This window comes from Leucopleurus acutus (genome assembly GCF_964270905.1).
Source record: "Leucopleurus acutus genome assembly, chromosome: 1".
In the NCBI taxonomy this organism is placed as follows: domain Eukaryota; kingdom Metazoa; phylum Chordata; class Mammalia; order Artiodactyla; family Delphinidae; genus Leucopleurus; species Leucopleurus acutus.
In genome coordinates, this window is record NC_139142.1 from 150,015,531 (window position 1) to 150,087,619 (window position 72,089).

A 72,089-nucleotide genomic window follows, 5' to 3' on the forward strand; every position below is an offset into this window, starting at 1 on the left:
CTATCTTTCTGTTTTTGTGCCAGTACCATACTGTCTTGATTACGGTAGCTTTGTAGTATAGTCTGAAGCCAGGGAGCCTGATTCCTCCAGCTCCATTTTTCATTCTCAAGATTTATTTGACTATTCGGGGTCTTTTGTGTTTCCATACAAATTGTGAAATCTTTTGTTCTAGTTCTGTGAAAAATACCAGTGATAGTTTGATAAGGATTGCATTGCATCTGTAGATTGCTTTGGGTAGTAGAATCATTTTTACAATGTTGATTCTTTCAATCCAAGAACATGGTATATCTCTCCATCTATTTGTATCATCTTTAATTTCTTTCATCAGTGTCTTATAATTTTCTGCATACAGGTCTTTTGTCTCCTTAGGTAGGTTTATTCCTAGATATTTTATTCTTTTGTTACAGAGGTAAAGGGAGTGTTTTCTTGATTTCTCTTTCAGATTTTTCAACATTAGTGTATAGGAATGCCAGAGATATAAGTGCATTAATTTTGTATCCTGAAACTTTACCAAATTCATTGATTAGCTCTAGTAGGTTTCTGGTAGCATCTTTAGGATTCTCTATGTATAGTATCATGTCATCTTCAAACAGTGACAGCTTTACTTCTTCTTTTCTGATTTGGATTCCTTTTACTTCCTTTTCTTCTCTGATTGCTGTGGCTAAAACTTCCAAAACTATGTTGAATAAGAGTGGTGAGAGTGGGCAACCTTGCCTTGTTCCTGATCTTAGTGGAAATGCTTTCAGTTTTTCACCATTGAGGATGATGTTGGTTGTGGGTTTGTCATATATGGCCTTTATTATGTTGAGGAAAGTTCCTTCTATGCCTACTTTCTGCAGGGTTTTTATCATAAATGGGTGTTGAATTTTCTTGAAAACTTTCTCTGCATCTATTGAGATGATCATATGGTTTTTCTCCTTCAATTTGTTAATATGGTTTATCACATTGATTGATTTGTGTATATTAAAGAATCCTTGCATTCCTGGGATAAAGCCCACTTTATCATGGTGTATGACCCTTTTAATGTGCTATTGCATTCTGTTTGCTAGTATTTTGTTGAGGATTTTTGCATCTATGTTCATCAGTGATATTGGCCTGTAGTTTTCTTTCTTTGTGACATCCTTGTCTGGTTTTGGTATCAAGGTGATGGTGGCCTCTTAGAATGAATTTGGGAGTGTTCCTCCCTCTGCTATATTTTGGAAGAGTTTGAGAAGGATAGGTGTGAGCTCTTCTCTAAATGTTTGATAGAATTTGCCTGTGAAGCCCTCTGGTCCTGGGCTTTTGTTTGTTGGAAGATTTTTAATCACAGTTTCAATTTCAGTGCTTGTGATTTGTCTGTTCATATTTTCTATTTCTTCCTGATTCAGTCTTGGCAGGTTGTGCATTTCTAAGAATTTGTCCATTTCTTCCAGGTTGTCCATTTTATTGGCATAAAGTTGCTTGTAGTAATCTCTCATGATCTTTTGTATTTCTGCATTGTCAGTTGTTACTTCTTTTTCATTTCTAATTCTATTGATTTGAGTCTTCTCCCTTTTGTACTTGATGAGTCTGGCTAATGGTTTATCTAGTCAAAAACTAGCTTTTAGTTTTATTGATCTTTGCTATCGTTTCCTTCATTTATTTTTCATTTATTTCTGATCTGATTTTTATGATTTCTTTCCTTCTGCTAACTTTGGGGTTTTTTTGTTCTTCTTTCTCTAATTTCTTTAGGTGCAAGGTTAGGGTGTTTATTCGAGATGTTTCCTGTTACTTAAGGTGGGCTTGTATTGCTATAAACTTCCCTCTTAGAACTGCTTTTGCTGCATCCCATAGGTTTTGGGTCGTCATATCTCCATTGTCATTTGTTTATAGGTATTTTTTGGTTTCCTCTTTGATTTCTTCAGTGGTCACTTCGTTATTAAGTAATGTATTGTTTAACCTCCATGTGTTTGTATTTTTTACAGATCTTTTCCTGTAATTGATATCTAGTGTCATAGCATTGTGGTTGGAAAAGATACTTGATACAATTTCAATTTTCTTAAATTTACCAAGGCTTGATTTGTGACCCAAGATATGATCTATCCTGGAGAATGTTCCATGAGCACTTGAGAAAAATATGTATTCTGTTGTTTTTGGATGGACTGTCCTATAAATATCAATTAAGTCCATCTTGTTTAATGTATCATTTAAAGCTTGTGTTTCCTTATTTATTTTCATTTTGGATGATCTGTCCATTGGTGAAAGTGGGGTATTAAAGTCCCCTACTATGATTGTGTTACTGTTGATTTCCCTTTTTATGGCTGTTAGAATTTGCCTTATGTATTGAGGTGCTCCTATGTTGGGGGCATAAATATTTACAATTGTTATATCTTCTTCTTGGATCGATCCCTTGATCATTATGTAGTGTCCTTCTTTGTCTTTTCTTATAGTCTTTATTTTAAAGTCTATTTTGTCTGATATGAGAATTGCTACTCCAGCTTTCTTTTGGTTTCCATTTGCATGGAATATCCTTTTCCATCCCCTTACTTTCAGTCTGTATGTGTCTCTGGGTCTGAAGTGGGTCTCTTGTAGCCAGCGTATATATGGGTCCTGTTTTTGTATCCATTCAGCCAATCTGTGTCTTTTGGTGGGAGCATTTAGTCCATTTACATTTAAGGTAATTATCGATATGTATGTTCCTCTTCCCATTTTCTAAATTGTTTTGGGTTTGTTATTGTAGGTCTTTTCCTTCTCTTTGTTTCTTGCCTAGATAAGTTCCTTTAGTATTTGTTGTAAAGCTGGCGTGGTGGTGCTGAACTCTCTCAGATTTTGCTTGTCTGTAAAGGTTTTAATTTCTCCATCAAATCTGATTGAGATCCTTGCTGGGTAGAGTAATCTTAGTTGCAGGTTTTTCTCCTTCATCACTTTAAACATGTCCTGCCAGTCCCTTCTGGCTTGAAGAGTTTCTGCTGAAAGATCAGCTGTTAACCTTATGGGGATTCCCTTGTGTGTTATTTGTTGTTTTTCCCTTGCTGCTTTTTATATGTTTTCTTTGTATTTAATTTTTGACAGTTTGATTAATATGTGTCTTGGTGTATTTCTCCTTGGATTTATCCTGTATGGGCCTCTCTGTGCTTCCTGGACTTGATTAACTATTTTCTTTCCCATATTAGGGAAGTTTTCAACTATAATCTCTTCAAATATTTTCTCAGTCTCTTTCTTTTTCTCTTCTTCTTATGGAACCCCTATAATTTGAATGTTGGTGTGTTTAATGTTGTCCCAGAGGTCTCTGAGACTGCCCTCAGTTCTTTTCATTCTTTTTTCTTTATTCTGCTCTGCAGTAGTTATTTCTACTATTTTATCTTCCAGGTCACTTATCTGTTCTTCTGCCTCAGTTATTGTGCTATTGATCCCATCTAGAGTATTTTTCATTTCTTTTATTGTGTTGTTCATCGTTGTTTGTTTCATCTGTAGTTCTAGGTCCTTGTTAAATATTTCTTGCATTTTGTCCATTCTATTTCCAAGATTTTGGATCATCTTTACTATCATTATTCTGAATTCTTTTTCAGGTAAACTGCCTATTTCCTCTTCATTTGTTAGGTCTGGTGGGTTTTTATCTTGCTCCTTCATCTGCGGTGTTTTTTTCTGTCTTCTCACTTTGCTTATCTTACTGTGTTTGGGGTCTCCTTTTTGCAGGCTGCAGGTTCATAGTTCCCGTTGTTTTTGGTGTCTCTCCCCAGTGGCTAAGGTTGGTTCAGTGGGTTGTGTAGGCTTCCTGGTGGAGGGGACTAGTGTCTGTGTTCTGGTGGATGAGGCTGGATCTTGTCTCTCTGGTGGGCAGGTCCATGTCTGGTGGTTTGTTTTGGGGTGTCTGTGGACTTATTATGATTTTAGGCAGCCTCTCTTCTAATGGGTGGGGTTGTGTTCCTGTTTTGCTAGTTGTTTGTTATAGGGTGTCCAGCACTGTAGCTTGTTGGTCGTTGAGTGAAGCTGGGTGCTGGTGTTGAGATGGAGATCTCTGGGAGATTTTTGTCATTTGATATTACATGGAGCTGGGAGGTCTCTTGTTGACCAGTGTCCTGAAGTTGGCTCTCCCACCTCAGAGGCACAGCACTGACTCCTGGCTGTAGCACCAAGAGCCTTTCATCCACATGGCTATGAGTAAAAGGGAGAAAAAGTAGAGAGAAAGAATTAGTAGAAGTAGGAAGAAAGAAAGAAAGAAAGAAAGAAAGAAAGAAAGAAAGAAAGAAAGAAAGAAAGAAAGAAAGGAAGAAGGAAGGAAGGAAGGAAGGAAGAAAGAAAGAAAGAAGAAAAGAAGGAAAGAAGGAAAGAAAGAAAGAAAGGAGGGAGGGAGGGAGGGAGGGATGGTGGGAGGAAGGAAGGAGGGAAGGAAGGAAAAAAGAAAGAAAGAAGGAAGATAAAGTAAAATAAAATAAAGTAAAATATAATAAAGTTATTAAATTAAAAAATAATTATTAAGAAAAAAATTTAAAAAAAAACAAAAAACGGATGGATAGAACCTTAGGACAAATGGTGGAAGCAAAGCTATACAGACAAAATCTCATACAGAAACACACACGCTCACAAAAAGAGGAAAAGGGGAAAAAATCATAAATCTTGCTCTCAAAGTCCACCTCCTCAATTTGGGATGATTCGTTGTCGATTCAGGTATTCCACAGATGCAGGGTACATCAAGTTGATTGTGGAGCTTTAATCCACTGCTTCTGAGGCTGCTGGGAGAGATTCGCCTTTCTCTGCTTTGTTCTCACAGCTCCCAGGGGCTCAGCTTTGGATCTGGCCCCGCCTCTGCGAGTAGGTCACTGGAGGGCATCTGTTTTTCACTCAGACAGGACGGGGTTAAGGAAGCCCCTGATTCGGGGGCTCTGGCTCACTCAGGCTGGGGGGAGGGAGGGGCACGGAGTGCGGGGTGAGCCTGCAGCGGCAGAGGCTGGTGTAACGTTGCACCAGCCTGAGGCTTGCCGTGCGTTCTCCCGGGAAATTTGTCCCTGGATCCCGGGAACCTGGCAGTGGCGGGCTGCACAGGCTCCCCGGAAGAGGGGTGTGGATAGTGACCTGTGCTCGCACACAGGCTTTTGGTGGTGGCAGCAGCAGCCTTAGCATCTCATGCCCGTCTCTGGTGTACACGCTTTTAGCCACGGCTTGAGCCCGTCTCTGGAGCTCCTTTAAGCAGCGCTCTTAATCCCCTCTCCTTGCGCACCAGGAAACAAAGAGGGAAGAAAAAGTCTCTTGTCTCTTCGGCAGGTCCAGACCTTTTCCTGGACTCCCTCCGGGCTAGCCGTGGGGCACTAACCCCTTCAGGCTGTGTTCACGCCACCAACCCCAGTCCTCTCCCTGCGCTCCGACCAAAGCCCGAGCCTCAGCTCACCGACCCGCCCGCCCTGGCAGGTGAGCAGACAAGCCTTTCGGGCTGGTGAGTGCCGATCAGCACCAATCCTCTGTGCGGGAATCTCCCTGCTTTGCCCTCTGCACCCCTGTTGCTGCACTCTCCTCTGTGGCTCCGAAGCTCCCCGTCTCTGCCACCCGCAGTCTCCACCCATGAAGGGGCTTCCTAGTGTGTGGAAACCTTTCCTCCTTCACAACTCCCTCCCACTGGTGCAGGTACCATCCCTATCTTTTTGTCTCTGTTTATTATTTTTTCTTTTTCCCTACCCAGGTACGTGGGGAGTTTCTTGCCTTTTGGGAGGTCTGAGGTCTTCTGCCAGCGTTCAGTAGGTGTTCTGTAGGAGTTGTTCCACATGTAGATGTATTTCTGGTGTATCTGTGGGGAGGAAGGTGATCTCGGCGTCTTACTCTTCCACCATCTTCCCCTTGTCTCTGCTATTGATTCTTTCTAGTGTATTCTTCATTTCAGTTATTGTATTGTTCACCTCTGTTTTTTTTTTGTTTTTTTTTTTTTTTTGCGGTACACGGGCCTCTCACTGCTGTGGCCTCTCCTGTTGCAGAGCACAGGTTTCAGATGCGCAGGCTCAGCAGCCATGGCTCACGGGCCCAGCCGCTCCGCGGCATGTGGGATCTTCCCGGACCAGGGCACGAACTCGTGTCCCCTGCATCGGCAGGCGGACCCTCAACCACTGCACCACCAGGGAAGACCTCCACTTCATTTAGTTGTTTTTCTGGGGTTTTATCTTGTTTCTTCATCTGGTACAAAATCCTTTGCCTTTTTGTTTTGTCTGTCTTTCTGTGAATGTGGTTTTCCTTCCACAGGCTGCAGATTTGTAGTTCTTTTTGCTTCAGCTCTACCCTGATTCATATCAGCAACTCTGCCCTTGAACAATTGCTGTAAAACTCCTCACCAAATTCTCCCAGGTTGGGACACACAGTTATGAGAAGCATGAACCCACTGTATCCCCCTTTGCCTGGCAAAACAATAAAGCTATTCTTTTCTACTTCACCCAAAATTCTGTCTCTGAGATTCGATTCAGCATCAGTGCACAGAGGCTGAGTTTTCAGCATTAGGTGTTTTGTTCCCTTATCAGTTCTCCGGCTGGACAACTGCCTGCCATGTGGAGCTCCTGGGTCAGTTTCCAGGGGTGGCAGGCTGTATTGGGTGCAGCCTGGCTGACTTGCACTGGTACCTTTTCCTTGTCAGGAGCTCAGCTGGGCTGGAGAGAGCTGAGCTGCCAGGTGTCAGAGTAGCTGGTTAAGTCAAGTCACAAGGAAAGTAACGCTTAAGGCTTTAATCATCCGCTGTGATCCTGTAAGCAAGTGGTGAAGCCAGAGAAAAGTGCCGCTTCCCCATTTCCCGTTTTCCCTTCTGGACTGGCAAGCCGGCTAAGGGTCAGCACAGACGTGCAGAGCAGGTGTGATCATCTCACTGCTAGGGGAGCACTGAAAAAGAATGGGCTTGGAGGGGAGAGAGAAAGAAGGGCCAGGATTGTAAAAGCACTGGACCCTGAGTTGGAGAAAAGTGCTTCAAGCCTCCCCTCTGCCTTCTCTCCCATGAAGAGGTCTCAGCAGAGGCACTGTGCCACATCCTGCCTCATAATTTCCTATATAGGACCAATAGGAACACTTTTCACTCCTAATCAACATCTAACCAATTGTTGGGGCCCAGGGTAGGCAGCCCCAAAATGTGCCTCAATGGCATATTGATTATTTTGAATTAAAATTACTTAAGAAATGACCAGTGCAAGAGATACACTCTGACCCTCCTTTCTGTCTCACTGAGAGCAGGAAATAAATCACTCATGTGAACGGTGCCCTGTCTGCATCTGGAGGTAAAAGGGCACCCTTTTAGCCAGAGCTGAGGAATTCGGGCTGAGAAGCCTATATAGACAAACTTTGTTACTTCTTTAATTTACTACCCTAAGCCCAAACTCTGTTTAGATTCTTCACTAATTAAGCACTCAAGGCCAGATTTCTCTGCCCTGTCAGTTCCTCACAAATTTATTGTTTCTTTTTCTAAAAAGTGTAAAAGCTGCCTGCATTCTCCACTTCTTAAGTCCCATTTCTATGAGACCTCCATATGCATGAATTAAAATGTTTCTCTCTCTCTTGTTAATCTGTCTTGTGTCAATTTTATTAGTCCAGTCACAAGAACACCAGAGAGGTGGAGGGGGGAATGTGCCCCTTCCCAACACAATTGGGATGTTCCCTTGAGCTGACCTTCTAAAGAGACCCCAGTGGTCCCCTGCTCCCCTTCCTCACTACCATGGCCTTAGTCCTGAGCCCAAATCCTCCCACCTGAAAGATAATCAGCCTTCCACTGACTTTCACAAGCATTCAGTAGGGGACATTGGGACTGGAATGGCATCAGGTGGCAGCCCTAACACATCCTCCATGACTTTCCACTTCTGTATGACTCCTTGCATGGAGAAAACATAGCAGAAACCATGACTCCTTACAGACTCCGTGTGCACTTTTATCTCCTACAAACAAAGAGATCAAGTGAGGTGCAAGTGGGATCAGCAGGGCCCTGGGTTGCGCACCCCCTGTGGGTGGTGGGATGCCAACCACAGGATAAGTGGGCTACCGCTGCCCCTGTCTTTGCCCCATTCAACTCCACCCCCCTCCTCTCAGCCATTACTCCCACACAAGTTAAAGATCCATGACTTGACAATAGGGCAGGCAACTCTCAGTGGTAGTGATTCCCAGAGGGAGGAGATTTTGTCCTCTGCAGAGGGCATGATCAAAGGGCCTGGCGATATTTTCAGGTACACTTTCCTAGATATTCCAACATGCCCCCATACCCCCTCATCCCCTCATCATAGCTGCCATCACTGACAGGAGTATCTTGCCTAGATGTGTTAGAGGAAAAAAAATCAACAATGTTCAGATTATGGGGAGAGTTTTTTGAATTAGACATAGAACTGGTTCCTATCACCTCTATCTCCATTTCTCTCTTTTCGTTTCTAGACTGCAGGTCCAGAAAATGAGTCAGCTCAGCTGAACTCCTAACACACTGCTACAGTGAGCAGAGACGTCACTGCCATTCTGGAACTGCCAAAAGCCTGGAGTCTGTGAGACAGTTTGGAGGAATGCTAGTGGATCGCTTGCAAGAATCTGAAGGTCTAACAGCACATTGCCAATGGGGTTTAGGAAAAGCTAGCAGATTCTGTGAGGCATTCTTGGAGGCTGCCAGTGGATTGTTCATGTAAGCTTTTTAGTTTTCAGAGGGAACATTGATCCATCTCTTTAGCCCCTGACTCCGTGGCTGAGCTCCACCAAGGGGTAGGATCAGAGGTGCCATGGAGAGGGGTCAGAGAAGGCTGGGGAAACAGTTCTTGAACCACTGCTTATGAAACCTAGTCAATGGGACCAGCTGTGGTTAAGGGGAGGGGTGTCTTTGTGAAATGGAGCAGGACCCTGTGGGGCCTTCCCAGGACAGATTACCCCCCTCTCCACTATGCCCTCAGCCTGCCTTTTGTCTGAAGAAAAACTTTAGTCAAAGAATAAGTTTAATTAGAGAAGTTTTAAAAAAAAATCAGAAGCAAAAGAAAGCGGTCAAACAGGACCAAATAAATAACAATAGTTAAGTCATTAAGCAAAGTCAAGGACATTTAGTTCCCCCTCAAGGGCTATAGATAATGTTCTGAGCCATATCCTTTGAGCTGTTTTGCAGGTACTGAAGCCCCCACCAGGTAAAAGAAGTTAACTACATGATGACCAGACTGTAGCCGTGACCTAAGCTGCCACAATTCTAAGAACTGGCCCCAAGAAAATGGGAACAAATCGACCCTAGAACTCAAGATTAACTATACTTAAAACAATCAAGATGATTCTCATCAGACCACTTCATGACTAATTTTAAGATGACTGTCAGAGCTGAAGCTGACCGTGCTGTTTCTGCATGTAGCCCCTTCCCTCCTCCTATACACCCCTTAAACTCACCTTTAAAAGCTCTTGCCCACTGATTGGCAAGAGGGAGTCGGCCTTTGGACATGAATCCACCTCTTGCCCCTGGTTGCTGGCCTCCTGAAAGCAACCCTTCCTTCCTACCAACACTGGCCTCTCGAGTATTGGCTTTAGGGTGGCCAGCAGCCAGACCTGAGTTTGGTAACACTTGTGAGCCTAGTGACTCTAAGCAGGTCTCTGGTGCCCATAAACACCCTTGGAGCAAGCTGTTGGAACTTAGAAGATGTAGTTGCCCTCCGGAGATAATCTTGCTAAAGCTTGCAAGGGAGAGTGACACAGTGTGGGATAAGTCCCCTTCCTCCTTCAGAGGGCCTGACGGCTGCCCTGCCAGGACAACTGAAGGCAAGAAGCAGCCACAGCTTCCCAGGCATCACACCCTCCCTTGCAGGGAAGTGAGCTCAGCTCAGTCCTGCATCTGTAGCCCACTTGGGGTTCCCAGCAGCCAGGAAAGAGCTGTTCACCTGGCCCACTGCACCACCCTCTCCACTCCTTTTCCTCCCTGGATAACTTGGACTGTACTCCTTGTGTGTGTATCCTGCCTGTCAAGCCACTCAGCCCTGGAAAATGTTCAGGTATTCAGATCAACTTCAACTTCCTGGACAGAACTGTGAGATGCCTGAATTGATGCCAGGGGCCAGGTTGGAGATTCATTCAGAAACTTAAGGAGGACTGACTTTCTGAAGTAGACCTTAATGGGCTATGAGACCTTTACCCCTGGCTTGGTGACAGTTGGAACTCATGGCTACTTTTGAAACTGAGTCCCCCTAAAATTGAGTTCCCTTGCTGAGTTTATGATTATCTCTCTATCCAAAATGGTATTCCCTTGCTGTTCTTCCCTGACCTCAATCCCTTTCTTGTCCCCTCAGACCTCAATACTGGGCTAACTGAAGGCTAATCAACCAGAGTCAGATGACTCAGATTGCTGTTGTCAATAACATCATTAATGTACAACTCAGGTTGTTTCTCCAGGGCAAGATGATCTCACAGGAACCACCCTCCCCACTCCCAACCATGGACCACCTGGCCAAAGAATCAGAAACTGGAAACATCCTGACCCCCGAAACTATGACCAAGAAATGTCACAAATGTCTCAAGGCAATGGTTAGTTCCAGACTCTTTGTTCTTCCCTTTAAAAACACCTGCAACTCAAAGGCCAAGTTGGGGTGAATATGAGGTTTTCTCCCACTCCCATGCTTGGAACCCTGTAATAAACCTTTACTTTGCTGCAAACTTCTGCTGTCAGAAGTTTGCAGCTGGGTTTTCTGTCCCTGGGCACACCAGCCTTTGCTCAGCAACACTCCAATCCGTCAGGCAGGCCTGGTCATCTGCATGGAATAACCTCAATTTTGGCAATCGTTGGCTGTTGACCCAGACTAATGAACCAATCTTGTCACAGCCCCTCAAAGTCTAACCTATTGAGATCCAGGACAGGGTAGCCCATGTTTCTCAACTGAGTCCTGAAAAAAATCAAGGAGTGATCTGGCTCCAGACCAAAAACTTGTGTGGTTTATGAGGCTCGACCACAGGCAAGCCCAAGCCTTTGCCTGGAGGCCTCAGGAGGAAGCTGCCCTCCCCACACAGACTGGGACAGGCAGGCTTGGCAGTCTCCGGGAGCTGTAGTAAGCACGCTGCTCCCTTCAACCGTGTTCTTGGGCATATTTGCTTTCCTAGCTTGGGTGTCCTCATTTGGAAGCCTCCTTCTGGGCCACTACATTTGGTCTTTTTGGTTGTAGGAGATAAAAGTGCACACTGAGTCAGTAAAGAGTCATGGTTTCTGCCCTGATGTCATCATAGATACAGAAAGTGGAAAGTCATGGAGGATGTGTCAGGGGCTGCCACTTGATGTCATTCCAATCCCAATGTCCCCCTACTGAATGCTTGCGAAAGCCAATGGGAGGCTGATGATCCTTTAGGTGGGAGGTTTGGGGCACAGGACTAAGGCCATGGTAGTGAGGAAGGGGAGCAGGGGACCACTGGGGTCTCTTTAGAAGGTCAGCTCAAGGGAACATCACAACTGAGTAGATGTAGATTATGAGTGAATATAAGTGAGAAAGACACTCTCAGGTTTTCCTATGTGAGTGAACCTGGAGTCAATGGGCACATTATGGACATTTAACTCTTTATCTCTAACATCCACTCCTTACAAAAACATCCTTAAAGAGTAAGAACTGGGTCATCTTCTCTGAGCTGTCTACAACACCTAGCTGTTTGGACCACTTAGAACAGAGTCATTATATGCTTCTAGGATGAGCTTTTAGCCTTACACTCCCATAGGCATTGGGGTGGATGTTTAGCCCCATGAGCTTGATAACTGTCTCTGGGGCTCACTGAAGGGTGCAGAATGCGCTCCCCAAGATCCCCACATCTGCTTGACCCTGTCTACAATAGAGGCTGTGCCCCCAGGGCTTAGCTCCTGTGTCATCAAAGTCCAAAGCATGGAGTTTGGAATAAAATTTAACCCTCAGGACACATTTATGCTTTTGCATCCTCTCTTGCTTAGTACAGTAAGTCCCATACATACGAATGAGTTCTGTTCCAAGAGCATGTTCATAAGTCCAATTTGTTCGTAAGTCCAACAAAGTTAGCCTAGGTACCCAACTAACACAATCGACTGTATAGTACTGTACTGTAATTGGTTTATAATACTTTTCTCACAAATGATACATAAAAAGCAAACACAAAAAATAAACATTTTTAATCATACAGTACAGTATCTTGAAAAGTACAGTAGTGCAATACCAAAGCTGGCATACAGGGGCTGGCATTGAGTGAACAGGCAAGAAGAGTTACTGACTGGAGGAGGGAGGGGTGGTGAGAGATGGTAGAGCTGAAGGATTGTCAACAATAGGAGATGGAGGGCAAGCTGCAATTTCATGTGAACTAACTTACGTGATTGGACATGCAAACGCACGTTCACATCTTTGAAGTTTGAAACTTGAAGGTTCGTATGTGGGAGACTTACTCTATATTTACTGTATATTTATTTATGTCTTAATGTGAATATAGTATTAACCCCTTTTGAAAAACAAAATTCAACTGAATCAATTTTAAAGCTCTCATTGGCTCTATTTTACAATTCATGAATTGGGCAGCATTCAATCTAACAGATAGAGAGGAGCTCTGAGAAATTGCACAACATTAAGAAAACTTTTATAGGCAAAAGGGGGTGGGACAAAGAAGTAATACTAGGCAGAAAAGCAGATTGGTTATTGCAAGTTTACTTTCCTTAGGAGAATGACAGGGATCTATCAAGCAGATGACTTCACTGGTGATGATCAGATGATTCTTTGTTGACTGGTTTAAGATTCCACTCCTGAGAGAGCAGAAACTGTAATTAAGTCTCAGTTTGGTGAGGTGCGAGCTTAGTAGATGCAACTCCATGTTGGGTCTTGTTTGTCTTGTTTTTAACACCCTTTTGAAATAATTCATAAGATTTATTAATACATTATCATGAATGATTTATTTTTATTAACAAACAAACAAAACAGAGTGAAACAAGTATAGCCCTATAAGGGAAAGTGTGAAATGCAGTGAGAGTAAACCAGCTGGTGAGAAACTAAGGTTTTTGCGGTTTATGCAAATATTAGGAAAATGGGTCACTGCCAATTCTACCTCACATTAAGTCATATGCCACAAGATAATTTCAGTTGTTTTGCTCCTCCCTCAGAAGGCACTAAGAAGAACTCATGCCTTTTAATAAAGCAGGCTTCTATAAAATGTCGATTGCTTTTTTGTTTTTTATAAGCATTTTGCTTTATCAACAAAAATGGAGCATCCTTTACTGAGGCGGCAGATAGAGTCATTGTTCTTATCTGCACAGGCACTCAAAGTGGGAAAGGAGATAAGAGCCTAGAAAGAGGACAGTGGGAAACAATCCTGAGAAATTCTGGGTTAGGCTTGGATGAGACTTGAAAACAAGACCAACACCTTCATAGATGTCACACATCATGCCTTTTCCCTGCGTAATCTTGTGCTTCTCCTACACTGAGGGAGAACGTCTGTTTCTCTGCTCCCTTGAATCTGAGCTGGTCTGGGACTGCATTGACCAACAGAATATAGCAGAAGTGACCCTAAGCCAGTTCTTCACTTAGCTTTTAGGAGGAGTGGTCATTCCTGATCTTTCCTTTTGGAAACCAGCCACCATGTAAAAAGCGAAACCACCTTGAGATCACCATGCACAAGAAGCTCACAGCATGTATAGAAGCCATGGAGAAAGATGTCACATGGTGAAGTCCTGACCTCAGCCCAGCCCAGCAACCAGCTGAATCCAGCCAAGTGAGTCACTGGTAGGTGTCATGTGAAACAGGAAAACCACATTGCTGAGCCCTTCCTGAATCATGAGCAAAGTAATACGGTTGTTTCTAAGCAAGTAGGTATTGGGGGTATTTTGTTATGTAAGCTCAAAATCAAAACCTCTAGCTTCAGAGAAGATTGTCAGATAAAAATCCAGTAAAGCTAAGTATGGTAAATTCTGGGCTTGTTTCTTCTGCTCTGTATTGCAGGGGGCTATAAACCTATGAACATTCCAGTTTGCCTGGCCAGCTGGATTCTGATTAGGTTCAGTCACTTGGAGATACTGACAGGAGTTTGGAAGGTAGGAGGAAGGGGTAATTTTTCTTCTTCTCTTTTCGGGAACAGTGACTGACCCCAGGCTCCAGTGTCTTTGTCATTTCCAACAGAGGTAACAGGAGCTGTCCATGCACTTCCGTAGTACCAGCAGCTGAGGCAGTGCTGTAAATAAGTACATGCTTCAATAGTGGCCACTGCAAGTGGCTGAGTAACTGCAGACTTAGCAGCCTGGGTGGTTCTGGCTGTATTATCTTCAGACTCCAAAATGTCAGCAGTAAGATGCTCCTAAGTCTGCTAATACCACTTCATTCCTCTTTGCTCCTCTATCCCTTCATCTATTAGAAATTCCTGCAGTGTTTTCTATTGTTGAGCTAGACATCCACATACATAGTTTTTGTAGCCAACAGTGCTTTCAGGAAACAGACACTCAAAGATGAAAAGTTGAGATAGATTATCTTTCCCTGGGCATAAACACAGTAATGACCTCATTATCAGTTGAAAATGAAATGCTGGTAGTTCATATATGCAGTAATAACATATTTACTTAAATTATAACCTGGCATTACCTGGAATAATAGGTCTATTGAAGGTAAGGTATTCAATCAACTACAGTGATGATGGGATGGCTATTTCTGATTGCACTGGAGAGTTACCTAAAGAAAATGAGTTACTGAAGGCTTTAAACTCTCAACTCAAGATATGGTCAGAGGACTAGAGATCTGTTACTGTGGTCCTCAGGCAACCCATTATCTTTTATAGAAATAAGTAATAAGAGGTACAGCTGAAAATCATGCCCATAATTTGATTCTGCAAGTTGCAGAATTACAACATAAGTTAGATTCATAGCGTCTCCATATCACTTAAGTGAAACTCAAGGTAGAGATTAAGAGAGAATGGAACCCCAATGCATGGAGTGGGGATATTTGATTTGGCTCAGATGAACAGAGAATTATAAAGCCCAAATTTCTTTGAGGTTTTTCTTGCCAGTGGAAATAGTCCCTCCCATTGTCTGAAGGAAGCCAGGCTTCCCTTGCTTGAAGACTCAATCAGTGTTTTTAAGACTTTAATGTGCATAAGAATCACCGGAGTACCTTGTTAATATGCATGTTTTGACTCAGTAGGTCTTGGGTGTAGCCTGAAATTCTGCATTTCTAGAAAGCTCCCAGAGGAAGCCAATGCTGCTGGTTCACAGACCACATTTTGTACCAAGGGACTCAATATGGACCTTACCCATTAAAGTTACCTTGCAAGGGGATGCCAATTCTACACCAGGTCCACCCTCACCACCCTTCAAAGCTTCCAGACCCCAAACTGGAATTCAATCTCAGCCTGGCCCAGGAGGTCAGGTATGATTCAGCCTGAGATATTTTAGACATTGAAATAATTGTAAGATTATGCCAATTTATATTAGAAGAAAGGTAAGGAATATGTGTGGGAATGAATCCTAAGATTGCTAGACCAAGGAGGCAGAAGATAATGTTGGGGGTCAAACTTGTTGATATGGATCTATGTCATATAGATATAGTTTGAGAATCTGGGAATGGCTATAAGTCCAAGTTTGCTTGGTTAGTTGACTGAAACCTGAACCAGCAGTGGCCTGCCTCCATTGAGGTTGTAAAACCATACAACCACAGTAGAGGGTAGAGTAACATCTTTAGGGCATTAGGTAAGTAGTCATGTTGGAGTGGGATTTATCAAATGTGAACACACACCTGCCCATCCACTGTGTCCCCTAGAGAGGTCCAGAAAATGTTTCCTTGATTAAAGGATTGAGAAATACATTGGTAAAGAGAGCACCAGCTGCTTGAAAACCCTTTGGCAGGAGTCTTCCACAAGCCAGGGCACCTGAGAAAAGCCACTTGGGTTCCTGATTCAATGGGAATCTTGGAATCCCAGAGTGCAAGAGTCCAAGAAGCAGACACACCAGGAAAAAGGTGACCTCAGTTACTGAAGCAGTGCTGGAGCAACAGGAATCTTTGGCAGTGGTGTCCTAGGAATGAAATCAACGGGCTGTCTACTGGAGTATTATTTGATATGTACAATTAAGAAACTCTAGGTTTGGTGGCCAGAAACTTGGCTTGAGTCACTACAATGGACTGTACTGCCTGTGGTCCAGTACCAAGAGCCAAGTCAGTTCCCAGTCTCTTTCCACTGAAGGAAGGATGGACTGAGTCCACCTGAGGAAGGACCCTGCGGCACTGCCACAAGAATAGGCTGTACATATGTGCCCAACCCTTCCCCCAGAGGACCTATGGGCATTTATTCTGTTGACTTACTGGCTTTGATTTGACACTCATCCCTTCCTGCAGTTGTGATAGGGATGGAATAGGAAGGTTATACAGGTAGTTGTAGACATCCCAGTAGGGGATTATAGATAGAGAGGGAAACCTAGGGAACTTTGGGAGACCACTGTTAAGTTAATGATTGCTCAAGAAAGCTATCGGAACTTCGAGGAATGAAGCAGGCTTACTTAACTGTAAAGCATGAGATATGCCCCCAGGTCATTAAGTGAAAGAAAAAAAAATGTTACCACCCTTCTGCTGATTTGAATAAGTGCTATGACCGACCTAGTTTGACCTCATAGGGTCAGACATTCTCCTGCCCCATACAAAGGAGGAGTGAGTGATGTATGTCTACTCAAAGAATGAAGAAGGCAGTCTTTTCCCCCTCCCCCACTTTCCTTTGATTATAAAAATGTAGCCCACTTAATCCTCGGGGCAGAGCCCCCTCGCCTGCCAACTTGCATCTCTCACAAGCGTCCTATATTAATAGATCTACTTCTCGCCTATCACTTTGCCTCTCGCTGAATTCCTTCTGTGCTGAGACACATGGAACCTGAGCCTCAGTAAGTCCAGACACCAGGTGAGTGAATCTAATTAAAAGGCCGTGGGTTCAAGTCCCAATCTGGGTTTAGGCTGGGTTCAAGTCCCGCCACGTGGGTTCAAGTCCCAATCTGAGGTGTACAGTTTCAGTTAGGCAGCTCCGAATTATTAGTATTAATGTTGTTGTTGTTATTTGTTTTTCCTGCTCCTCCAGTACTTTTGTGTGGTTCACTGGAGCTTGAAATAAAAAGTTTATCTCAAAGTGCTTCCAGTGGGTGTGAACGTACCTGATTCTGTTATGTATAATTCAAATCTCCTACTTGAAAAATGACACTATCATATTGCCTCCTGATTCTTGGAGTGGGGGCCACTGTGGTGAGAAAAGACAAAATGGTAGCCCCTGGACGTTCCCCTTCTTACAAAGGTAGTAAACCAAAAGTGATGCTGCATCCTAGGGAGAATTAGGGAGGTTAGTGCCACCAACAAAGACTTGCAAGATGCAGAAGTTGTCCCGTCATATGACTAATTATTAACACATCTACTTGACCTGTGCAAAAGGCACATGTTTCTTCATTCCCTTACTTCCCTGGTTAGTAACTGCTTGAATCTGCTCTTTGGTATTCTGGAAGATCTAGGAGGCTGAAGCCTTTATCCTGAAAATAAGAAACCAGACATGGAAAGGTTTTTGTACCTGGGAGGGCACCATAGGGTCCTGCTTGGTTTCGTATGCATAGAAAGGAAGATTTTATTCCCATCCTGGATATGGCTTAGAAGCTGGGAAGGTTTCACGGCCCTTTCCACTTCTGAAAATTTGAATTTGCAAGCAGTGCTTACCTCAACCTAACCATGTGTGTGATTCTATCCGGAAGCTGATTCCATGCCTCATTAACCCATGTCATGTTCTGTGGAAGCTGGTTAGGTGAATGGATCTTCCCTCACTGTCTACATCCCTGTGCAAACCTCTGTTAAAGCTGTATTTCTATTTGGAGACCTCTTAATTTCTTTGTCTCCAGCCTAGTGATTCCCGCTTCAGGAAGATTCTTGCTTCTCTCCCCCGTGTCCTCAAACATCAACTGCTCCTGGGGCGGCTCTTCCAGGCTCTTTCTCACCTCTTTCTCACTAGCTCTCTATCCTCCTGCCAGAAACAGTGGGAGGCAGAAAGCAGTGAATTGGCCAGCCCATTAGAATTCCCTGTGTAAAAGAAATGCTAATTATGTAATTAAGTGAGGTGATGGAAGTGTTAACTAACCCTGTGGTGGTAATCATTTCACAATATATGTGTATCAAGTCATCATGTTGTACACCTTAAACTTACACAATATTATAATGTCATTTATAAGCTATATAATGTCATCATAACTCTGGGAAGAAAATAAAAGAGAATTCCTTTGTCTAATAGAGTTTTACTAATAAATATTATAATTTATTGTGATATTTTAAATGAATTATATCAAGGGCAAAAATAACAATACTGTTTACACAAGCTGGACGTAGTGGCTTTACGAATTACAGGGTGGCAGCGTGGGTCTTTAAGCTCACAAACCCCCCTAATGAATTCCAGCTTTCAACAATTATATTTAGTCTTTTTCCTAAGACGTGTCTAAATTCACTTACTGGTGAATTTCTTAACCTGGATTCTAAAAGCTTCCTTTCTTCCCACACCGGGAGTCGAACCCGGGCCGCCTGGGTGAAAACCAGGAATCCTCACCGCTAGACCATGTGGGAACCGGTAGCTCAGTTTCAAAGTGCAAGTCAATTGAATCATTCCCGTCTGCTTCCGCTTTCGTTGCTCTGTCCCGCCTTCGAGTCAAAGCGGCCTTCTGCGCTTGCGCAGATCTTTGGCGCTCGGGACTACTGGTCTGGTTTGGGCTGCGCTGCTTTTCTGCGCGCTGAGCCTGGAACCCGGCGCGGGGGTCTACGGCCTGCCGAGACCCCTCACACCCCGCCTCGGGGAGCCGATCCTGCACACTCAGTCCCCGGGAGGCCGCTCTCGACCCCCACCCACCCCGCCCGGGGAGCCTCCCCCCGACCCTGCACACCCAGCCCGGGGAGCCTATGACCTAAATTTCTAAAAAGCTGTGTTAGAAGGCTCCGCAGTGAGATTTGAGAAAAGAATGGTTTGAGTAACGCACAAAGCAGGTTGTGAGCCTGGCTCCCAGGTCTCAGTTTCCCAGGTTTGACGCTGACGGTAACTTTTATTAGATCAGATTTTTACAATCATGATGTTTAAGGTCATAGGGTTTTTAAGTGGAATTTTGCACTTAGAAGGCAATGCATGAAGCTCAGAATAGCTCCTGGGGAACGTTTTGGGGCAAAAGACCTTTAGAGACTACCGTTTTTAAGATCTTGTTTAGGGATGGCCTTACATCAATAAAACTAAAACAAAACACCCCAAACCATAAAGGAAGAATCCATACATTGCACTACTTTAACAACTCATACCTTGGGGGAAAAAAGTAAAACAACAAAACTACTGACTGGGAGATAAACATGTACACCCCACCTAAGAGATTGGTGTCCCATATAGAAGGAAACTACATATAATTTATAGGAAGACAAATACTGCAATATAAAAGTGAGAACTTGTGAAAAGGCCACTTGGAGAGAAACCCCAAGGCTAAAATGCATCTGAAAAAAATTTCAAACCTCACTGGCTCCAGGCTAGCATTAGGCCAAAAAGCAAGTGTGAAATGTCAAAAGCTGGCAAGTATGTGGGAAAAAGGAAGCTCTTGGAAACTCATAAAACTTGATCAGGGAGGCAAGTTGTCACGATTTCCTGAACCTGCTTATGACCAAGCAATTCTATTTTTTAATTTTTGTATAACCGGTATGTTCTGGAATTTCCTCTCAGTGAACACGAAGAAATGCTGCTATGAAAGTAATAGGCGGACCATAGGGAGGATAAAGGGCCAGCGTCACCCTAAGCAAAAGTCAGGGAAGGGTGGAGATTCTTAATCTCTAAGAATTTCAAATGTCTGTGTGATTAAAAAAAAAAAAAAATTCTTAATAATTGAAAATATTTGTGGGATGAAAAGGACCATACATAATGTCTACCGATGAGCCACAGACTGGAAGAAAATGTTTGATAGGAAAATGTGACTATCCTTACTATATACAAGGGAAAAAACTTTAGCAGCTTAGCTCCCTGGGAAAAAACCACAGGGAAAGGGGATTGAGAGAGGAGGAGTTCTGATTAGTCAATAAATTGGGGAATAGCTCAGTCTTGCTTGTAACCATGGCAATACAATTTAAAACAATGCTAATACATCCAGGGTTAGGGAGGAAGTGAGGACACAAACTCAATGGAAATGGCCATAGCCCCTCTCTGGGGCTGCAGCCCACGCTTCTCTTCCCCATGGCTCATCCACACCTGAATGGAGAGGTTTCCCAGGCCTTGCAGGAGGGGCCAGAGCCACAAGATGGCATGAGAGTGGCTCCTGGCTTTCACTGTGTGGCAGTCACTTGCCAACCACCAACACATACATTGCATTGTTACGTCTAGAAATTGTTTTATTGCACTGAGTCATGGTAATTTGGGGCTTGTTAGTACTACACTAAATAATGCCTTAGGTTCCTAAAATAGGGGCAACAGTCATGGAAAAGAATTTTCTAGTAGGTGATTAAGCGACTTTTTTCATTTTGTTTTTGGTAAAAACAAGTACAGCAAGAAGGCTTGAATATTTTGCTTTATTTTACAGAGCAGTGTGTCAGGATTCATATTTTCTGTTTGGCACTATAAACTGAAGTAATTTTTGAAAAAATTAGTAGTTAATATCTCACATTTCTCTCTTTTATTGCATATTTGATGGATTTTTAATAATTTAGACTTAAGAAACTTTTAGATCTGAAATGTAGCCTTGGGGATATGCAAGGCCAGAACCTCAAAAATATCCAGGAGCTTAAAATAACTTGCCCCAAATCATCCAACTAATAGATTTAGTGAAGTTCTTTTGGAGATCATCATGGATTGACTCCATAATAAGGATAATATTAGAATATGCTGAAATGAATGAAATCTAGAAAACAATTTCTCCGTAAACAAATAGGAACTTACAGGGACAATATACATTCTGAATAAAAAGTTACTAAATTCCAATGTCTTTAAATGAGGTGGGAGGTGTAATATTAAGACAGACTGGGACCTAGGACCTGGGACCTGGGACCTTTTGCTACAGTGCTTGTACCTGAACAAATGTCTCCTTGCACAACAAAATACAAAGAAACTATGAGGGACTAAAAATAACTGCATGAATGTGCACTTGGGGCAAATTATGAACAATAAGATACAAAAAGACCAGAAACCCAATTGCCACTTCTGAGTTATCAGGAGAAAATCAGGGTACTGTGCATGATCCCTGCACAGGGTACCACCAAGGGGGTGAGCAGACCACCTAAGCCATCCCTCCAGCCCAATCCATGGATCTGCCCCATTCCTCACCCCATTTAAGGGACCAGTTCCCCACCCTTCACAGGGAGTGAGCAAAGGAAACTGTTACTTGTTTTCTCATGCTTCATTGATTACCAATAAAGCCTTGCCTGAATTTCTCATCTGGCCCATTATCAATTTCTATTGATTGAAGGGTCCAAGAACCTGGGTCAGTAACAATATTACTGGTAATAAATTTTTTATTAACTTGGATAACCTGAAGGTTAAAGTAGAATAATATGAATAGCTTGTGTGCGTGTGTTTGTGCATATAAATATCTCCTGCCTTTTGATGTCAGATATCTCTGGCATAAATCCTAAATCCAAAAACTGACTAGCTGTTAATTTTTGGAAAAAGTACTGAATCTTTGAATATGAGTTCTCCCCCTTCACCCACCAGTAACAATATATAACAGTGAGTCATTGTGAGGGCAAGTTCTTAGCATCCAGCCCGAAATGAAGGTGGTGCTTGCCCAGTGTTAGTTGCCACTGGTCACTGTCACCCCCAGAGGCTCTGGCAGAAGGTGTTGATCTGGCCACCCTGACTCAGCTACACAACAGGATAGATCCATACCTCCTCTACTGATGGATCTTCTGGGTGATTGATTCTCCAGCTGGTGTTTGGCTCTGATTGAGGAAGTTACCTGCATTTCACCATTACTCGCTCCAGCTCCCCAGACCACTGGAAGGAAGCTACAGTGATTGCTGGAGTGTACATGGCCAATATTTGGCCTTCCTTTTTGGAGAGATTTTGTGCATTATCTCTGCATTTGGATGTGTGCTCTTTCCCTTCTGCTCGCTTTCCTTCTTTCTTTTTTCAGTACCAATAAGTCTTTATTCATTGTATTTTCCCAGGGAAAAGAAGGGGAAGGGAAAAGGGTCAGCATGTGTGTTACAAAATGATAGCAAATGGGAAAGGAAGTACCTGGTACAGCAAAATCAACCGTCAAATAAACGCTGCCCAGATGGGGTTGCCAAAGCCCAAGGGGGCTCAGTCTCCTGCAGTTCAGTAATGAGGGGAAGGAATGAGGAAAAGAACAGACAGGTACATGCTTTTCTACCCTCCCTCCCTCCCTCCCCATAAATTCAAGATTTCACACAAAGCTTTGGTTTCTATTAGTAAACATGGAGTTACATTCATCCGTCTCCTATTAAACAATCTTGTGGCCACTTTGACATAAGTTTCTTGCACCTGCATGAAAGTTCCTGAGGGACTTGGATATACATTCATCCTTCCTTTCGTGGTCTCCCAACCCCACTTTCTACATGGACATCCCCCTCATTGCTCCTTACTACCCTAGGATTAGAGATTAAATCCATCCAAAGACAGCAGTCTGTCTGGCATGAATCACATCAAGGAATGGTCATGACTCAGGAGATTGGGAACAAGGGCTGGAGAGTTCTTAGCTTCTTCAGGATTTCTGCACAAGTCATTTAATCGCAGATACCCCACAAATTAAACATATAGGTATATGGGCTATTTTTTAGGGGCGGTATGAAGGGGGAAAGAAGAGGGGGTAGGAATCCAGTTTTTAGGACAGAAGATCTTGTCCGAAATAGGAAATAGAGGAAGGGGAACACAAAAGAAAGTGTGGCTCAAGACCACCCACTTCAAGAAGAGGGGCCCCCAAGCTTATGTTTCAGATCTTTTTGGCTGGTGCAGAACCTTTTGTCAAAGATACTTTGGCTATTTTTCTCAATATGACAAGAAGTTTTTAAACAATAAAACCCCAAAAGAACATGAAGACCAACACATTATATTTACACAAACTAGGCCACCTAGCAGTCACCAAATCAGCTACTTGTGAAGTCCTATGAAGCCCAGACAAACACAATAACTAGAGGGGGGCAGCAACTGGGGGAGACAACAACCCAGGATCAGACACACATCACCCAATGTGTTCTCTTGCATTTGCCCCCTTACAACACAGTGAGGTAGGTTTACAGTGATCTCACAGCATGTAAATGAAGCCCCCTTTTCTCCTTTAGCTACCATGACACTAATCTCTGTTGCAGCAGGGCAGGACACTGGCTCTGGGAACCACAAAGAAGCCATCGCTCTGGAAGCCAAGGGTGAAAAGCCCAGAACTGTTAAAAGTTAAGGATCTTGTCCTTGCTTCATATATCCATCCCTGGGAAGCTCAAGATGGGTACAGAGGCATCGTTCTTAAAACCGGTCCCTACCAACTCACATTTTTTACAAAAATGCACACAATATACCCTATTGTGCATGGTAGGCCTAGCCCAATCCAGTGAAGGATGGATCTGGTATGTAAAGCAAGTCAGTGCCCTGGAATTAGAGGTCTGGAACAGGAATCCTTTATCACACATACCGATGACCTCTGCCTAATCTTGGCTTCCCCTCTCTGCACCTTTTACCTGGACCAGCCTCTCCTAACCTCTCTGTACCACCTTTTTCTATTCAGACCAATTTCCAGTCTTTCAGTAGAAGGAGACCAAGTCACGGGGCAACCCAGTTAAAACCTAGTCTCCCGTGAAACACTGAAGATGGAGGGGTTTCAAGAGGACACTATGGCAGAAAAGCCAGCTCTAATTGACAAAAATGAGGTAGTTCAATAGGCTATACACTCCAAAGAGTTGTTCTCGCTGGTGATACAGCAACAAAAAGTATTCCTGCTGTGTAGACCTGAAGCTTCTGCTGACTTATCCCTGAGATCGCTCACATACCTGAGTACACAGTGCAGGAATGAGGGCCTTAGATTAAAATACACAAAAGTAGAAAACCAGAATATTTATATTATGAAAAAAAGTTAAAATGCACAAGATACATCATTTACACAGAGCTAGTGCAGTTGGCATCCTGGAGAAAGTGGGACCCAATGTACAGTCATCCAAGGGAGCAAATAAATAAAACTGTATTGGCCCAGAATGGGATGGGAATGAACTGAGAAGCAGCAGGTCTACAGCTGTACCCACAACCACCCCTTTTGCCTATCATCACAACCCACTGCTTGGGACCGTTCTCAGCACTCCATCCCAAGAGGGGGCTATGAGGAGACAAGATGTGGAAAACCCTGCCTTACTACTGAGATATTTCCTCCCACAGATGGTGGTGGCTTGTGGGTTTAGGTATATCAATCTGGTCTCATGCTTAATCTTTTCACTCTGGCATGGGAAATATTATTCCATACCCTTATTTAAGAGTAAAACAACTTTCCTATCCAGGCCACTTTCAAAAGCTGGAGATTCTGAGGGCGGAGACTTCAGATAAAGCATGCAGGGAGGGTTACCCCCCAAAGCCCTCACGTGCATTTGGATAGAGCATGATTGGAGTTCTTTTGCCTCAGCCCTTCTCCCAAACCAAGAGGGAAGACGGCGTGACGTTACGAACCGGCCTGAGATATATGGCAGTGCCAGCTGCCCCCTACCCACCCTGTCCCCACTTTCTCCACTCTACCAATTGATGCCTGTTCCTCAAAACTTTCTGATCACAAAAGGATAGCCCCCACCTGCTGTGGCTCAATTCTGGGCCTCTGGGAGTATGGCAGGGCTATGGATCTCTTCTTCCTCCTCCTGAAAGTAGGCTGGCTTTCCCTGTGAGCTGGGAGTTTGCTGGGCCTTCAGTGGACACGAGGCTACCATATGGTTGATGCCCTGGCAGAAGTGGCACTTGGGCTGGGGTGGCCATTTGCATTCCCTGGCATGGTGGTCTAGACCTCCACAGTTGTAGCACATATCTCCCTTTGATCTGCGTTTCTAAATGTTCTTCCCTTTGGGCCGCCTCTCACTCCCAATACAGAACATCCCACCAGGGCCAGTGACTTGGATAGATTCCAGGCTCGTGGCAGACTTCTTAGAGGTGAACTCCACGGCCTCACCCTCCTTCAGGCTCTGGAAGCCCTCCATGTGCAGCTTACTCTGGTTCACAAAGACATCCACGGGGGGGTTGAGTGCGACCCTGGGGTGGGCAGTCATGGCTAGGAAGCCGAATCCCATGCACATATTGAACCACTTACATATGCCAGCACCATGCAGCAGCTGCGGCTCCTCAGTGGCCCCAGCCGCGGACTCCGGTGCCTCCTCTGGCCCCTTGGCGCAGCCACCTGCAAACTGCTGGTTTGACACGGAGCCCATGGTAGTTGGCAGAGTCCGAGGCCCTGGGCCCCTGGTCAGGCAACTACAGGCCCAGAGAAGTCTGGAGGCAAAGGGGTGGTTCGGAGAATAGACTGCTACATCTTCCCCAGCACAATAGCGGAGGGAGAGCCCACAGCTGGCTTGCTGGCTTTGGCTTGCTTTCTCTTTCTGGACTGTGGCTATGCTTCTTCTTTTTATTATTTATTTGACAGTTGTTTAAGGCCTTGTATTTTCATCATCTTTTCATAAGTATACTTTAAAAAACTTTAAATAGAACTGTAAGCATCTTGGGGTAAGACTGTGATTGAACTGTTTTTCTTCTCTGTCCACAACAAGTACAACATAGATATGCAGCATTTTTGCTTAGTTTATTTCCTTTTCAATGATAGTAAGTAAGATTATGGAAATCACTTTTGGGCAACTTGAAATTTCTCAACTTGTGTTTTAAAAAATGTGTCCAGTTGGTAAGGGAGACAGTGACCACCTTCACTCTTGCTCTAAAAAATACACAAAATAAAACAAAAAAAAAACTGGCATTGTTTCTAAAGAGCATCTTTGGTTATTCTCCAAGCCAAAACAGACTACTATTTAAAAGGTAACTGTTCATTATATTGGATTAACCATAAGAAATTGCCAATAATCCACTGGCTTTGATTCACAGAAAAATAGACAAGATGAAAAGAAAGAGGGCTATGTACCAGATGAAGGAAAAAATTAAAACCCCAGAAAAACAACTAAATGAAGTGGAGATAGGCAGCCTTCTGGAAAAAGAATTCAGAATAATGACAGTTAAGAGATCCAGGACCTCGGAAAAGGAATGGAGGCAAAGATTGAGAGGATGCAAGAAATGTTTAACAAAGACCTAGAAGAATTAAAGAACAAACAAACAGAGATGAACAATACAATAACTGAAATGAAAACTACACTAGAAGGAATCAATAGCAGAATAACTGAGGCAGAAGAATGGATAAGTGACCTGGAAGACAGAATGGTGGAATTCACTGCTGTGGAACAGAATAAAGAAAAAAGAAGGAAAAGAAATGAAGACATCCTAAGAGACCTCTGGGACAACATTAAATGCAACAACATTCATATTATAGGGGTCCCAAAAGGAGAAGAGAGAGAGAAAGGACCAGAGAAAATATTTGAAGAGATTATAGTTGGAAACTTCACTAACATGGGAAAGGAAATAGCCACCCAAGTCCAGGAAGTGCAGAGAGTCTCAGGCAGGATAAAACCAAGGAGAAACACGCCGAGACACATAGTAATCAAATTGGCAAAACTCAAAGACAAAGAAAAATTATTGAAAGCAGCAAAGGAAAAATGACAAATAATATACAAGGGAACTCCCATTAAGGTGACAGCTGATTTCTCAGCAGAAACTCTACAAGCCAGAAGGGAGTGGCATGATATACTTAAAGTGATGAAAGGGAAGAACCTGCAACCACGATTACTCTACCAGGCAAGGATCTCATTCAGATTCAACGGAGAAATCAAAAGCTTTACAGACAAGCAAAAGCTAAGAGAATTCAGCACCACCAAACCAGCTCTACACCAAATGCTAAAGGAACTTCTCTAAGTGGGAAACACAAGAGAAGAAAAAGACCTACAAAAACAAACCCAAAACAATTAAGAAAATGGTCATGGAAACATACATATCGATAATCACCTTAAATGTGAATGAATTAAATGCTCCAACCAAAAGACACAGGTTTGAAGAGTGGATAAAAAAACCAAGACCCATATATATGCTGTCTACAAGAGACCCACTTCAGACCTAGGGAAACACACAGACTGAAAGTGAGGGGATGGAAAAAGATATTCCATGCAAATGGAAATCAAAAGAAAGCTGCAGTAGCAATACTCATATCAGATAAAATGGACTTTAAAATAAAGAATGTTACAAGAGACAAGGAAGGACACTACATAATGATCAAGGGTTCAATCCAAGAAGAAGATATAACGATTATAAATATATATGCACCCAACATAGGAGCACCTCAATACATAAGGCAACTGCTAACAGCTATAAAAGAGGAAATTGACAATAACACAATAATAGTGAGGGACTTTAATACCTCACTTACACCAATGGACAGATCATCCAAAATGAAAACAAATAAGGAAACACAAGGTTTAAATGACACAATAGACCAGATAGATTTAATTGATATTTATAGGACATTTCATCCAAAAAGAGCAGATTACACTTTCTTCTCAAATGCGCATGAACACTCTCCAGGATAGATCACATCTTGGGTCACAAATAAAGCCTCAGTAAATTTAAGAAAATTGAAATCATATCAAGCATCTTTTCTGACCACAACGTTATAAGATTAGAAATCAATACAGGGAAAAGAACATAAAAAACACAAACATGTGGAGGGTAAACAATATGTTACTAAATAACCAAGAGATCACTGAAGAAATAAAAGAGGAAATCAAAAAATACCTACAGACAAATGACAATGAAAACACGACAATCCAAAACCTATGGGATGCAGCAAAAACTGTTCTAAGAGGGAAGTTTATAGCTATACAAGCCTACCTCAAGAAACAAGAAAAATCTCAAATAAACAATCTAACCTTACACCTAAAGGAACTAGAGAAAGAAGATCAAAAAAAACACAAAGTTAGCAGAAGGAAAGAAATCAAAAAGATCAGAGCAGAAATAAATAAAATAGAGACAATAGCAAAGATCAATAAAACTAAAAGCTGGTTCTTTGAAAAGATAAACAAAACTGATTAGCCAGACTCATCAAGAAAAAGAGGGAGAGGACTCAAATCAATAAAATTAGAAATGAAAAAGGAAAGTTACAACAGACACCACAGAAATACAAAGCATCCTAAGAGACTACTACAAGCAACTCTATACCAATAAAACAGACAACCTGGAAGAAATGGACAAATTCTTAGAAAGGTATAACCTCCCAAGACTGAACCAGGAAGAAATAGGAAATATGAAGAGACAAATCACAAGTAATGAAATTGAAACTGTGATTAAAAATCTTCCAACAAACAAAAGTCCAAGACCAGATGGCTTCACAGGTGAATTCTATCAAACATTTAGAGAAGAGCTAACACCCATCCTTCTCAAACTCTTCCAAAATATTGTGGAGGAAGGAACACTCCCAATCTCATTCTATGAGGGCACCATCGCCCTGATACCAAAACCAGACAAAGATACTACAAAAGAAGAAAATTACAGACCAATATCACTGATGAATATAGATGCAAAAATCTTCAACAAAATACAAGCAAGCAGAATCCAACAACACATTAAAAGGATCAGGGGCTTCCCTGGTAGCACAGTGGTTGAAAGTCTGCCTGCCGATGCAGGGGACACGGGTTCGTGCCCCGGTCTGGGAAGATCCCACATGCCGCGGAGCGGCTAGGCCCGTGAACCATGGCCGCTGAGCCTGCGCGTCTGGAGCCTGTGCTCCGCAACGGGAGAGGCCACAGCAGTGAAACCCAGTCATCATTTAGGAGAATTAGCAAGAGATTGAAGAGATTGCTGAACCAGTAGAAAAAAATATGACTTTATAGTGATGCTGTCTGGATTTTGAAGGAATAAAGCTGGCAGGAAAATAACTCTTGGGAGAGCACAGGGTAAGCAGAAGCCTGTTCAAGTTCGTGGAGCTTAGAGCTTGGTCAAGTGTTGGGATTCATTTAAAGAAAAAAGAATACATAAGTGTGACTATAATACTTTTATGAAAGTATTATTGGTAATGTCATATAAATTTTTGATATTGCTGTCAAATTAAGGAGACTGCTGTTTCAGTTCTCCTGTGTCTGAATTATAAAATTTCAAGGTATTTCAATTATTCCCTAGACCAATGATCAGTTTATCATGTCTCATTGCAGCAGCATCTTCAAAGTCTTTTCTGTCTTTGCAATCTTTGTTAAAAAAAGTATTTTGTGTCAAATCAGTGAGGAATTTATTTTTCCAATGAACTCATATGGTTTGCTCCTTTTCATTAACTGGATTATCAAATAATCCAAGAGTTTATCACTCTTTTGAAATGTTCTGTTAATGAATTATTGCTTTGGTACGATTTATGTGCTGTTTCATATGATGTGTCGAAAGTTCATCAAATATCCCACGATGTGATCTATTGTATTGGAATGCATAAAACACACAACTTCACACACAGATATCTATTCACGGCTTGTAGCATGGCTATGAGTTTCTGTGTGACAATCACAGGAATTATTCTAAGTTCTATTACTTCTGATTCCTATCCAGAAAAGTATTTGGGGGTGTTTGAATGTTGTTCAAGTATATACATCAAACATATTCCTAAGAGGAGACCTATGGTAATCACATCTTCTACCTAAAATTTTACGCGTCTGGTAATTGGAAGAATTTTCCACAGACTGGCTTCTGGCTCTGTCCATGTCACATACGATTGTCTAAGACATTCCACAGGCCACTCCCAGGAATGTGAAAGGGACCAGTGCAAAGGGAGGTTCCTGAAGCTTAAGCCTCATTCATTTCTTGGAAATTCACCTCTGGCTGTAAACAGGACTCAAGTCTCTGTCACTTTCCTCCCTCTGTCCCATCAACAGAGCCCTAGTTGCAGCCTTCATTGGGTCACTCCAGAATTACTGAGAAAGCTGCCTAGCTGGATTCTCTGTACCTTGGGTTTGCTTCTTATCTATTATGATTATGTTAGTCCACCACTTAAAACCTTTCCATGGTTATTAATCATGTAAGATCAAACGGTTTAGCTATTCAGAAAGGTCATTAACATGCTGACACACAGCCTCACTTCTCTATGATTTGGATTCTTAGTTTCTCTTAATGTGCCCTAAGCTTGAAAACTCCTTTCCTTTATGTGTGCTGGTATATTTCTGTTAAAATGTCCTCTTCTCCCCACTTTGTGCACCTTACTTAAGGATTATCTACTTACTTCTCTGCCAACACTCAGCTTGAATCTCACCTTATTAGGACATTTCCCTGTAACCAAGCTCTGTACCCTGCCTGCCCCCCCAACTCACACCCCCACTGGACAATTCCCTCCATCCTGCCACCACTTACCTTGTACACATCCTTGTAATTCACTTCCCACCCTATACTATGATTAGTTAATGCTAATTGTTGCCCTGTGTCTATTCCCCAAAACTTTAGTTTTGAGAAAGGGAAAAAATAGCCCCAGATGTCCAGGCAGCTGGCCATGTTATTCTCCTGGTGGACTTAAGCAATCTTATAGAACACCAGCCTCAGACAAGGTCCCTCTGAGGCCACTTCACCATCACGTGAAATACAGACAAAAAATGTCCCTGCGCCACGCACAAAATAGCAAACACCCCCATTTGGCTGAAATGAGTGGCTTCAATTTCTTGATCAATTACAACCTTTATCATCTTCTAGTCTGGGCTGCCTTCCCCTGGATAAGATGAATTGGGATACCCAGTTAGAGAACTGCCTCCGCTTTCTGGCATCGCAAACAGGACAAACTCCTGCTTCCTCTGACCCTCTCTTGACTCACTCAGCCAGAATCCAAATCATACACTGAGTTCTTTCCAGCAGCCTCTCGTGGAGATGCCATGATTCCCTATAGTGCATGTTCTCTCTCACTGCAAGGAATAACCAGACCAACTTGTCCAACTACAGGGATGCTGCTGCTGGTCTTTGGTGGAGGGCACTGACAGAAATAGAAGTTCTGGGAGCTTCTTGCCTTGCCTGGCAGGCTTGGCCCAGTGATGATGCCCACATCTGAGGCCCTGTGCCTCCACCTACACCAGGTGCCACCTGCCCTGGCAAGAAGGTAAGTTCATGCTGAGTTAAACTTCTCTCTTTCCTTGAAGCCTTTTGTCATTGTGTTTATTATGTTTTCTTAGGAATCAGGTCCCTTGGGATTTTGTTATTAGGCCAGGTTTGCATTGTTCTTTGGCAAAACTGTTTTTTAGGTCCTAACACCTGCTAGTCTAATGGCCTGTCTGCTTTTTGAATTTAGTTTTGTCTGCTTGAAACCAGGATATTTTGTCTGGCCCCAGTAGGTGATGTGTGTTTTTTGTCAAGCTCCAGAGATACAGAAATACACAAGAGCTGTCCTTACAGACTCTTGGCAGTTTTTGTGGGGTCTTTTCAGTATAAACCATACCTCCTTCAGGCTGACCTCTTGCCTTTCTTATGCTTTACCTTTAGGAGTCCAATTCTTGTGCATATCTTTCTAACTAGCACGATTGCACAAAAACAATTTGAAACCACAGAGGCCACTTTAGAGAATGTTTAATATGGATGAAATTGTTCATTTGAGCAGCAGTTTAGAACAAAAGGAAACAAAATTCCAACTGTTCAATAGTCTGCTTTCTTTAATTGGTCCAAGGAGGCAATTTAGGCCCAAAATTTGCCTTAAATATTCTTTAGCTAAAGCTAATGAAAAATGTGAGAAACAATCTCTCTAAGCAGCATCTTTAAATAGTGTTCAGGATTAGCTACTGCTGACATTTCCAAAGAACTTCCCACCTTTTCTTGATCTTTTGAAGCCAAAAAATGCAGATCTGATCATAAAGAAAAATTGGCTGGCACATCATCCCGTTGCATGAACTTCAACATTTGGCTGGACATTTTCTAGAGACTTTAGGAACCAAGAATTAAAAAAGGCCTCATGAGCAAATTGCCTTATTTGTCTGAAAGAGAGACCATCTTATTTAAGTGAGAGGATCCCCCCTTCATTTTCTTTCTTGGGGACTTAAATGTGGGCTTTTTGGTCAGATGACTTGGTAAAATTCTCAGAGACCCACATTATGTCAAAACCAGTTGCATGACACTCTCTTTCATGTGTGTATATGTCAAAATCTTTTAAAAAATACTTCTAAATTTTCTTCCCTGTCCTTACAGAAGTAGATAATTAGCTATTTGTTTAAAGACTGCTTCCTCGCATCTTTTTTGTTTCCCCTTTCTTGAGAAACTTTATAGATTAACTGATAAAAATAATCCTTCAGTTGTTATGTGCATATTCTAGGAATATTTAGTTCAAATGAACACTCAAAATTGTCTAAAAAAGAAAGAAAAAAGTTATCAAGCTACATTTCTCTTTGTAGACACTGAAAAGTATATTTACATAAAAGCCTTTGTGACTACAACTACAAGATAATAAGAAGAGACTTCAACTTCAAAATAGAAGAAAACCTTGACATGATTCAGGGTCTTTAACAATTAGTTCACTAAAAAAAAGAAATAAAGATAGTATAATATTTTGAATTGTTTAAGACCAAGGTTCAATTACTTGTGATTCAAACTCTCAACATTGCTTTAGAAAGTTTCCATTATTTTCATAATTATTTTTAATTAAAAAAATTATTGATGTATAGTTGATTTACATTGTTGTGTTACTTTCAGGTGTATAACAAAGTGATTCAGATATATATATATATATATATTCTTTTCCACTATAGTTTATTACAAGATACTACATATAGTTCCCTGTGCTATACAGTAGGACCTTGTTGTTTATCTATTTTATATATAGTAGTTTGTGTCTGCTAATTCCAAACTCCTAATTTATCCCTCCCCCCCTTTCCTCTTTGGTAACCATAAGTTTGTTTTCTATGTTTTTGAGTCTGTTTCTGTTTTGTAAATAAGTTCATTTGTATTTTAGATTCCACATATAAGTGATAACAAATGATATTTGTCTTCCTCTGTCTGACTTACTTCACTTAGTATGATAATCTCTAGGTCCATCCATGTTGCTGCAAATGGCATTATTTCATTCTTTTTTATGGCTGACTAGTATTCCATTGTATATATATACCACATCTTTTTTTTTTAGTCACATTTCATTTCAAAATTTTATTCCTGCACCAAATCTATACATTAACTATAATTACTGCCAACCCGTGACCACAAGTGGATATGGGAGTCCAAGGAAAAAATTAGGAAAGGGAGAAAGTATACCACATCTTCTTTATCCATTCAGCTGTTGATGGATACTTAGGTTGTTTCCATGTCTTGGCTATTGTAAATAGTGCTACTATGAACATTGGGGTGCATGTGTCTTTTTGAATTAGAGTTTTCTCCAGATATATGCCCAGGAGTGGGATTGCTAGATCATATGGTAGCTCTATATTTAGTTTTTTTAAGGAAGCTCCATACCATTTTCCATAGTGGCTGCACCAATTTACATTTCCACCAACAGTGTCGGAGGGTTCCCTTTTCTCTACACCTTCTCCAGCATTCATTATTTGTAGCCTTTTTGATGATGGCCATGCTGACCAGAGTGATGTGATACCTCACAGTAGTTTTGATTTGCATTTCTCTAATAATTAGCAGTTTTTAGTATCTTTTCATGTGTTTATTAGCTATCTGTGTGTCTCCTTTGCTTTTTTTTTTTTTTTCTTAAAAGCATTCAAATGATCACAGTGATTAGTTCTGCCTCACTCTTACATGCAGTAAATGTCTTGATAACATGGTCCAATGGGGCCATGACTCTCTTTCCTGTATGGAATTTGTTTTCTGAAGGCTGTTTGTGATCTGGTCAGGTTTGAGTGTGAACATTCTATAGAAGGAATACAACCTCGAGTTTTCACAAAGGATGATTTCTTTTTTCTTTTTTTTTTTTTGTGGTGTAAAGTAAAGTTCTAGCTTACTGTCACTCTTGGGTTTTTTTTTCCCCCCCCTCACATGATCAAACACAACTTTGAAAACTTACTTCTTAATTTTGCTGAAGAGAGGACGATCATCTTTTTTTTTTTTTTTTTTTTTTGCGGTGCCTCTCACTGTTGTGGCCTCTCCCGTTGCAGAGCACAGGCTCCGACGCGCAGGCCCAGCAGCCATGGCTCACAGGCCCAGCTGCTCCGCGGCATGTGGGATCTTCCCGGACCGGGGCACGAACCCGCGTCCCCTGCATTGGCAGGCGGACTCTCAACCACTGTGCCACCAGGGAAGCCCTGTGTGTCTCCTTTGGAGAAATGTCTATTAAGGTCTTCTGCCCATTTTTTTGATTGGGTTGTTTGGTTTTTTGTTATTGAATTGTATGAGCTGTTTGTATATTTTGGAAATTAAGCCCTTGTCAGTCATATTGTTTGCAAATATTCTCTCTCAGTCTGAAGGTTGTCTTTTCATTTTGTTGATGGTTTTCTTTGCTGTGCAAAAGCTTATAAGTTTGATTAGGAAGTCCTAACCACACTGATCAGACAAGAAAAAGAAATAAAACATATTCAAATTGGAAGGGAAGAGAGAAAATTGTCATTGTATGCAGATGACTTATAGAAAACCCTAAAGACTCCACATGAAAACTACTAGGACTGATAAACGAATTCAGCAATATAGAAGAATACATGATTAACATACAGAAATCAGTTGCATTTCTTTACACTAACAAGGAAATATCAGAAAGGGAAAGTAAAAAAAGAAAAGAAACCTCTTTTAAAATCACATCAAACAAAACAAAACAAACAAACTTAGGAATAAACCTGACCAAGGAGATGAAAGACTTATGCTGAGAACTATAAAACATTGATAAACGAAATTGAAGATGATTCAAAGAAATGGAAAGATATCCCATGCTCTTGGTTGGAAGAATTAATATTGTTAAAATGGCCATACTATCCAAAGCAATCTACAGATTTAATGTGATCCCTATCAATTATCCATGGCATTTTTCAAAGAACTAAAACAAATAATCCTAAATTTATATGGAACCACAAAAGACCCAGATTCACCAAAGCAATCTTGAGGAAAAAGAACAAAGCCAGAGGCATAATCTTCCAGACTTCATACAATACTACAAAGTTACAGTAATCAAAACAGCATGGTACTGGCACAAAAACAGAAACATAGATCAATGGAACAGAATAGAGAGCGCAGAAATATACCCACACACCTACAGTCAGCTAATCTTTGACAAAGGAGGCAAGAATATACAATGGAGAAAAGACAGTCTCTTCAGCAAGTGGTGTTGGGAAAGCTGGACAGCTGCATGTAAATCAATGAAGTTAGAACACTCCTTCACACCATATACAAAAAACAACCTCAAAATGGCTTAAAGACATGTATAAGACATGATACCATAAAACTCCTAGAAGAGAACCATAGGCAAAACATTCTCTGACATATATCTTATTAATGTTTTCTTAGGTCAGTCTCCCAATGCAATCGATTAAAAACAAAAAATAAACAAATAATTCATAATTTTTTAAAATTAAACATTTTATGTATAAACTGTCACTTAATTAAATACGTGATAATGTGATTTTTTTATTAATATATTTTTATTTTAGAATAGTATTAGATGTACAGAAAAAATTGTGAAGATAGTACATAGCATTCCCATATACCCCATAGGCAGTTTCCCCTATTATTAACATCTTACTGTAATATGGTATACTTGTCACAAGAAAATGAACCAATATTTGTACATTATTATCAACTAATGTCCATACTTTATTCATCTTGCTTTAATTTTACCTATATCCAGGATGGCATCCAGGACAGCACATTCCATTGAGTTTTTGTGTCTCCTTAGGTTCTCTGGGTTGTGACAATTTCTCAGACTTTCCTTGTTTTTGATGACCTTGACATTTTTGAGGTGTACTCATCAGATATTTTCCAGAATGTTCCTCGGTTGTGATTTTACTAATGTTTTTCTCAGGATTAGACTAAGCATATGGGTTTTTAGGAGGAAGACTGCAGAGGTAAAGCCATTCTCATTACATCATATTAAGGGTACATATTATCCACATAGCTTATCACTGTTGAGCTTAGCCTTGATCACCTGGCTGAGTGATCAGGGTTTTTTGGTTCCTCTACTTTTATTCTCCCTGCCCCCTTGCATATTGTACTCCTTGGAAGGAAGTCATTATGCACAGCCCTCACTTAAGGAGGGGACAGTTTCACTTTGCCTTCTTTTATGTGGAGTATCTGCATATATTACTTGAGATTTTTCTGCAGAGGAAATTAGTCTATTATTACACATTTATTTATTTATCCAATCACTTTGTGTGTGTGTGTGTGTGTGTGTGTGTGTGTGTGTTTGTGTGTGTATGTGTTTTAGTATGTCCTTTTTGGGGGGCACAATAAGGTGTTCCAGGCTCTCATCTTGTATATTCCCTGACTCAAGAATAAGCCATTTCTCCAAGGAGTCCTTTTTCCTTTTATTGGAGAATAGTATTAGAAACCAAGATATGAGTGTTAGGTGCTACCAGGGAGTCATTGTTTCCAGATCTTCTTGGCTGAAAGAGCAAGGAAATTTGTAAGTACATATACTATATACGTGTCTATATTTATAGATATTAACAGGTCTATAAATATTTTTGTATGTACCCCTCTATATGAAGCTAAACATGAGTTGGTACTGATGTCTCCAACTCTAATCCATTACCTATGGATCATTTTAGCCTTCTACCCTTGCTTATATGTAACTTCCTGCTTTAACAGTGAGAACTCTTGCACCCACCCTCTACCATTCAATTCTTTTCTAATTCCATATATGTGTATGGTAGTTTCAGGTGTGTTAACCCGTATCTTGAAAGAAAACAACACTTTCATCTAGAGTACAGTGCTTATGCACATTTCCTTTGCCTCAGTCTTACAATATATACTCATTTCGGAAACTACTTAGGTCAGCACTTTTTCTCCCCACTCTCTTCGGTGAGGTTGTGTCATACATTTGTAATACAGTGAGTTTCTTTTGTCACAGTCTACATGCAACCCTGTAAGTCCCTGACTTCCCAAATGATTTTTGAACATTTTTATACATAAGGTTCCTCTTTGTGCTGTAAAGTTCCATGAATTTTGACAAATTCATGCATGGTTTCATGTATTCACCATTATGGAATCAAACAGAATAGTGTCACTACACTAAAAGATACCCTATGATTCAACTATCTTCCCTTTCCAAATCCCTGGCAACCACTCTTTCTTGTCTCTATATAATGACATCACACAGCATGTGGTCTTTTCAGACTGTCTTCTTTCACTTAGCAATGTGCATTGAAGATTCACATGTTTTTGTACCCCCGATAACCTCATTTTTGTTTATTGCTAAATAATACTTCATTCTATTCCATCCAAAGTTTGTTTACATATTCACAGATTTGAAGGATGTCTTAGTTACTTCCAGTTTTTGGCAATTATGAATAAAGTGGCTACGAACATTTATGGGTAGGTTTTCATGTGGGCAGAATTTAAAATCAGTTGGGTAAATACCTAGGAGCGCAAACACTAGATCACATGATAAAGAACATGTCTGACTTTGTAAGTAACTGTGAAACTCTTCCAAAGCAGCTGTACCATTTTGCATTCTTACCAGCAATGGAGGAGAGTTCCTTTTGCACCATGTTCTTGCCAGCAACTGGTTTTGTCAGCTTTTTGGGTTTAGTCATTCTAATACATTCTTAGTGGTATCTTATTGTTGTTTTAATTAGCATTTCCTTAATGACAAATGATGTTGAATACCTTTTCATGTGCTTATTTGCTATCTTGTAGGTTCTTTTATTCTATTCTGATCTTTTGCCCTATCAGCATTCAAGGATCTCCCTACTACAACAAGAGGACCTTCCTGCCTTACTGCACATACGTGATCCTATGTGCTGTTCCTTACTCTGTTATAGCCTCCAGCAGGCCAGGCCGGGGCCTGTCATATTTGATCTGATGATCAAATGACACATGATAGAAAAATTTTAAAACATGTAAGTATAAAAATATATACCTATCCACACTTCCATCCATGAAGTAGCCAACTCAAGCAATTTGTCACAACTCCTTCCAGACCTTTTTCTTCTGTGGGATTATTTTTCTTTACATATTTTTTTCTTTATGTTAGATATATAATTTATTTTCAACTTTTTCTAATCTTAAATCATGCTGAAACAAACCACATGCTTCATAAATCTTTGACCTCATTTCAGATGAAACCCCAGAATTAGAATTATCACGTCACATTTTAAACAGCCCTTTAAAGGTTCTTTGATACACACATCCAAGTGTTTTTTCACAAAATTGTTAACATTTTATTTCCACTCGTGGGGACTGAGAACGCCTGTCATTACACTCCCACCAGCACTGAGCAAGGTCAGTGGTTTTCATCTTCGTCAGGCTGTCAGACCAGCATGGTATCTTGTGGTAATTTTTTGTATTTAATTTACTAGATAAGTTTGAACGTTCTCTATTATGCTTGAAATTAGTTTCCTGTGGTAGTTTTTGTAAAGTACTCACTTGTGGTCTCAGTGCCACTTCTCTGCAGTCTGAGTCACAGACACTGACCGCTTCTCTAGCTGTCCTGGAAACATGGGAAGGGAGGGTGTGGTGCACAGACCCGAGGTTTAACCTCAGGCTAAGCCAGAGCCACACGACAGCCTCTCCATTTTAACAGGAGACAATGGCTAACTCTCTGGGCCTCTGTTTCCTCCTTTGTGAGGGAGGGGCATTGCCTATGCTTCACAGGGCTGTTGTAAGGATGACATGGGATAATGCATGTGACAGGGCTTCCTCTTTTTAAGCTGTTTGCACAGGATTGCTTGAAGATTTAGCTATTGTATAAATCTATCCATTGCCATGAACAGGGAATTTACTATTTATAGAAGACATGTTATATGCAGAAGATGGGGCTGGCTTCAGTGAGGGGTGTATAAGGGAAACCAGTACAGGGTTCAGGCTGTGGAATATGGTCTATGTAGATAACTTTTATTTTTTTGTTGAAGGACTAATTTTGAGGAACAGCAGTTTACAGACTACATATATATAAAATGCTTCATCCTTCTGCCTTGACAGAGACTTAATAGTTTGTAAGCTTGCTCACTGCCAGTCAGCATGAAAGGAAGTAGATCTGCCCACATTATTGGTTTACCACTTCTCTGCAGACTCTAAGTGACCCAGCAGCTGAGGGTGTGTACACAAATGTGAGCAGCGAAAGAAGAGTAACAGTGGACTTAGGGGGAATTACAAGCTACAAGTCAACATCAGTGAAGCAGAACAGGCAGAAAAACCAGTTGACAATTTTAACAAAAATGTAATAAGGCTTAAAAGGAGGTTCAGTTAGAGCACAAAATTACTTTCCCAAATCTAAATGTTATAGACAAACTGGAAAAATATTTCACAATTTAGAACAAAAGTACCAAAGGAGTAGAAATAATGAAAGAAAAAATGTTAGAAACTGAAAGTAATTTGAGGAACTATAACAACCAAATGATTCAGCAGTCCAAAGAGATAAAAATAAACAGCTCAAAGAGAGATAATGATTAAATAAAAGAAGGAAAATTTCTCTTGAGTCAAAACTGAATATCCACATACAAAAGAATGACATTGGGTCCTTATCTTGTACCATATACAGAAATTAACTCAAAATGGATTAAAGACTTAAACATAAGATCTGAAACTGTAAAACTCCTAGAAGAAAACATAGGAGCAAACCTTCATGACATTGGTCTTGACAACGATTTCATGGATATGACACTAAAAGCACAGGTAATAAAAACAAAAATAAACAGGTGAGACTACATCCAACTAAAAAGCTTCTGTACAGGAAAAGAAACAATAAACAGAGTAAAAATGCAACCAGCAGAATGGGAGAAAATATTTGCAAGCTATATATTTGATAAGGGGGTTAATATCCAAAATATATAAGGAGCTCCTGTAACTCAATAGTAAAAACACTAATAACCCAATTAAAAAATGAGCAAAGGACCTGAACAGACATTTTTCCAAAGAAGACATAAATGGCCAACAAGTACATGAAAAGGTTCTCAACATTACTAATCATCAGGGAGTGCAAATCAAACCCACAATGAGACATCACTTCACATCTATTAGGATGGTCATTATCAAAAGTACAAAAGACAACTTTTGGTGAGGATATAGAATCCTTGCACACTATTGATGGAAATGCAAAATGGTGCAGCCACTATGAAAAACCATCAAAAATTACAGATAGAACTACCATATATCCAATAATTCCACTTCTGGGTATTTATCCAAAAGAATTGAAATCAGGATCTCAAAGAGATATTTTTACTCCCATGTTAATTGCAGCATTATTCACAATAGCTAAAATATGGAAACAACTTAAATCTTCATGGACAGATGAATGGATAGAGAAAATGTGGGATATATACATAAAATGGAATGCTATTCAACCTTAAAAAAGAAGGAAATTCTGCAATATGCGACAGCATGGATGAACATTGAGGGCATTATGCTAAGTGAAATAAACTGGTCATAAAAATACAAATACTGCATGATTCTACTTATAAGCGATATCTTAAATAGTCAAATTCATAGAATCAAAAAGTGAAATGGGGGTTGCCAGGGACTTGGAAAAGGAGTAAATGGGGAGTTACTAATCAATAGGCACAAAATTTCAGTCAAGCAAGGTGAATAAGCTCTAGAGATCTGTGTACAACACTGTACCTGCAATCAACAATAATGTATTGTATATTTAGAATTTTGTTAAGACAGTGGATCTCATGTTAAGCATTCTCTCCACAATAAAATAAAATAAAAAATAAAGTCTTGAGTCTGCAGATTGAAAAAGCTCATTAGGTAGAGAAAAGATTAATTTAAAAAGTGAAGAGATGCCTAGACATATCTTTTTGAAATCCTGACATTCCAAGTATAAAGTGAAAATTGTTTCGGCTTCCAAAATAAACTTAAACAATTGAAATAAGATTAGCATTAGACCTTTCTTCTCTGGCCATGGACCTCAGAGACAGTGTAATAATGTCAACAAAATACTAAGAGGAAAGGATTTTGACCCAAGAACAGATTCCTAACTAAACATCATTCACTTGTCAGGGTTAAAGTCAGTATTTTTGGATATACCTTGATTTAGAAAATATCAGCTGACAGTTGTAGGTAAATAAAACTTGTGAAAGTTTCTGAAACAGAGAGTGCTTCAAGCAGAAGAGAAATCTCAAGACAGATGGGAAGATTGCTGACCCCTGAATCTTGCAATATCTAAAATTTTAAAAAATAACTATAGTTTGATGGAGAAATAGTATCACATATGTTAATTAAGGATTGCTGAAACAGAAGAGATATAATTTAAGAGCAAACCCATGGAAATATTTAAACATACATTTAAAGAAAACATTCCATAAAGAAAAACAATTTTAAATCTACAAACTGATCGTCTAGGAAAAACTGACACAGAAAAGTATACTAACAAAATTATTGAAAAGCATACTAACAAAATTATTGAACTTCAAGACTAGAAAAACAGTTCCTTTGCATCCATGTAGATGATTGCCACATTTAATGAGAAAGGAATAACAAAACAAAACACATGACTGCTTTTAAGCCTTAGCCTTCTCCATATACACTTTTAATATTAGAAGAAAGTAGAATAGTACTTTCTAAGTTCTCATGGAATGGAAGTATAGCCAAAATTCTATTCCAAGGCAAAGAGCTTTTTAATTATAAAGGCAGCAGAACAAACATTGTTAAATCATTGTAGGTCCTTTTAGCAGGTCCTGAAGAAAGTGCTGAAGACAAATTTCAGAAAACCAACAGATGAATGAATATATTATGGGAAAAAGACGGCAATTGCACTACATCTATTTAATGAAACAAGACTAGAGTCAGTGTGGGAATTATGATTAGAGAATATGCTGTGAATGTTGCAGACCCTAATGCTGTGTAAAACACCCAACCAGCCCAAGCTCCAAAGGCAGTAGGAGAAAGGGTAAATGATAACTTGAGTATTTTGATGCCTTTGTCTTGTGTCAAGACAACCATTTCAAAATGAATAAATAAGATAATATTGGGATACATATTTTTAAACTTTAAAGGGTAACACTAAAATAATAATCAACTAAAATACAGTGTGGAAGAGAGAGGAGAGGTGCTTATCACTGGGAATACACTAGGAATATTATTACAGTAAGGAAATAATGGGGACCATTTAAAGAAACAGAGGATTCAGTTTTTAAATGTGTTAAAGGTATAAAGTTCATTGCTGGAACAAAAATTAAATAAAATCCTCTGGGTTGGCAAAAGATACACAACACTATAAATGAAAGCAAACACCATAAATGAAAGATATAACCACAAAAGAAATTACAGTAACAAAATTCACTGACAGAAATTCTACCCAAACTTTAAAGAATAGGTAAGTCTAAGTCTGTGTAAACTGTTGAAGAGCAGAGAAAAAGCAGAAAATCTTTCAAATTATTTAAATAAAATTTAAAAATCATAGAACAATTAAAAGAGCAAATAAAAAAACCTACTGACTGACCTGTCATAAATGTTGATGCAACATCCTAAATTAATTTTTTTTTTTTTTTTTTTTTGTGCGGTTCGCGGGCCTCTCACCACTGCGGCCTCTCCCGCCGCGGAGCACAGGCTCCAGACGCGCAGGCCCAGCGGCCATGGCCCAGGGGCCCAGCCGCTCCACGGCATGCGGGATCCTCCCGGACCGGGGCACGAACCCGCGTCCCCTGCATCGGCAGGCAGACTCCCAACCACTGCGCCACCAGGGAAGCCCCCTAAATTAAATATTAATAAAAGATTCTGTCAGACAACATTAAAATAATTGACAAATTTCTGGTCTATTTTTTTTAAAATGCAAGTATAGTTTAAGACAGAAATCTCAATACAGTTTTCTGAGTACAATGCAATTTTATTACTATAACTGATACTTTTGCATATAAAACATGATCATCTCTGTAGATGCTGAAAAGACATTTAAAAAAAAATCTAACATTTATTTTCGATCAAGTCCCTTTAAAAAATAACAGTAGAGGGCTTCCCTGGTGGCATAGTGGTTGAAAATCTGCCTGCCAATGCAGGACACAGGTTCAAGTCCTGGTCTGGGAAGATCCCATATGCCACAGAGCAACTGGGCCCGTGAGCCACAACTACTGAGCCTGCACGTCTGGAGCCTGTGCTCCACAACAAGAGAGGCCGCGATAGTGAGAGGCCCGTGCACCGTGATGAAGAGCGGCCCCCACTCGCCGCAACTAGAGAAAGCCCTCTCACAGAAACGAAGGCCCAACATAGCAAAAATAAATAAATAAATTTATTTAAAAAAATAACGGTAGTTTCTTAACATAATGAAATCTTGTGTGTGCACGTTTGCATGTGTGTACACGTGTCTGTGAGTAATCTCAAATTAAAGGCCAGTGTCATGTTTAATGAGAAAACACAAGAATCTCTTCCATTAAAATTAGGTAAAAGGAAAGGATAAAACATTGCCACTAGTATTTAACATTGTTCCAGAATTACTAGCTAATGCCAAAAGCCAAAAATATATGGAAGAGAAGAGAAAAAATGGCCATTATTCACAGGTGATATATTTGTGTATTTGAAATATGTAAGAAAATTGGAGGAAAAAATATTACAAGCAAATAGAAGATGAAATCAGCCGATTAAGTACAAAATTAATACACACAGAAATTAATTGACTTCATATATACAATCTACAACAAGTTAAACAGTATAATGGTAGAAAGACTATTATTTTTAGCAATAACAATAAACTTTTAGAAATAAAGTTAATAAGAAATGTGAAAGCTCTTATATGAAGAAACATGTAAGATACTCCTTAGTGATACAAAAGATGAACAAGTGAAAAGGTGCGCCATCCTCTTGGATAAGAAGAATTAGCATCCTGATGACATTGATTATCACTCTAGTAATTTACACATTTAACATAATTGCAACAAAATACCAACAGAGTATGTTTGTGGGAACTAGACAAGCTGATAATAAAGTTTGTATTAAAAAATAAAGAAATAATTGCTAGGAAAATAAGTAAGAGTGATAGGGGAGGAACACCTTCCCCAGAATTTAAAACATATTGTTAAGATTTTATAATTAAAAGAGCGTGAAGCCTGCTCTTGAAAAGAAAGATGAATGGGAAAAAAAAGTTGCAAAATAGATCTAAATTCATATGACCAGGTTGGAATAAAAATCGGTAGAGAACAGATCTGTAATGAGATTGGGAAACTGCATTTACAAGTAAATTTATATGCCTTCTTTATATCTTTACCAAAAATAAATTACAGATACATCAAATATTTAAATCTAGAAACCAAAGCCAAAACTTACCTCAATAAAATGAGACAATGTTGATAAGTAGTAGGGAATACCTTTTTAAGTATGATTAAAAAACACAGCAGCATAAGGATGGTGGTTGCCAGGGGCTGAGTGAGGAGAGAATGAAGAGTTAGTGTATAAGTGTAGAGTTTCAATTTGTAGGATGAAAAAGTTCTGGAGATGGAAGGTGGTGGTGGTTGCACAACAATGTGAACATACTTAATGCCACAGAACTTCACACTTAAAAATGGTTAAAATGGTCAGTTTTATATATGTATATATTTTACCATACACACAAAAATACAGTAACATCAAACAACATGTGAAAAATAAATTATAGTAATTAAAAAAATAATAGCAACCACCCATCACCATAAGCAAAGTCAGAAGACAAATAAAAATCTGGGAACATTATATTCCATTTATATGACAGAAAAATATAAAATTTCTTAACCTGTAATGGGCTTCTGCAAATCAGAATACTCAACAAACCAATAGAAAAATAGGGAAGGATTTTACCCTTTCACAGAAAAGAAAATTAAGATTGCTCCTATACATATGCATAGGTAGTAAAGTAAAATCATAATGCCATTTTCCCCTCATCAGATTGTCAAACATAGAGATGGCTGATGGCACACTCTGTCAGCAGGTGTGCAGGGACATAGGCACTGTATGATGCTGGTGAGGGCATAATTGGACCATAACCATTAATATTTAGAAAGCATACATCCTTTGTCCCAATTGCACTGATAGAAATATAGTGTATGAATATACCCACACTTGTGCAAATGGAAAATGTGTGGGAGCATTCATTGCAGCTCTGCAGTGTAACCGAACGCAAGTTCATGTGTCCGACACACAGTGAGGTCAAACAAACCGAAATATCGGAGTTTGGAGCTGAGTAATTTTATTGCAGGACCATGCAAGGAGAGAGGTGGCTCATGCCCCCAAAACCCTGACCTCCTCAAATGGTTTCAGCAAAGCACTTTTAAAGGCAAGGTGAGGGAGTTGTGTGGTTAGTTGTTGCAAACTTCTTGGTGTAGGAATCCTTTGTTCTTGCAGATGTCCAGGTAGGTCAGGTCACAATGTTCCTATAAACCTCCAATAAAACAAATGTTATTCTCTTTTCTGCAAATTTTTCTCCCTATATGAATGAATTAAAGTCAGAGCCCTGAGAATGGGCTATCCTGTATATTTCAGCCTATAGGCAACATTCTTTTACAAAAGGTGCAGAGCCAGCATGACTAAGCACAGGCAATAGAACAGATCTAATATGGAGTCAGCTTTGTTCTTCCCTATTAATTATAGTAGTAGCAAAAGATTGGGGAAAAATAGTTAAATGAAGAGTGTGCAGCTGCTAAAAGGAATGAGCCAGCACTGTATAAACTAATGTGAAATGAACTCCAAGATTTATTACTGAGAGGGAAGAGTGAGGTGCAGAGCAGAGTGTACTTGCCTCCTACCATTCATTTGAAACAGTACATAGAGATGAATGTATTTGGTAAGCACTGACTGTTTCTGGAAATACATATAAGAAATTAATGACAGTAAATGCACGGGAAAGGAAACTGGGAACACAGGAAAAGGGTGGGTGGGTTACACACTTTGCTTTTGTATTAATTTCCTGTGGTGCCATAACAAATTTCCATGAACTTTGTGGCTTAAAACAACAGAAAATTAGTCTTCCATAGTTCTACAGGCTAGAACCTGAAATCAACAAGCTTGAAATCAAGGTGTGGTTGGGGCTATGTGCTCTCTGAGGCTCTAGGGGAGCACCCCTTCTTGCCTCTTCATCATCCAATCCCTGCCTCTGTCTTCACCTGGCATTCTTCCCTCTGTGACTCCAGGTGTCCTCATCTCTGTCTTAAGGACACCAGTCACTGGCTTTGGGGCTGACCCTAAATCCAGGATAATTTTATCTGGAAATCCTAAACTAATTAGATCTGCAAAGATCCTATTTCCAATAAGGTCACATTCTGAGGTTCTGGGTGGACATGAATTATTTTATTTTTTATTTTTGCAGTACGCGGGCCTCTCACTGTTGTGGCTTCTCCTGTTGTGGAGCACAGGCTCCGGACGCGCAGGCCCAGTGGCCATGGCTCACGGGCCCAGCCGCTCCGCAGCATGTGGGATCCTCCCGGACCGGGGCACGAACCCGTGTCCCCTGCATCGGCAGGTGGACTCTCAACCACTGCGCCACCAGGGAAACCCATGGACATGAATTTTTGAGGTACACTCTTCAACTCAGTACAACTTTTATTCTTTTTGATCTTTGGAAATTTGTACTATGTTTATCACATACTCAAAATAAATAAATTGGATAATTAAAAACTATCAACAACACAAGTCCCTGTTTATAAATGTGACTATATAGTGGCATTTGTTTACATATCTATGTGTATTTGTATTTTTTATAAGGTATAAATTTCAGAATGCACTCACCGGGTTAAATTGGCTATCCAGGGGAGGGACTAGAGGTGAAAAGGTAAAGGGGAACAGAGAGCTTATGGCCATGCTTTCTGCAGGTCTCTATCATGGTTTATAGGACAGAATACATGTTTTATATTGTGATTTAAAATTTTTTTTAATTAATTAATTAATTTGGTTGTGCCAGATCTTAGTTGTGGCTGGCAGGCTCCTTAGTTGTGGCATGCACATGGGATCTAGTTTCCTGACCAGGGATCGAACCTGGGCCCCCTGCATTGGGAGCGTGGAGTCTTAACCACTGTGCCACCAGGGAAGTCCCTATATTGTGATTTTTGGGAGCATGATTTTATGAACTATTTATTTTTAAATAAATGTATTTGAGTCCTAAGACATATCTTTATAACTTAGAATAAACTCCACTACTGAATTTTAAAATGACAATGAGAGGATTAACAATGTTTTTTATTATTGTAAAATGTCAGTATCTAAGTTATTTGAGAAGTAGGTGATTTTCTCATCTCACATACTAAAATTAAACCTGGTCACACTGCAGTACTAAAATGTCATGTGTGACCATGCCCCTGAGCTGGTGAACACAGACAGACTGTGAGAGGTAAGAGGTTTGGATGTTCTGGTTATTATGGTGGAGGGGAGGAAAACATTGACCTTGACTCTTTTAGGGTCCCTGGCTGGGCCTGAAAATTAAACAAATTAAACAAAGATAGATTAACAGGAGAAAAGCATACATATTTTATTGAATTTTTGCACGTACATGGAAGCCTTCACCAGAGAATGAAGACCCAGAGAAGTGACCAGAGCAGGAAGCTTTCACACCTCTTAGACAAAGAAACAATACATTTGTGAAGAATGGACAAGACAAAGGGGTTTGGGCTCAGGGAGTAAATGGTGAAGAAGTAACAAGGAAGAAAAGGGTGAGTTTAACAAGGTTTGTACAGATTTTCTGGCCCCAAATTCCTAATCTCTGGTGAAAAGAATGCCTTCCCTCCTCCTAGTACAGAGAGGGCACCTTCCACACAGAAGTTTTATGACCTGTTTCAGGGAAGAAGGGTGACATGGGAGGAGGTCAGAGTGACCTTCTTGTTTCTGCCACTTCCCCCAATTCCTTCATTCTTAGAAATTTGATGTGCCAAGGTGCTGTACTTTGGGGTAGTGTGTCCTGAACCCCATCAGCTGTCAGAGTGGGGGTCTACCATCTGTCCCCGGAGTGGAGACCCCTGAGGGCTGTCATGGCAGAATAAACAGGTGGTGGATGGGCAGAGGTGGGACAGGTCAAGAAAGTTTGGGATCCCTCAGTTCATCAAGCAGCCTGCTCTTTCTTGCAGGGGAAACACAGCAGATGAAAAATACCCCAAACCATGATATTTTCAATAAATATCTCTGCCTGGCAAAATAACTCTAAAATATACCTTAGGTTGATCTAGAGTGTTTTTTTTGTATAGAAAATATAGTCTTCTCTCCAGTCCAGGTCTTCAGGGATTTACACTCATTCTTGTTTGATGACAAAGGGAAGCCTGGAATGCCCTAGTCATGGGTATCACCTGTGGGAAATCCTGCCCCAGGGAGGGGGCAGGGCAAGCTGGAGGGTGATCCTGCCTGCTTCCTGCAGGTTACCCAGCCTGTAAATCAGACAGAGGTCACAATGCTTGTTAACTGCCTAAGAAGGAGCAATGGAGACATCTTGTGAATCTTTCTTCAGAATTTAGCTCTTATTGAAAACCCAGGAAGCTTAAACACAGTCTGTGCCCCAGGAGTTGGGCACTGTGGGAAAAAACTCTTGTTAAGGCAATCCTTTTTGAGAGCCTACTTCCAACATCCATTTTCTTTCTTTGGAGAAATTAAGTATAAAGCCACCCAGGTGCTAGAGAAGGGGACCAAGAGGGCTGGCAAGGATGGGACCAGTGTTGGGGAGGTGCACACTCCTGAGGCTGAAGTGTGAATGTCCGTGGTGCCATGACAATCCTTAGAGCCTCTGATGACCTTCCCAATACCAAGGCACCAGAGAGATGGTGTAGAAGACACCTCATCTTGCCAAGATGTGGAAATGTTTGGCTTCTGGGACCAGGTGCAGACAATGAGATGGAAATACTATAACCCTTTTGTGGGCTTTTATTTTTCCCTTGGATTGAAACACTGTAGCTAGAACCATGCTAGGGGTGCTGGGTTTCCTCTTGCTGATGCACCTTGTGGGGCAATAAATCAGAGCACTGACCCATAGGAATGATTCGTTGTGTCAGCGCACAGGAGCTCACCCCTCCACCCCACTATGTGTGACTGATATGCAGGAGGGTGGCAGGAAGAGATGGGGACAGTGTTCATCACAGTTCATGTTCTTATTGGCATAAATGTGTTACTGAAAAAGTTCACGTGCCTGATGCACAGTGATGCCGAACAAACTGAAACATTGGAGTTTGGAGCAGAGAAAATTTATTGCAGAGTCATGCAAGGAGATGGGTGGTTCGTGTCCCAAAAGCCCCAAACTCTCCAAAGGGTTTCAGCAAAGCACTTTTAAAGGCAAAGTAAGGAAGGGGTGTGGTTAGTTATTGAAACTTCTTGGTGCAGGAATCCTTTGTTCTTGTAGCTGTCCACTTAGGTCAGGTCATGATATTCCTGTAAACCTCCAACAAGACAAATGTTATTCTCTGTTCTGCAACTTTTTATCTCTAAATGAATGGACTCAGGTCAGAGCCCTGAGAATAGGCTATCCTGTATATTTCAGGCTATAAGCAACATTCTTTTACAAAAGGTGCAGAGCCAGCATGACTAAGCACAGACAACAGAGCACAAATGTTAGAGCTAAAGGAATAGATCCAATATGGAGTCAGATTTGTTCTTCCCTATTACAAATGCACCTCCCATTTGTTTAAATTGCATGTAAACGGGGAGAAATAAGTTGATCCATGCTAATATTCCCAGGTACAGTGGGCTAACTTCATAATTGCCCCTTGCCTCCCTCTAAGGTCTCAGAATTTTGAATACTATTGTTCATTTAAATTGTCTAATTTTCAGTGTGGGTTATCACAAAAGTGATGAGATGCACATTTAATGGTTATCTACTAGGAAGCTCTCTTGTAGGAATAAAATGGGAAGGAGAGGATTTGCCAATATAGGCTATGGTTCTCAAACCAACCTTTATTTTAACTGAAATAAAGTTGCACATAAGTCTTTTATAACATATTAATTTCTCTTTGTATTGGCACTCCTGTGTGCCTTTTGTTACCTGTATTACTTATTTGTGTCTTCCCCATTTTACTGTTTATTTTATTTTCTTAAAGTTTGCTTTATTGGTGATTTCATAGAATATTCTTTTGGTGCTGCTGATCATCTGAAAGTCTTGTGTGTGTGTTTATTTTATTGAATCAAATTGTTTTTCTCTTATTAATTTTTTCCTTCTAGTTTCTTTGGGTTTATTGTGTTCTTGTACCTAGATTCTTGGGTGGAAAACTTACTTTAATTTATTTTAATCTACCTTTGAATCTAATCAATGCTTTTGAGAATATCTGTTTTTCTGAATGTCCTTCTTGCCTTCCCCATTCCATGTATTATTCAGTTAAAAATAGTTTGTGGCTTCTACTTCTATTTGATTTCTAATTTAAAACTATGTAAACGTTTGGCTTTTTAAAATTGTTTTCTTATTTTATTGCTTTGTGAAAATAAATGTGGTTTAAATGATATTAACTTGAAATTTATGGCTACTGCCTTAGTGGTTCAGGATATGGTTAATATATGTTGAAAACTATACATGTGTTTGAAAATAAAGCACATTCTTTCATGAATTAATGTAACCTTGGTAATTGTGACTACAAATCCTCTCTGTCTTTAATTATTTGAGCTATTTGATCTGTCCCTTTCTGAAAGAGGTGTGATTAAATCTATCACTATGTAGAATTTGGAGTTCCTATATTTTGGAGCTACAGTGCTTTCCTTTAAAATTTTATCAACATACATTCCTACACAATACATGGTTAAAATTTTATGTTTTTGGAAATCATCAAAATGGAAGCACATGGTATCCTTTTTTTTCTTTCAGTTTTATTGAGATATAATTGACATACAGCATTGTATAATTTAAGATGTACAGCTTGATGACTTGACTTACATATACTGAGAAATGATTACCAAATTAAGTGTAGTTAACTTCCGTCATCTCACATAGATACACACACACACACACACACACACACACACACAAACATGCACACACATGCACACACAAAATATTTTTTCCTTGTGATGAGAACTTTTAGAATTTACTCTCTTAGCAACTTTCATGTATACCATGCAGCAGTGCTAGCTACAGTCATCATGTTGTACATTACATCCCTGGTACTTATTTATCTTATAACTGGAAGTTTGTATCTTTTGACCACATTCATTCAATATTTATTCTTGTGTGACTTGCTAATTTTACTCATCATTAGATTTCTAAGATTGACTCATACTGGTGAGGCCAGTATCAATCTGTGACCTCTTTAGGATAAATCCTCAATCTGAGATTTCAGAGTCTCACTGTGAGAAGTATGAGTTCAGCGCGCCAGCCACATGGGGGCCAGCCTGTGGTGCTGTGTCCCCCAAAGTTGGAGGCAGCCCCATTCCCTCGCTGCAGCCCCCTTGGTGCCAGTGTCCCTGGGGCTGTGCCCTTGGAGTCCCTGCTTCCCACAGGTCCTTGAACTGCCTCACCCTTCCTCCAGGATGTGGTATGTGTCCAGGAGGCACCGTGGGCTACAACACCCCTTGTCCAACTGTCCCTGCTTCTACTTCTTTCCCAGGCTTTGATTCTTTCTTATCTTGCTGACTCACTTCAAAAATATTTTAAAACTTTTCTACTATTTTAAATTGTTTTCATTAGGAGGGGTTTTCAGGATATTTATATTACTCTGTCTAAGCTCATTCTGCTCACTGCACGGCAGGCCAGTAAATTGGCAGATGAGGTGTTGGGGCAAGGAATAACGACTTTATTCAGAAAGCCAGCAGATGGAGAAGATGGTAGACTAATGTCCTAGAGAACCATCTCACCCTAGTCAGAATTCAGGCTTCTTTTATAATAAAAGGGGAGGGGGTGTTCTTGGTTGTTGCAAATTTCTTGGTGTCAGAATCCTTTTTTCTTGCAGCGGTCCCTCCAGGTCAGGTCATGATACTCCTGTAAACCTCCAACAAGACAAATGTTATTCTCTGTTCTGCAACTTTTTATCTCTGTATGAATGGAAAAGGTCAGAGCCTTGGGAATCGGCTATCCTGTATATTTCAGGTTATAGGCAACTTTCTTAACTCTAAGCTAAAACAATAGAATACAAAGATTAAAGTTAAAGAAACAGATCTAATATGGAGTCACATTTGTTCTTCCCTATGACATTTAGTGTACCATACTGTCAGAAAAGGAAGTCGATTAATTCTTGATTTTTGCTTAAATTTAAAAAGTTAAATAAATGTATTCAAGAAGTTTTAGGAATCAGAAAGAGAAGAAATGAAAATCACAAATAACCCAGCACCAAAAGAGAATCCCTGATATTTTATCTATATATACTCTTCTATGCTTTTTTCTCCTTTGCATATACAGATTCTTAAACCAAAACTTTAACTTAAAAGTTTTGACATATAATTTTCTAGACCATTTTCTCTGCACATACAGATTTTTAAACAAAAAAAAATTTAGAACTATAATCTTCCTATACTTTTGGCCTTATTTTTATACTCAGCAATATTTTATGAGCATTTCCTTGATTATTTAATATCATCCTATAAAATGATATTCAGTGTGTGCCGCCCCTGGTGATGTCCTTTCCGCTATTTCCTGAATATGCCTGCCCTGCCCCAGGCTTTCATACTTGTTTTCTCCCTCCTGACCCTCTCTGGCCCAAACACTGCCTGACTCAGCCCTCCAAGGGCACCTCCTCAAGCTGGGCAGGGGGAAATGGCATGCCCGATCCACACTCAAACATCCTCCTCTTCTCTGCTGCCAGCGGCGGTGATCAACAGCCGAACTCCTACTCTCTATCTGTGAATTTATTTATTTCTTCTGGAGGAGAGCAACTCGGCCCATTTTTTCCACTGCTGGTTCTTTGGCACCTAGAACTGTGCCTGGCACACAGTAGACCCTCAGTACTTGTACATTTGCCTTGTGTGTATTACTCTGGTTGTGATGTAGCTGCTCTTGCCCAAGCATATTAACATGGAAAGGGGCATCCCTAAAGAATGGACTGTTTTCCATTTCTTAAAATTAAGAAGCAGGAAACTCCAGCTGCTAGCAAAGAATGCAGTGGGCTGGTCACCTGCTTTGTACCCTTCAACACTTGCTCCCTCCCTGCCCCACCCCTCCTCATCCACCAAAGCATCGTTCCTACTCCACATCTAAATGAGGCTAAAGCCTGGAACAATATAGATTGTCTTCTACCTGAAACTGAACCCTCTAACTCCTTGCTTTACTGAAATTCCTTTAAGGTTATTTGCTTTTGAAATGTGTCTTTTTTTTAACATCTTTATTGGAGTATAATTGCTTTACAATGGTGTGTTAGTTTCTGCTTTATAACAAAGTGAATCAGTTATACATATACATATGTTCCCATATCTCTTCCCTCTTGCATCTCCCTCCCTCCCACCCTCCCTATCCCACCCCTCTAGGTGGTCACAAACCACCTAGCTGATCTCCCTGTGCTATGCAGCTGCTTCCCACTAACTATCTATGAAATGTGTCTTTTTTAGGTTGCTTTTGCTTTTCTAAAAACGTATCCCTTGCCTAGGTGACAATAAGTGTCTAACATTTTAAAACTTTCTGTATTTATTTGTTCTCAGTTATTATCTTTGCCCATTTCTCTAAAATGGCATTTATTCCTTTTACTGATTTTTTATAAATTTGTAAGTGCTTTTTTCTGGGGTATTCTAATTTTTTATTTTATTCTAATTTTTATTTTATGTCTTATACTGTTTGACCTAGAAATGTATTTCTCATTTGAGAGCACCTAAACTTTATATTTTCTTCTCTTTAATCAGTTTAAAATTATTAATTATAAAATAGTTCAGGAAACTTAAGGAAAAATATACCAAACATTGATGTACATGCTGATTGCAGTTAGCAGACATTATTGGCTTATGCTTTTGCATTAGATCATTTAAAAAAAAAATGAAACATTGATAATAGAGTTATTATTAAACCCCATTGCTGCCCCTTGGCTTGCTCACAGAAGTTACCACCACCTTGAATTTGACAAGTCATCTTTAGTGTGCAAGCTTTTTTTTGTACGTTTACTCAGAATGTTTTTGTTCTTAAACAATATATAATATCTATTCTATTTGTATGTTTAGGTATTTATGTAAGGATTATGATTCTTTATCTAATCTCACTCTATTCACTTAATATTTTGGGAGACTCTTCTGAATTGGTAGATGTAGATCTTGTTTGTCAGTTTATCATGTAACTAGGTGGTATTGACGCTGAAAGCTCAGGCTCTCTGTACTGGTGCTGAATCAAATCTTGGAGACAGAGTTTTGGGTGAAGTAGAAAAGAATAGCTGTATTGCAGGCAAAGGGGGACGCAGTGGGCTCCTGCCCCAAAAAGCTATGTGTCCCAATCCCAGAGGATTTGATGAGGGGTTTTGCAGCAGTTGTTCAAGGGTGGGGTCTCTGACAAGATTAGGGTGTGTTCAAGGTCTGCACTCCTTTAATCTCATCTCAGGTGGTCGGACTCCTAATCTTGATGAGCTTCTCTGGTCCCTTTAATCTTGCCTCAGGTGCTTTCTTTGTTGATCCTCCCTTGATTAGCAACTGTTCAAATCTGCCCTTTGGAACTCAGGGAAGATCATGAAGGCTGTGGTCTGTTCCCTGTGAACTGGAAATGGGGAACAGAAAGTCTTCTGTGCCCAGTACCTCTGCAGGGTTCTGCTCAATTTCACTATTATGTTTCCCTGTTGAGGGCACTGACCTGGTTCTATTTCATCATTACCTCGATCGAAGCCCCCATGACCATCCTGGCTCAGGTCTCCCTGGTTTTCAGGGGAGGTGTCTTAGGAGGGGCGCCATTAGACTGATGTCTTTGTAGACCCTCAACCTTAGTGTGAACCTTCAAACCACACTCCCACCCACCAGACATGTGAGTTTCCATGTTTCAGTATTCTTATCAAGTCTTATGTTTCCAAATTTGTATCAGAGAGATTTTCCAGAAAAGTCCTATATTGGCTCTAGTTATTTAACTGATTTTTCTTATATTTTTAAATTCACCAAGAATTAATTACAAAAGCTTTACCCTGAGAGCTACCTAGGATATACTTTACACTAGAATATATTTTAGTGTGTCTTGCAAGAATGAAATCTAGCTTTATTCTTCTCTTTAGAGTTAATCAATTGGGTCAGCATTATCTATGGAATAACTTTTTCTTTTTCCAATCATTAAAATGATTACTTATACATTCCTATTATTGGAGTGGGGGAAGTTCCCCCCTCCATCCCCTTTGAGTTCTTGTGGCTGGACTAAAAATAAAACTGACACAAGACAGATTAACAACAGAAAAAGAAACAAGTTATAATTCATGTGTATGGAGATCTCATAGAAATGGGACCTAAGAAGTAGGCAAAGCAGGCAGCTTTTATACTTTTTAGACAAAGAATAAATTTGTGAAGAATTGACAGGACAAAGAAACTTAGGCTTTGCATGCTTAATTAGTAAGGAATCTAAACAGAGTTTGGGCTTGAGGTAGTAAATTAAAGAAGTAACAAGGTTTGTTTACATAGGCCTCTCTCCTGAATTCCCTATCTTTGGTGATAAGGGTGTCCTTCTACCTCCAGATACAGGAAGGGCACCTTTCACATCAGAGATTTGTTTCCTGCTATTGTTACTGAGTTCAAGCTCTTACTACTCACCACACGACAGGCCAATCAATTGAGAGACAAGTTTTTGGGGCAAGGAATAGCAACTTTATTTGGAAAGTCAGCAGACTGAGATGGTGGACTAGTGTCCCAAAGAAACATCTTGCCGAGTTCGAATTCAGTCTTCTTTTATACTAGAAGGGGAGCAGGTGTGATTGATTGTTGCAAACTTCTTGGTGCAGGAATCCTTTGTTCTTGCAGCTATTCACATAGGTCTGGTCACAATGTTCCTATAAACCTCCAATAAGACAATTGTTATTTTCTATTCTGCAACTTTTTATCTCTATACAAATGGACTCTTAAAGGTCAGAGCCCTGAGAATAGGCTATCCTGTATATTTCAGGCTATAGGCAACATTCTTTTACAAAAGGTGAAGAGCCAGCATGACTAAGCACAAGCAACAGAGCACAAAAGCGTTAGAGCTAAAGTAATAGGTCCAACATGGAGTCAGGTTTGTTCTCTGTTACACTTTCAGGGAGAAAAAATGGAGGGTGAGAGAGTCCCTCTTGCATTGGCTGCTTCTTAAAAAATTTAATTCAAAATAATCAATATGCCATTGAAACATATTTTGGGGTGGACTATCCTGGGCCCCAGCATTATATGCAATGGGATGGGCTAACCCTACCTGCCAGTCTATTTCTGAACTGGAATAATGCTCTTATAACTGTTGTAGCTTTATAATAATCTTTAATGTTCATTGATGCAGGTTCTGTGTCATTTTTCTCTTTCAGTTGTTTATTTCCAGTTATTGTCTAATGAATTTTAGAATCATTGTGTCAAGTTCAAAAATATCCATACATATTGAAGATAATTTAAACTCTGTCACTTGTCTTATTTGTTCATGAAAAAAAATTGACATGTGTTTTATATTATAGGGATAAATCCCATCAATATTTTTCTTCCTAGCTTTTGGCTTTGATGACATATCAATTTGTGACATTTGATTGTGAAAACAATATTAAACTATTCATCTAAATTGTATTATTTTATTTTTATAATTTCCTTTGAAAAACTGAGATGTGCTTTAACTGGAACTTATTTGTTAAATATTCTAATTATTTTAAAATTATTTTAATATCATTAATTATAATTTGAGGCCTCACCTATCTTTTTCTCACTGATTTGGAAAGATCATGTAGGAGTTTCTCCTGTACCCTGAGGCTGAATCTGCACTCCCTGGTCACAGCACTTTCCCTGTTTGCTGTAGTAATTACTATTGCCTTGTAAAGTAGGCATTGTGGGAAAGTTGCATGGTGGGGGGCAGTGGCCAGGTTGCCTAGTATTTTCACCCTCTCCCTATCTCAAATTCTGTCACAGTTATCTATAGACGTTTCTAACAACTTGGCACTCTGGATGGCCTTCTTTCCTGCTACAAACACAAATGCATTTTGGATCACATGTAGCATTAAATGTAAATGGAACAAATTAATGGAAATTCCCAGGAGCCAAAAAGAAAAAAATAAAAATCAGAGCCAGATGAGGAACTCAGGCCAATGTTGGGTGGGCTGTGGGGGTTTACAGAGGTGTGTGGTAAATGTTTAATAGCATATTCCCAGGGAAAAGAGCTCTTATTTTTTATGTTTATCAATTTCCGTGGTGTAATTACTCCTACCATAGCTGATTTCAAGCTGCCAGTGTGACACTGAAAACAGGGTTTGGAACAGTACAGTCACCTCTCTGAGTTGGTGCAAACCAGCCCCTGCACTTCACTAGTTTTAGACCAGATAAAGATCCAGCCCAAGGACATGAGCCCAGGCTCTTCACATGCACATGCTGATACTAACTGTGGCTTTGACCCATACAGGGAGAGAGAGCTTAGCATGACACCCCATATAAAAATGACAGTCTCAGGATTCCCTGGTGGCGCAGTGGTTGAGAGTCTGCCTGCCGATTCAGGGGACACGGGTTTGTGCCCTGGTCCGGGAAGACCCCACATGCCGTGGAGTGGCTGCCCCTGTGACCCATGGCCTCTGGGCCTGCATGTCCAGAGCCTGTGCTCTGCAACAGGAGAGGCCACAACAGTGAGAGGCCCCAACAGTGAGAGGCCCACGTACCGCAAAAAAAAAAAAAAAAAAATGACAGTCTCAAACAGCTACCTTTCACTGGAAAAGAAAATCTGCATTTGGGCCAGCACCCTGAGACCCAGAGAGGAGCTGAGCTGTCAGAGGCTGTGCAGGAGAACCAAACATACCTGTCAACAGCCATACCCAGGGCCACCCACCAGCCAGAGGAGGCAATTAAGAGCCAAAAGAATAATCACTGCAATGAATCAAAATACATCAAATGTGTTAAAGTCCATGGAATTATTATAAAACTTAACAGTTCATTAAACTCCTTTGATGGATACAGAAAATTAATTCATTCTTCTGAAAATTGATTAAAAAAACAAATATTTACTCTACTTTTTCCATTCAAACTGTACCTAAGAGTACATGGACATTTGATTAGGAAAGGTTCTTTGTGTGGAATAAATCTAACCAATAACTACAGAAGTTATGGGAGTATGACCGTTTTCCTTCCTTTACGGCAATGTCACAAAAACCATTGTTGAAAGGCTATGGGAACATCATAAGACACCGATCAATCTTTACTTATATCTGACTTGGCTTCTAGATCAAACTGACAGTTTACAGGAAGTGAAAAAATAGAAGAACAAGTTAAACACAACCGAGGGATGTGGCCAGACAAATGCAACACATGGGAAATTTTACAGGACAAGTGGCCCTGTTTCTTCAACAAATGAAATACAAAACCCAAACAGAAAGAGCAAGAGCAATGCCATAGATAAATAGACTGAAAAGGTATTGCATTAGTTTTCTATTGCTGCTGTAACAAATTATTGACTTAAAGAAACACAAGTTTATTCTCTTACAACTTTGGAGGTCAGAAGTCTTACGTGAATCAGCAGGGCTATGTCCCTCATTCCTTAACTCTTGGCTCCACAGCTCTCAAGTCTCTGCTTCCATTGTCACATCTCCTCTGACTCTGACACCTCTGCTTCCCTCCCATAAGGACCATTGTATTTACTTTGCATCCATCCGTACTACCCAGGAAAATGTCCTCCATCCAAAGAGCCTTAACTTATTCACACTTGTCAAGTCCTTTTTGCCATGTAAGATAATGCTCCCAGTTTCCAGAGGTTAGGGTGTGAACTATGTGGGGGCCTATTATTCAGGCATGTTAACCAAATATTGGAGTAATCCCATTCTCGCAAGTCATCCACCCCCACCCCCACCATGTATCCATACATTTGTTCTCTACATTTGTGTCTCTATTTCCGTTTTGCAAATAAGTTCATTTGTATCATTTTTCTAGATTCCACATATAAGCGATATTATATATTTGTTTTTCTCTTTCTGACTTACATACTCTGTATGACAGTCTCTAGGTCTATCCATGTCTCTGCAAATTTCATTCCTTTTTGCGGGTGAGTAATGTTCCATTGTATATACGTACCACATCTTCTTTATCCATTGTTCTGTTGATGGACGTGTAGGACATGCAATGAATGTTGGGGTGAATGTATCTTTTTTTTTTTTTTTTTTGCAGTACACGGGCCTCTCACTTGCTGTGGCCTCTCCAGCTGCGGAGCACAGGCTCCGGATGTGCAGGCTCAGCCGTCATGTCTCATGGGCCCAGCCACTCCGTGGCATGTGGGATCTTCCCAGACCGGGGCAAGAACCTATGTCCCCTGCATTGGCAGGCGGACTCCCAACCACTGCGCCACCAGGGAAGCCCCGCATGTATCTTTTTGAATTATGGTTTTCCTCAGATATATGCCCAGGAGTGAGATTGCTGGGTAATATAGTAGTTTTTTTTTTAGTTTTTTAAAACCTCCACACTTCTCCATAGTGGCTGTATCAATCTACATTCCCACCAATAGTGTAGGAGGGTTCCTGTTTCTGCACACCCTCTCCAGCATTTTTTGTTTCTAGATTTTTTGATAATGGTCATTCTGACCAGTGTAAGGTGATACCTCATTGTAGTTTTGATTTGCATTTCTCTAATAATTAGTGATGAACAAATTTTCATGTGTTTGTTGCCCATCTGCATATCTTCTTTGGAGAAATGTCTATTTAGGTCTTTTGCCCATTTTTTTGATAGGATTGATTGTTTGATATTGAGCTGAATGAGCTACTTATATATTTTGGAGATTAATTCCTTGTCAGTTGCTTCATTTGCAAATCTTTTCTCCCATTCTGAGGGTTGTCTTTTTGTCTTGTTTATGGTTTCCTTTGTTGTGCAAAAGCTTTTAAGTTTAATTATGTCACTTTTGTTTATTTTTTATTTTATTTTCATTACTCTAGGAGGTGGGTCAAAAAAGATCTTGCTGAGATTTATCTCAAAGAGTGTTCTGCCTATGTTTTCCTCTAGGAGGTTTATAGTGTGTGGCCTTACATTTAGGTCTTTAATCCATTTTGAATTTATTTTTGTGTATGGTGTTAAGGAGTGTTCTAACTTAAGCCTTTTACATCTAGCTGTCCAGTTTTCCCAGCACCACTTATTGAAGAGACTGTCTTTTCTCCATTGTATATTCTTGCCTCTTTTCTCATAGATTAGGTGACCATAGGTGCATGGGTTTATCTCTGGGTTTTCTATCCTGTTCCACTGATCTATGTTTCTGTTTTTGTTCCAGTACCATGTTGTCTGGATTACTGTAGCTTTGTATTATAGTCTGAAGTTGGGGAACCTGATTCCTCCAGCTCTATTTTTCTTTCTTGAGATTGCTTTGGCTATTCAGAGTTTTGTGTTTCCATACAAATTATAAAGTTTTTTGTTCTAATTCTGTGAAAAATGCCATTGGTAATTTGATAGGGATTGCACTAAATCTGTAGATTGCTTTGGGTAGTATAGTCATTTTCACAATGTTGATTCTTCCAATCCAAGAACATGGTATATCTCTCCATCTGTGTGTGTCATCTTTGATTTCTTTCATCAGTATCTTATAGTTTTCTGAGTACAGGTCTTTTGCCTCCTTAGGTAAGTTTATACCTAGGTATTTTGTTCTTCTTGTTGCAGTGGTAAATGTGATAGCTTCTTTAATTCCTCTTTCTGATCTTTTGTTTTTAGTGTATAGAAATGCAAGAGATTTCTGTGTATTAATTTTGTATCCTGAAACTTTATCAAATTCATTGATTAGCTCTAGTAGTTTCCTGGTGTCATCTTTAGGATTTTCTATGTAGAGTATCAGGTCATCTGAAAACAGTGACAATTTTACTTCTTCTTTTCTATTTTGGATTTCTTTTATTTCTTTTTCTTCTCGGATTGCTGTGGCCAGAAATTCCAAAACTATGTTGAATAAAAGTGGCAAGAATGGACATCCTTGTCTTCTTATCTTAGAGGAAATGCTTTCAGTTTTTCACCATTGAGAATGATGTTTGCTGTGGGTTTGTCATATATGGCTTTTATTATGTTGAGATAGGTTCCCTCTGTTCCCACTTTCTGGAGAGTGTTTATCATAAATGGGTGTTGAATTTTGACAAAAGATTTTTCTGCATCTATTGAGATGGTTTTTATTCTTTAATTTGTTAATATGGTGTATCACATTGATTGATTTGGGTATATTGAAGAATCCTTGCATTCCTGGGATAAATCCCACTTGATTATGGTGTATGATCCTTTTAATGTGCTGTTAGATTCTGTTTGCTAGTATTTTGTTCAGGATTTTTGCATCTATGTTCATCAGTGATATTGTCCTGTAGTTTTCCCTTTTTGTGTGTGACATCTTTTTCTGGTTTTGGTATCAGGGTGATGGTGGCCTCATAGAATGAGTCTGGGAGTCTTCCTCCCTCTGCTATATTTTGGAAGAGCTTGAGAAGATTAGGCATTAACTCTTCTCTAAATGTTTGATAGAATTCGCCTGTGAAACTATCTGGCCCTGGGCTTTTGTTTGTTGGAAGATTTTTTTTTTTTTTTTTTGGTACACGGGCCTCTCACTGCTGTGGCCTCTCCCATTGCAGAGCACAGGCTCCAGAAGCATAGGCTCAGTGACCATGGCTCACGGGCCTAGCTGCTCTGTGGCATGTGGGATCTTCCTGGACCAGGGGACTCATGTCCCCTGCATTGGCAGGCAGACTGTCAACAACTGTGCCACCAGGGAAGCCCTGTTGGAAGATTTTTAATCAGTTTCAATTTCATGCTTGTGCTTGGTCTGTTCATGTTTTCTATTTCTTCCTGATTCAGTCTTGGAAGGTTGTACTTTTCTAAGAGTTTGTCCATTTCTTCCAGGTTGTCCATTTTGCTGGCATATAGTTGCTTATAGTAGTCTCTCATGATCCTTTGTATTTCTGTGGTGTCAGTTGTTACTTCTCCTTTTTCATTTCTAATTCTGTTGTTTTGAGTCTCCCCTTTTTCTGATGAATCCGGCTAATGGTTGATCAGTTTTATCTTCTCAAAGAACCAGCTTTTAGTTTTATTGATCTTTGCTATTGTTTCTGTCATTTCTTTTACATTTATTTCTGATCTGATCTTTATGATTTATTTCCTTCTGCTAATCATGGTTGGTATTTTTTTTCTTTCTTCTCAAATTGCTTTAGGTGTCAGGTTAGGTTCTTTATTTGATATGTTTCTTAAGGTAGGATTTTATTGCTATAAACTTCCCTTTTAGAACTGCTTTTGTGTATCCTATAGGTTTTGGGTCATCGTGTTTTCATTGTCATTTGTTTCTAGGTATTTTTTTATTTCTTCAGTGATCTCCTGGTTGTTCAGTGACATATTGTTTAGCCTCAGTGTGTTTGTATTTTTTACAGTTTTATTCCTGTAATTGACATCTAGTCTCTAGTGTTGTGATCTGAAAAGATGCTTGATACGACTTCAATTTTCTTAAATTGAGGCTTCATTTTTGACCCAAGATGTGATCTATCCAGGAGAATGTTCTGTGTGCCCTTGGGAAGAGAGTGTATTCTGTTGTTTTTGGATGGAATGTTCCTATAAATATCAATTAAGTCCATCTGGTCTAATGTGTCATTTAAAGCTTGTGTTTCCTTATTTATTTTCATTTTGGATGATCTGTACACTGGTGAAACTGGGGTGTTAAAGTCATCTACTCTTATTGTGTTACTGTTGATATCCCCTTTTATGGCTGTTAGCATTTGCCTTATGTACTGAGGTGCTCCTATGTTGGGTGCACAGATATTTACAATTGTTATATCTTCCTCTTGGATTGATCCCTTGATCATCATATAGTGTCCTTCCTTGTCTTTTGCAATTGTCTTTATTTTAAAATCTATTTTGTCTGAAACGAGAATTGCTACGCCAGATTTCTTTTGATTTCCATTTGCGTGGAATATCTTTTTCTATCCCCTCACTTTCAGTCTGTATGTGTCCCTAGGTCTAAAGTGGGTCTCTTCTAAACAGCATATATATGGGTCTTGTTTTTGTATCCATTCAGCCAGTCTTTGTCTTCTGGTTGGGTATTTAATCTATCTACATTTAAGGTAATTATCGATATGTATGTTCCTATTCCCATTTTCTTAATTGTTTTGAGTTTGTTTTTTCAGATCTTTTCCTTCTCTTGTGTTTCTTGCCTAGAGAATTTCCTTTAGCATTTGCAGTAAAGCTGGTTTGGTGGTACTGAATTCTCTTAACTTTTGCTTGTCTGTAAAGGTTTTGATTTCTCTGTTGAATCTGAATGAGAGCCTTGCTGGGTACAGTAATCTCGGTTGTAGTTTTTTCCCTTTCATCACTTTAAATATATCTGGACACTCCCTTCTGTCCTGTAGAGTTTCTACTGAAATATCAGCTGTTAACCTTGTGAGGATTCCCTTGTATGTTATTTGTTGCTTTTCCCTTGCTGCTTTTAATATTTTTTCTTTTTGTTTAATTTTTGTTTGATTAATATGTGTCTCAGCATGTTTCTCCTTGGGTTTATCGTGTATGGGACTCTCTGTACTTCCTGGACTTGATTATTTCCTTTCCCATGTTGGAGATGTTTTCAACTATAATGTCTTCAAATATTTTCTCAGACCCTTTCTTTGTTTCTTCTTCTTCTGTGACACCTATAATTTGAATGTTAATGCACTTAATATTGTCCCAGAGGTCTCTGAGACTGTCCTCCATTCTTTTCATTCTTTTTATTTTATTCTGCTCTGTGGCAGTTATTTTCACCATTCTATCTTCCAGCTCACTTATCCGTTCTTCTGCCTCAGTTATTCCGCTATTGATTCCTTCTACAATATTTGTAATTTCAGTTATTTTGTTTTCATTACTGTTTGTTTGCTCTTTACTTCTTCTAGGTCCTTGTTAAATGTTTCTTGTATTTTCTCTGTTCTATTTCCACAATTTTGGGTCATTTTTACTATCATTACTTGGAATTCTTTTTCAGGTAGTTTACCTATTTCCTCTTTCCAGCTGCCAGAGCTAGATTGTTTTAATTTGTGGGAACACTCATTGTCTATTCAGGTATTCCATAGATGCAGAATCTACCTAGCTGATAGCAGGGAGTTAATCTGCAGCTTGTACAGCTGATGGAAAGATTTTTGATCTTCTTCCTTAGTTAGCCCTGGAGTTCAGCTTTGTTTTTATCCCCACCTCTGCATGTGGTCCACCCACAGGAGTATGGTCCTGAGGCTGCCTTGGAGCTCTTGGGTCAGTCCCTGTTAGGACAGTGTGCAGATGTGGTATGATTGCTTGCATCATGGAGCCGTGGTGGCGCCAAATGCACAGGGAAGCTGACAGCCATGGGTGCAAGAGATATGGCCCTAGTTTTGGCCTTTTCTGGTACCTGACATAAGGCACGTGAGGGTCAGCCCCAGCCAGGGTTTTTCTGGCATCTGGCAGCAAGGGTGTGAGGGTCAGCCCTGAGAGGGCTTTTTTTTGTTTTTATTGCCCTGCAGCTGGCACATGAGGGTCAGCTCTGAGGGTTTTTTTAATTGCTTGGAAGCTGGCACACAAGAGACAGCCCTCAGTGTGCTTCTTTTATTGTCATGGGCAGATGCCACTGTGTGGGGAGAGAGAGGTTACAATAATGGCTCCTTCCCCTGCGTGATTCAGCATAGTTCCCTGCTTCCATGACAGTCCAGTCTTCCTTCATAGGCATTCCCTGCTGAGGATTTCCTCCCTCCCGTCCCCTCAGTCCATCTCCCCACAGCCAACAGCAGTTGCCACTCCAGGCCTGTTCTCCAATCCCTACGTTCCAGCTCCCAGTCCCCTTGCAAACCTGTGAAGCATGTCCCAGTCTGGGGCATGTAGGGCTGTGGTATGGACCATCTGTGTATTTCTCATTCTGTCCCATCTGCCAGAGATCGGCAGCTTCACCCTCTTCCAACAGCCTCAAATGCTTCCCTTCTGTCCCAATTGATTTCCCCATCAGAGACAAGGTTTCCCTGAATTTGGGAATATCTCCTCTGCTTCAGCTCCCCCACCCCAGTGTGCAGGTCCCATCCCGCTTCCTCTCCTCCTCTTTCTCCCTTCTTTTTTTCCCATCCTACCCAGTTATGCAGGGATTTTTATAGTCCTTTCCAGTGTCCAAGGTCTTCTGCTAGTTTTCAGCGGGTGTTCTGTGAGATTTGTTGCATCTATAGGTGTATTCCTGATGCATCCATGGAGAGAGGTGAACTCCACGTCCACATACTCCTCTGCCATCTTGAATCTCCTGGGTTTTCTGTTGTTGTTCTTCATTCCCTAGTTGCTTTAGGTATAAGGTTAGATTGTTTGAGATTTTTCTTGTTTCTTGAGGTGGGATTGTATTGATATATACTTCCCTTTTAGAACTGCTTTTGCTGCATCACATAGATTTTGGGTCGTTGTGTTTTTATTGTCATTTGTTTCTAGGTATTTTTTTATTTCTTCTTTGATTTCTTCAGGTCCCTACCAGGGGTTCTTGTTCCTTCCTATTTCCTCTTTTCTTTTCTTTTTTTCTTTCTTTCATCCTACCCAGTTGTGTGGGGATTTTCTTGTCCTTTTAAGTGTCTGAGGTCTTCTGCTAGTGTTCAGCAGGTGTTCTGTGAGAATTATTCCATTTGTACATATATTCTTGATGTACTTGTGAGGAGAGGTGAATTCCATTTCCTCCTATTCCCCCATCTTGACTCCTCCCCAGTTGTTTGATTCTTTGATGTTGAATTGTGTGAATTCTTTACATATTTTGGATATTAACCTCTTATGGGTTATATCATTTACAAATATTTTCTCCCATTCAGTAGCCTGTCTTCATTTTATTAATGGTTTCCTTTGCTGTGCAGAAGTGTTTTAGTTTGATGTAGTCCCAGTTGCTTATTTTTGTTTTGCTTCCCTTGCCTGAGGAGACATATCTAGAAAGATATTACTAAGACCAGTGTCAAAGAGTGTACTGCCTGTGTTTATGTTCAGGAGTTTTATGGTCTCAGGTCTTACATTCAAGTCTTTAATCCATTTTGAGTTAACTTCTGTGTATGGTGTGAGATAGTGGTCTAGTTACATTTTTTTTTCAGGTAGCTGTCCCCATTTTCCCAACACTATTTATTGAAGAGACTGTCCTTTCTCCGTGTATGTCCTTTGCTCCTTTGTCATAAATTAATTGTCCATATATGCGTGTGTTTTTTTCTGGTCTCTCAATTCTGTTCCATTTATCTATGTGTCTGTTTTTGTGTCAATGCAGTGCTGTTTTGGTTACTATGGCTTTGTAATATAGTTTGAAATCAGGGACTATTATACCTCCAGGTTTGTTCTTTTTTCTCAGGATTGTTCAGGCTGTTTTGGGTCTTTTGTGATTCCATACAAATTTTATAATTTTTTGTTCTAATTCTGTGAAAAACCTCCTTGGTATTTTGATAGGGTTTGCATTGAGCCTGTAGATTGCTTTGGGTAGTATGGTAATTTTAACAATATTAGTTCTTCCAATACAAGAGCACAGGATATCTCTCCATGTATTTGTGTTGTCTTCAATTTCTTTTACCCATACATAGAATATAAAAAACTAATAAAGAAACAAAAATAAATGAACAAATCAAACCAAACAAAAATGAATGCATAGATACAGAGAACAGAGTAGTGGTTACTAGAAGGGCAGGGGTGGGGAGGATAAAATGGATAAAGGGGATCAACTGTATTTGATGGGTAAAAAACAAGTTTTGGGTGGTGATTGTAGGCTATAGAGAAATAGAAATATTATGTACACATGAAACTTATATAATGTTATCAGTCAGTGTTACCTCAATAACAATAACAACAAAGAACCTCTATAATGGCTGAAAAGAATTTCAAACAAAAATGAATAATTTCACCTTTTAAACTCTGCATACTGGGCAGTGGATCACTGGCTGCGTAGAACTTGTTTTTCTGGGCTGGGCTTTAGATGCCATCTTTCATGCATGTCTTCTTTCTGGCCAATTTAGTAGAGAGTGAGGAAAGAAGATGAGAATTTCAATCTAGGGGGATGTAGATTTCTTGAGAATAGGATATGAAACTTTTGCCTTTTAAGATTTTCTTGCATGTAGTAGTTAATCAGTAACACTTGAGTGAGTAAAATCACATCACTTAATTTGTGTGTTAGGACTTTTAGGAAAATACCAAAGAGGGGAAGACATACCTATTAAATATCATTTTAATTAAGTACAAGCAACACACCTAAACAGCTAGGCTCCTTCTGCAAGCATTGGCCTTGTAGACTGGTTTCCTACTTGCATAGATATTTCATGGCAGAACTGAGTTGCTGAGATTTGAGCAACTCCCCTTTGTAGTCTCTAAATGAGGAGCGGTTTCACCCCTATAGACCTGGCTGGAGAGCTGTTCAGGTTGCTGGGCTGGAGACACATGTGCCTGAGGCCCGTTTTCCAAGGAGCACATAGAGGCCTGCGGTCTGGGTGCTTGCATTGTTCTGCGTGCTGTGTGGTGGCATTGCAGTGTTGCTGTTGCCTGGCTTTTCTTGTGATTGAATGAGCAGATGTCCTGGGGTTCAGTGACCTGCTATGGGTGCTGAGGCCATAAGTCTGCATGTCACATCTCCTCATCTGCCACATGAGGCTGGTGACACCTGTTAGGAGAGGCTCTGGGAGAATTCCAAGTAAGGTGATAGTGTATAAGAGCCACTAAGAACTGTCTGTGAAAAACCATTTTTTTCACTTGTAAAATATACATAATATAAATTTTACCATCTTAACTGCTTTTAGATTACAGTTCAATGACATTAGGTACATTCACACTGTTGTGAAACCATCACCAGTATCCATCTCTAGAACTTTTTCTTTTTCTCAAACTGTACCTAAATAACATCTCCTTATTCCCCCCACACCCTCCTAGTCCCTGGCAACCACCATTCTACTTTCTGTCTGTATGAACTGGACTACTTTAGGGACCTCATTTAAGCGGAATCATTGAATATTTGTCCTTTTGTGCCTGGCTTATGTTACTTAGTGTAGTATCTTCAAGGTTCACCTGTGTCGTAGCATGTGTTAAAATTACCTTCTTTTTAAAGACTGAATAATATTCCACTGTATGGATAGACCACATTTTGTTTATCTAGTCATCTTTTGATGGCCATTTGGATTATTTCCTTTTGGCTATTGTGAATAATGCTACTATGAAATGGGTGTATAAATATCTGCTTGAGTCCCTAGTTTCACTTCTTCTGGATAATTGCTCAGAAGTGGAATTGCCAGATCAAATGGTAATTCTATGTTTAAATTTTTTAGGAACTGTAATACTGTTTTCCACAGTGGCTGTACCATTTTACATTCCCATCAGCAATGCATGAGGATTCCAATTTCTTCACATTCACACCAAAACTTATTTTCTGTTGTTGTTGTTGTTATTTTTTATAACAATTATCCTGTTGGGTGTGAGGTAGTATCCCACTGCAGTTTTGATTTACATTTCCCCAATGATTAGTAATGTTGACCATCTTTTCATGTGCTTTTTGGCCATTTGTATATCTTCTTCGGCGAAATGTCTATTTATGCCTGGTACTTTTTATGTTCAACAAATATGTATTATTACCATTAGAAAGTTTCCTCAGTGAGGAAAAAATAAGATGAAAATATAAGAATTGAAACCAAGTAGAAAGTGGCACTCATGCCCAGTTTTTGTTTCCTCTTGCTTTAACATGCCGTCCGTTCCCTGGGGATTCTGAAGCAGGTGGCCCTTGACTTGGGAGAGCTTGGCTTGCACATGCCTCTGTTAGAACCTATGTAATGGTGACAAGTATGGCCTACGGTGCTGATGTCAGAGTCAGTGGACACACTAAAAGGATCCCCAGCAAAGACACAAATGTGTTCAGAGTTAAACATTTCAGAAGGAGCTGGATGGAAATATCCCTGCCCGGTGTTTGCCAATTTGCTCCCTTATTTTGGAGGCATGGGAAAACACCCAGCTAGCAAAGAGAAGACTTACACCGATAATTCTGGTTTTGAATGGAAGCTCAATATAAGAGGTTTCCCAGGAAGAAGACATGTCCTCTTCAGTCCAGTTTCCCCAAGCTTGTTATGAGAAACTACAGCCAGTGCAGTGTAGGCGGAAACCCCTGCGCCCCCAAATGATGGTGATGTTACACATATTGAATATTTGGTCATAAAGCCTTTATACATCTTTGCAAAACATATGTCTGTGCCTTATTTTTCATCTTTTTTTGTAATCAATTCTGATATTTTTATAAGGATAATATTGATTTCTGGGACCCAGACCTCTAACGGATGCTATTACACCCAAATGAAACAAGATCTACCTTAAAATGTCCAGGCTTGCAGCTCTCTCCAGGAACAAATGAAACTGTCAGGCGAGTAGCCTGTGCCAGCCTCAGAAGTCACTCTGGGAATTAGGTGAAATGAATGTGGAAACAGTGAACCAGAGGACTCGCTGTGACAGCTCTGACTTTCCCAGCCTTGGATGTGGGTCACAGATGAGCTGTCAATGCCATGCTGAGTCATGCAACATAGAAACCTTTTCTGCTTTGTTGTCCCTTGTGTCCACTTAAAATTCTCCTACATTGAAGCACTTCAGAGTATAATTGCATAATTATGCATATGCATAATTGTCTAACTTGTCTATTTAATAATAATTTGTAAACATATACTTCACAGTGTTAGGAGAAGGGTACTTAGGGAAGTTTTATTTTATTTTTTATTATTTTATTATATTATAAAATTAACATAATTTTAGTTTATTTCTTTTGTATCAAATACCTTCAACTAGAGTGTTTATGCTCCTTTTTCACCTGCATGCAGCCCTCCATGTTATACACGATGCAGAGGAAGGTGTTAGGAGCAGCATTTCACACCAGCAGAAGGTAAAGGTGGCTCCAGATGAGGAGCCTGACTCTGATCTGGCTGGCGCTGCTCAGGGACACCCTTGGCCTTGGGGCTTTGTGTCCCAGGAATGCTGGCACCAAGCTGCTTGCGCTCTGCACTGCTGCAAGTAGGCCATCATTTGGAACAGTGCTTTCTCTACTTTGGACACAGTGACAGCCTTCAGAGCTGACACTGCAGCCGCTAGAGTTGGTGCATTAATCCCTGCCTGAGTGGTCAAGTACTGGACCCTGTGGAGGAGAACCATGGGCTCAATTCCTAAATCAATATCTCATGTCTATTTTCAAAAAACCTATCAGGTTTTGGTGAAATTAATGCCTGCATGAGTGAGTGAGCCCCATGTGTTCACGGCCAAGGAATCTCTGAGGTGGCACAAATTCCACCTCACTGGGCAATGGCCTTGAAGGACTCGGGGCACTGGAAGCTAAAAGGGCATTTGCTGTCTGCCAGGCTCAGTGCCAAGCATTCCACATGCATTGTTTCATAAGCCTTGAGTGAATATCACGAGTTGGCTCTCTTGGCATCCTGTCCTGCAGAGTCTGGAAAACTAGACCCTACCTTTGCCATACTGCACTGCAGATAGAATTCTGAATGTGATTTATTACTCCAGTCAGAAGTCCTTGCACAGATTTGGAAGGCAATGGTGTGGGTGCTTCTGGCTTTGTCATCAGCCACCTTCCAGTTCCTGGTCACTAGTCGGTGTCCAGAAGCAAGGCCGAGAGTGTGCATCAGGCTTGGGTTTTGCATATGTGGACTAGCAGATATAGTGCAGCTGTGTCATGGTACAGTGGCTTCCTCATCCTGTGTCACGGTGAACATCATGTCCCCCAAAGGCAGAAGCTCCAATGAGTGGCCTGTTCTCCAGTTCTGGGTGTCAATCCCAGGGGCCAAGTCTAGAGCCAGCCTGTCTGACTCTGCCAATACTTTTGTAAGCATCTAACTCTCTGTGTGGAATTCCTTGCTTCTTTAGACAGTTAAAATATTTTTTTCTGCAACTGAACTGACTGATAAAGATAGGATTTATTATTTTGATTTAAAAAGGAGGTAATTGGGGTTCAGTAAGGTTAAGAATAAACAATGGATGAGTGTCAGAGATTAAATTTAAATCTAGGCCTGTTATCTCCAAAGAGAACACATTTACGTTGTGCCCTTAGATTTGTTTCCAAAGTGGGTCTGAACCAATAAATATTAAATAAGCAGAAGTTATTCTTCTTACAATGATGCAGAATATACGTCTTGGAAACCCTGTCTTCTTCCAACATGTAAGGTACAGGATAAAGCTTAACAAACACCCTTTACATTCCATGTTTTTCCTTTAGGAAAAAAGAAAAGAAACCAAAGCAAAAATGTGAGGCAATTTTCAGGGAACTGAAAAGAAGGAAATGACAAACACGGAATGTGAGTTATGACTCAGCAGCTCAGCCGTGTGGAAATTTGCTACTGCTGTTTGTAATTCAAGGGCTTTGGTTATAATGTTGATACCGGGTAAGGAGAAGAGGTCTTTGGGTCCCAGACAGGTGCATATTTGAAACTGAGATTCACACATCAGATCTGAAACATAAAGGTCTTCACCCTCAGTGAAACCCTGCCTACTTCAGTCTGAGCTCTGAATGGAGAAAATGCCTGTCTTAGAACTCATAATATTCTGTCTGCAACTATCATGGATTTGGGGTTCAGATTTGTGTTATTGGAGGAGTACAGTAATTCCCAAGCTGAGAAATTAACATACAAATCATTTTAGAGCACATTTACATGGATTTCTGGCAAGAAGTATATGTAAACTTTCTTTGGAGGGGCACTTTCTCACATGATTCCCATAGATAAAACACTGTCACTGATGAACTCACAATATACAGTCAAAAAGCAAAGGAGGAAATAATTCATCGTGAATGAAAGTCAAAAGAAGCAATAAACTGGAGGGTTAGACCTTCAGAAATGTCAAGTGAAAAACTATGAAATAAGCACTATAAAATATTTTTGAAAAGATTAAAGGCATATAAGATGAAATTGAAAAACATAAAAGAACAAAATACTATGAAAAAGAAAGGCAGATTTTTAAAGTAAAAGAACTCCTAGAAATAAAAAAAAAATTAATACTGAGTGTATGAAATAGCATGTTACACCCAGCTTAAGAATTAATGAATGAAAGAAACATCTAAAAAGTATACAGCCGAGAGAAAGACAAGAAAGAAATTATGAAACAGAATATGAGTGACATTGATTAGGGAAGAATTTTAAAAAATTTTATTGAAGTATAGTTGATTTACAATGTTGTAGTTAAGCATTTTTTAAAAATTTTTTATTTTATTTTATTTTTTTTGTGGTATGCGGGCCTCTCACTGTTGTGGC

General features: G+C 40.2%; 1 pseudogene across 1 annotated transcript; it reads right to left on the bottom strand.

Moving 5' to 3' along the window:
- Positions 1–24,629: 24,629 nt before the first annotated feature.
- Positions 24,630–25,244, bottom strand: LOC309959050 (protein lin-28 homolog A-like; annotated as a pseudogene). Its single transcript has one exon. The product of its transcript is annotated as a protein lin-28 homolog A-like (transcript).
- Positions 25,245–72,089: the final 46,845 nt, after the last annotated feature.